General features: G+C 37.0%; 1 protein-coding gene across 1 annotated transcript; it reads left to right on the top strand.

Moving 5' to 3' along the window:
- Positions 1–28,496: 28,496 nt before the first annotated feature.
- EREG (epiregulin) lies at positions 28,497–49,529 on the top strand. The gene is made up of 5 exons (XM_082653265.1): positions 28,497–28,687; positions 42,527–42,613; positions 44,499–44,622; positions 45,243–45,392; positions 46,955–49,529. Exons 1-5 carry the CDS (start codon positions 28,639–28,641, stop codon positions 47,034–47,036), a joined length of 492 nt encoding a protein of 163 aa, XP_082509391.1. The 5' UTR covers positions 28,497–28,638; the 3' UTR covers positions 47,037–49,529.
- Positions 49,530–72,089: the final 22,560 nt, after the last annotated feature.

The raw sequence follows: 72,089 nt of genomic DNA, 5'->3' as shown, positions 1-72,089 counted from the left end.
ATGAAATTACAACATATAATATTTATTGAGCATTCAATCTGTGCTAAGTTCTGTTCTAAATGATTTACATATATTAATCATTTAATTCTTACAATAATAGTATGAGTTATTACCCCGTTTTACAAGATGAGGTCTTAGAGGCCCAGTGAAATGAAGTAATTTGTCTACAATGGACAATTAGTAAATGTTGTAGCCAAGCTCACTTGGACCCCTGGGCTCTGTCTCTCTTCAGACACTTATCCTGCAGACTCAAAGTATTTCAGTCCCCATTACAGGAGAACTTTACTGTGAAAGTAAAGAATACATTAAAATAATCAGCCAATCTCCCTGACAGAGAGGTAAAGGTTACAAGTAATAAAAGAAAACACACAGGAAAACAGAATCCCACAAAAACTGGTGTGGTGGTTTTGCAAATAAGAATCTCATTAAATCTACTCAAGTGGTAAAATGTTGTGAAAGACATTACAGATTAAATTAAAATCTGAAGTATACCAGGCTATATATGTGATGTGCTGGGTTACCAAAATCAGTATCTAAGAAGAGATGAAGAATTCCAAACCAGGAACCGGACTGGGGCAGGCAAACCCTGACCCATCTGAGTAATTTCCTCCACAGATTATGTGACCATGGATGTGCCCAGTTTCCTTTCCCTGCCTACCCTAAATTGCTGATATGTGACATAAATTCACTGCTTGAGAGCAGCCCTGAGCCCAAGCTGTTCAGAGAGGAAATGGGTTCAGAGGGAGGAATTTACATCAAGGCATGCACTGGGCGTAATAACTAGCTAATTTACCACGAAAAATATTCGTCATAAAATCGAAACATTCTGAGAATTGTTTCTTCATATCTATGTTGCAAGATTATAGACTGGAAAAATGAAGTGAAATTGCCATCTCAGGCTGGAACAAAATTAGCTTTTTTCATTACGAGTAAGACTGAATATTTTTATATGTTTACTGATCATTTGTAATTCTACTTTTGTGAAATTCCTATTCATCTTCATAACCCATTTTTTTTTATTAGGCTGTTTTAGTTTCTTATTGACATATAGAAAATGTAAAAAAGTTCAAATACTAACCGTTTATCATTTGGGTTGCAAATGTTTATTCCAAGTTGTTTTCCATTTTTATTTTGTCTATATTTCTCTTTGAAATACGGAACTTGAAAAGTGATTTTTCATATCTGAAGATCTTCTCTACGTTAAAGTTGTTTTCACTTGAGAAAGTTTCTCATTCACACAAGAAGTAACTTTTTATTTTTAGAGATTCTTGGTACAGAATGCTGAAAATCTTAGTTGTTCTTTTTCTAATTTGTGATGAGTCTTTCATCATTTATCAAGTTATTGTATATAATACAAAAGTTATATATTATATATATATTTAATATTTATTTATATTTCCAAACTACAATTCTATTTCATTGATCTCTTTTCCTCTTCTAGCACCAGTATAACACATATTTTTAATAATTGTAGCTATATAATATGCTTAAAGATCAGGTAAAGTTAGAACCTCATTATAAAGCTGATTTTTCAAAATTGTATTGGCTATTCTTGCTTATTTCTCCAGATTAAGCTTTTGAAAAAACAACTTTTAATGTTTTATATAAACACGATATAGAGAATTTTAAAAAAATTGAGACTAGTAATTATTTTTTCCGTTATTGTTTCTCAACCACCACTTACAGTTTTCAGAGGTAACAATTATTTTGTACCACTTCAGAGATATTCTATACGTAAACTAATATAATCATTTATAAGCTTGTTTGCCCCAAAACTTTATTATACTATATACACTAGCTTTTGCTTTTTACCTAATGTTATATTTTTGTAGGTTTTTTTAATGCAAGTGCATCCAGGCTGCATCATTTATTTTAGACTTGCATAGTATTGCCTTGCTCCATGCACCATATTAATTGATTGGTCTTTACTTGGTAGATTTACATTGCTTCCAGTCTCTAATTACAACGAACAAGACTGTCAGGAGTACACTGTTACATGTACATCAGGTTGCAGATATGAAAATATATCTATAAGGGTAAGTTCTTAGAAATAGGACTGCTAGTTCCTAAACATGGGGTTGCTGTTTCAAAGACACGTCTCTTTTCTGTATTTAAAATGTTAATATTTCCATTTCTTTATCAACCCAAGGGCCCATGCCATTAGTTAGAAATAAGGCACCATTTATATAAAGAAAAGAATGTTCTTTGCTTTAGAGATGCTTTACAAATACTGTCTTTTGAATTATTTATGCTGCTTTTTGATGCCTACAACGTTTCATGTAGTTGAATACAACCATCTTTTCCATAATACTTTTATACTTTCATAGCTTCATTTTAAAATGTAAATGCTTGATCCATCTAAAAACTTGTTTTAGTGTAAAGAGTAAGCAAATAAAGTTGTTTATTTTTTAAATGCCTATTGCAAGTTTTCAACAATATTTATTGAATAATACCTGTTCTTACACACTGATCTGCAATACTACCTTAATATGATATACTACTCCCATATTGCTCTCTGTGTTTGGAGTCTGTTTCATTTCATCAATTTACCTAGTCTATTTCAAAAATTGACATGCTGTTATTTTGTTATTATTATAATAAGTGCATACCCTTACTTTAGAGAGAATTTACATTATCACGATGTTCAGTGTTTCTGTCCAAGGTTAGGTACTTATTCAAGTCTTCTTTTACCTCTCATAATAGCATTTTAATATTTTGTTTATAGAACTCTTGTATATTTCTTGTTAAATTTATTCATAGCTATTAAAATTCATTCTGGTATTACTGTAAGATGGATCAACTTCTACTTTAAATTCTAACTGGTGGTTAATTCTATATAGGAAGGCCATCATTTTTGTATATAAATATTTCAGCCATCTTACTGAAGTATCTATTTGATTGTAATAGTTTATAAGGTAATTCCCTTGTTTTTTAAAGATATAAAATCATTTCTTCTATTAAGAATGATAATTTACCTCCTACTATTCAAATATTTTTGCCCCTTCTTTCTCTCTCTCATCTAATGCTGACAAGTATACTAGTTAATAATAATTAATCTTATTCCCAGGTTTATTATGAATATATCTAGTGTTCTCCATTAACATGATATGGACTCTTGACTCCATCTATGTATAATAAAAATAAATCCTATTATTTATATTTTAGTAAAAGTATTTTTAAAGTCAAGAATGGATATTGAATTTTATCAAAAGAATTTCATCATCTGTGGAGACTGTTATGATTTGCCCTTGTTCTCTTAATATGTTGAATTAAATTAATAATTTTCTTCATGGTAAGTCCTATTTACACTGTTGGTATGAATCACACCTGCTCTTATTTTTTCTATTTTTTTAAATTTGATGCTGAATTTTATTTTCTCTTTTTTTCAAGATTATTATTATGTCAAAATTAATATGTGAAATTGTTTTAAAGTTTTTATTTGTGCTTTGTTGGATTTGGGTGTCAAAATCATGGAGGCTGAATACTGAACTGTGATGATAAAAAGCATGAACCCTGAAGCCAGACTAGCCAGGTTCAAATCAGCTCTGCTGTTAGTGACTGTATGACTTTGGGCAAACTATCCAACCTCTCTGTATGTCTAGTTCTTTCTTACTATTAGGATGTAACTCTTCAAGTCCCAAATGAAAGGCTAAGTATGTGGTAACAAGGACCCTCCTTTTTTTAAAATAACTATGTAAACTTTGTTCACTGTCCAGCCATTACATTTTCATTTCTACTATGCCCTTGATATCAAAGTTTACACTTTATTTGCAGCTTAGCATCATCCTACACTTTAGTTTGCTTCAACATAGGGTAATGAATGACATTCTTGTATAACGTTTTATTTGCCAGCAAGGTAAATGTTTTTGCCCTTTTTTTAAAAAATTGCAGTATAGTTAATTTACAATGTTGTGTTAGTTTCAAGTATATAGCACAATGATTCAGTTATACATATATATATATATATATATATATATACACACACATATATGATTTCTTTTTCAGATTCTTTTCCATCATAGGTTATCACGAGATATTGAATATAGTTCCCTGTGCTATAGAAAAGTCCTTGTTGTTACATATAGTAGAATGTATCCGTTAATCCCAAACTCCTAATTTATCTCTCCCCCCACCCCCGCTATCTCCTTTGGTAAACATAAGTTTGCTTTCCATGAAGGACTCTCTTTTTGACAGGATTTAAACTCTAACTTTTGTCCCCATCCTTGTAAGTCTGTCAATAGCTCTGCTCAGTTTTTCCGTCCATCATCCACTACTTTCTTTGTTGAGAATCATCCAAAGTCCAAATTGTGGGGCTCACCACACTCTCTCCCAGATGTGGACCCCTCAATACCTACTGCTACCTATCTGATGCCTTCAGATCAATGCTTTCTTTTACTTTGCTCCATCTTTTCTAGGTATTCTCAGTGGAAAGGTTAATCCAAAATACCACAGTCTCCCCACTTTTTATAATCAGTCTAAAACCTAAACAAACTAAGATTTTTGGCTATAGTAATTATTTTACTTTTGTTTATATCTATTATTTTACTTGCTTTTCTTACTTCTGTCCTCTATGTCCCCTCTTGTGTGTTAAACAATGTCTACTGTCTTGTTTTGCTATTTCAAAAAGGTGTTTATTTATACAAAATTTTACTTTTCTTCTATATTTTTCTTGAGATCTGACAATGTGTGCCTCTGGTCATTCTACTGTCTCATCACAAGGCCCTGAGATCTTCAATGATATCTAAGAGAACTTTGATTAATACTCTGAGCCATGCAAGTTGATGGCAATGTACTGTCATGGTTTGTATCTGCTCAGTGGAAATATCTTTCTTGTAAGTGTTCTAAACGTGCCATGCTTTCTCTTTTTCTTTTCTCATTTTTTCTGGTCATAATTTATAAGTGGTGTTGGGAAAGTTGGACAGCCACATGTAAACCAATGACTTTAGAACACACCCCAACACCATACACAAAAATAAACTCAAAAAGGCTTAAAGACTTAAACATATGACACCATAAAACTGCTAGAAGACAACATAGGCAAACCATTCTCTGATATAAATCGCACCAATGTTTTCTTAGGTCATTCTCCCAAGATAATAAAAATAAAAACAAAAATAAACAAATGGTACTGAATCAAACTTACAAGTCTTGCACAGCAAAGGAAACCATAAACAAAATGAAAAGAAAACCTACAGAATGGGAGAAAATATTTGCAAATGATGAGATTGACAAGGGCTTAATTTCCTAAATATACAAACAGCTCATACAACCCAACAACAACAAAAAAACAACTCAATCAAAAAATGGTCAGAAGACCTAAATAGACATTTCTCCAAAGAAGACATAAGATGGCTAATAGGAACATGAAAATATGCTCAACATCACTAATTATTAGAGAAATGCAAATGAAAGCTACAATGAGGCACCATCTCACACCGGTTAGAATGGCCATCATTAAAAAGTCTACAAATAACAAAGGCTGAAGAGGGTGTGCAGAAAAGGGAACCCTCCTACACCGTTGGTGGGAATGTAAGTTGGTGCAGCCACTATGGAAAACAGTATGGAGATTCCTCAGAAAACTAAAAATGGAATTATCATATGATCCATCAATCCCACTCCTGGGCATATATCCAGACAAAACTATAATTCAAAAAGATACATGTACCCATATGTTCATAGTAGCACTATTCACAATAGCCAAGACATGGAAACTACCTAAATGACCATTGACAGATGAATGGATAAAGAAGATGTGGTACATACATACAATGGAATACTACTCAGCCATAAAAAGAACAAAATAATGCCATTTGCAGCAACAGGGATGCAACTAGAGATTATCATACTAAGTGAAGTAAGTCAGAAAGACAAATATCATATGATATCACTTATATGTGGAATCTAAAATATGATACAAATGAACCTATCTATGAAACAGAAACAGACTCATGGACATAGTGAACAGTCTTGTGGCTACCAAGGGAGAGATGGAGTGGGAGGTTGGGGTTAGCAGATGTAAGCTATTATATATAGGATGGATAAACAACAAGGTCCTACTGTACAGCACAGAGAACTATATTCAATACCCTGTGATAAACCATGATGAGAAGAATATTAAAAAAAGAATGTATATATATGTATAACTGAATCACTTTGCTATACAGCAGAAATTGACACATTTCTATAGTAAATCAACTATACTTCAATTTAAAAAAAAGTTTGTTTTCACTAAAAATGTACTCAATTAGACAGTAAAAGAAATATGTACAATATAAATATAGTTTTAATAGCATTGTATATAATATACAATAAGGGAAGCATAAAAGTTTGGAGGTCAAAAGCAAAGCTCTGATTCTTTACTGCTGGGTTCAAACCCTGGTTCCTTGTGCCTTAGTTTTTTTCTTTTTGCTTTTGTATAAAATAATAAATGAAAAGAGACTAATAGTCATACCCTTTTCATAGGGGTTTGTAAGAATCAAATCTGTATAGTTTCCTAGGGCTACCATAATAAAATACACAGATTGGATAGTTAAAATAACAGAGTCCTGGAAGCTGGGACGTCCAAGATCAAGGTGTTAGCAGGTATGGTTTCTTCTGAGGTCTCTCTCCTCGGCTTGCAGATGGCTGTATACTCACATGTTCTTTTTTTTGTGCATGTGTATATATCTGATGTCTCTGCCTGTGTCCAACATTCCTCTTCTTATAAAGACTCCAGTCAGATTGGATTAAGGCCTAGCTTAATGGACTCATTTTAACTTAATCACTTCTTTAAAGACTCTATCTTCAAATAGTCACATTCTGAGGTACTGGGGGTTAGGACTTCAGCATATGAGTTTTGGAGGGTATAATTCAACCCATAACACAAATCATTGTCCATTCTATTTCAAATGATAATTTTTTACCTTGATAGTGCAAAATTATTCTCACTCAGACTGGTGAAATCAACATAATTAGTTTAAAGGAATGGTAAAAGAATGAAAAAAATAGTGATTCTGTAAATAGAAAAAATTGTTTGTAAAATTTGTTGTATTTTAATGCCAGCAATAAAATCATGTGGTCCGTGACTAAGGCTGAAATGAGTAAATAATGTTATGAGAATCTGTAGCAAATTTCAGTTAACCTGTACTTTTATAGATAACTACAGAATTTATACATTACTGAAACTTTCAGATTTCCTACAATGTCACTATTGTTTAATGATGATTATTTGTAACTTTAGATCAATAAAATGTATGCTTTCAAGAGTCCTCTACTCCAAAGTTTATCTAGTCTTGTTAAATAACTTAGCTATATCCTTGAACAAAATAAGACTTCAAATATGCAGCTATTTCAAAACTGTTGTAATGTTTATGCTTTCTGAAAAAAATTCTAAAGAAAAAATTAAGCTGAGCCTTTCCAAGTTTATATTATAGCATTTAGAATATAAAATTGATATCAATTCAGGAACCAAAATGAAGACAGACATCACATTTATAAATAAACAAAAACTAGAGGAAGGAATCACATTAAATTATTTCTTCTTGTCCTTCATGCTTGAATATGTAGTACAATATAAACAGCTGAAAGTAAAATTAGTTCTCATACTGTACCTAATGGTAAGTACTCCTATTTTTTTTATTACTTATCCTCCCAAACAAAGTTTAGACATTCAAAAAAATATGTCCTATCACTCAACTCTGTTTTGTGAAAGACAAAGATCCTATTCACTCTATATTTTGAAGAGTCATTGTTTATAATTTAAGTATCCTACAGATATCCAGCAACTGCGCATACATGAAAATATTGCTTAAACTGTCACAACATTGCAACACTCCTCACTGAGGAAGTTTATATCTGTTAAACTTTTATTTATTTAATAATAAAAGTAAAGGACCCTTTCTGACATTTTGGCATGGTTTATCTCTAACCGTGGTCATGTACAAGTTGTGTGTGTGTGTGTGTGTGTGTGTGTGTGTGTGTGTGTGTGAACACATGCGCGAATGTGTTCAGAGGGAACTGACACTTTATTTCTTGAGTACCTTCTATGTTCCAGGGATTATTTTCAACATTTTGAATATGTGAAATTGTTTCAACCTCAAAAGTATCCCCGATGCATGTTATGTTAACTCAATTCTACAGATAAAACTGTGATTCAAGCTTGCTAAACCACTTCAAGCTAATAAGTGTAGGGGCTGGGATCCAAGAATGAAGTTTAAAAATAGTAAAAATCATCATTAACAGAGTCATTACCCCATGGAGTTACTTAGTCCATTCTCCTGTCTTTGGACAAAATTGCACTTAAAACATAGATAGCAGTCTGCCCTCCACCTCTGCTGCCCCCCCTTAAAAGCTTCAAGGACAAGACTCTACACCAATCCCTTGTGGTCCATTCCAGTCTCTAGTCTTAACTGCCAGAGTACCTCCTGGAAGCCTCTAATCCTTTAAGAACATTCTGATTTGTCCTGTTGATACCACGCAGGATCCCTGTGGCTCCTGGGCACTAAAACCTTTCTGTATCTCCCATTTCTTGATTACAGCAAATAGGCTTCATTCAGCCTCCAGGACGTTCCTTGAGTTCCAAGGGGAAGGCTCAAACAGTTGCTAGTTAGGGAACAGAGGGGATTCAGAGACAAGGGAGGAACAGTCAAGAGAAACAATAGTGCAGCCTTAGGGCAGGGTCCTGGCTCCTCCTCAAGGAATATACACAACAATATCTTTGAGCTGTTTTGCAGAGACTGAAACCCCCAGCAGGTGGGAGAAATTAACGGAACCCAGCCGGTTGGAACCAGAAGGTTGATGATGTTGACTCCCACTTACCTCATCACCAACCAATCAGAAGAATGTCCACAAGTTGATCACACCGTCTTTGAACCATTACTGTAAAACTTCTCACCACCCCCTCCAGGTTGGGACACACAGTTCTGAGGGCATTAGCCCACTGTGGCCCCCTTTGCCTGGCAAAGCAATAAAGCTATTCTTTTCTACTTCACCCAAAACTCTGTCTCTGAGATTTAATTCAGTGTCAGGGTACAGAGGCTGGATTCGGCTTCACTATCTCAGCTAAAGGAGAGAAAGTCTGTTCACCACCACTCAAAACTGAAAGATTTTCTTTCTACTCAACACACCCCATTCCTGTGGCTGTTCTCAGTTGTCTGCTCAGCCCAGAGATTCCAGCATAGACACTGATCTGAGTCTGTTCTCATGTTTCACCCTGGGTTCCCAGGGCAATCCTGCCACCAAATCACAAGTTCAAGTAAACTCCTGGAGTCCATTTGGTAACTTACATGAACAGACTAATCACCAGCATTAATCCATGTTTTCATTTCAAATGGGAATGGCTCTGAGTTGGGCTAGATCTCCTAGGGCTTACCCGGGGATCTTAAGTACCTGTACGACTGCATATTCAACAAGGAGATCAACAGGAGTAATGGGATAAATTTAAATACCTCCAAGCTTCCCAAATAGATAAACAAAAGAAACCTAATGAGTTTTACCTATATTTTTACACGTACATTTCTATGACCATATCTATGCCATAATTATTACTCATTCTTAAATGAATATAATAATAATAGTTATCACATAGGTTCTTTTGTGTATCCAATGTTGTCTTTGTTTCCAGTTACAAACAGTAGATTCATAGGCACCTCTTTGCTAGATACTGTCTTTATCAGGTCTCTGATGTTACTATACAGTTCTACAAGCCAAATAAATTCATAGGTTCTGTACTGGGTATGAGAGAAACTCCAAGGGGAAAATGAGTTCACAGATAGAGGTTGACTAAACCTCTGCTTTTCAATGGCAAAGTTGTTTCATCTCATGATAATTTTTATGGACTGTTTTTTTTACAAATTGTAAAATACATATGTTGATCTTATTTGAGGAATGCTGTTAAGAATGAGGTTAATCTATTCGAAGTAAGAATGTAATTTCTGACTGACATCTTTCCTACTTAAAAAATTGTAACAGGGAAGAGCCAATTTTGACTCCATGTTGGATCTGTTTCTTTGACTTTAGCCTTTGCTTTTCGTTGCTTTTGTTATTATAACCATACATAATGGCCTGCCTCAGGGAACCCTACCCACCTGTGAATGGCTGAAAGAAAGAAGATATTAACACATCGCCTCCCAGAGGCTGGCCATTCCAGGAAATGTTTTGTAAGACCCAGGGCCCCTTTTACTTTACTTCCTCCTGCCTCTCCCTCTCTATTCTGCCTTTTTACTTTACTTCCCTCTCTGATTCTATAAAAGAAACTGGCATCCAGACCCTGATAAGATGGTTGCTTTGAGACACTAGTCTGCCATCTTCTCGGTCTCCTGGCTTTCCGAATAAAGTCGTGTTCCTTGCCTCAACACCTCGTCTCCTATTTATTGGCCTGTTGTAAGGAGAGCAGAGAGACCTTGGACTTGGTAACAAAATGTAACAAAATGATTTGATAGCTATCCAGTTCCAGTTCTGACATGCAAAGAACTTAGAAGATATCACTCCCATCCTTAGAATAAAAAAAAAGCTGACAAACTGAAAATCAACAGATTTCCTTGTACCTATCAGAGAACTGAGGTTACAGGACAAACTGTCAGCCAAAAATCTAGAGGACAGATGAATTCAGAGAGTCACTGCTGAAACCTGCTTATCTAATGCAGAAGTCGCTAGAGCTATAAACTGGTCGGCACACTTAAATGGTAATTTTGATGAATTGTTAGAGGCTGAATGTGGAGTAGTATGGAAGTAAGAAACCCCTGGGGGTTGTCATCTTAGGGAGTCTCCCATACTTTCATGGGTTTTATGTCCAGGAATCCATTAGTTTCTCATGGAGAAGACCCAAGAAAACCTCCTGGCTCGGGCAGGAGGAGGGGAAGCATAACCCTATAAAATATGCACAGAGCATTCTCCATAACAGAAGCCTCTTCTCCATAGGAAATACTTTACCAGAGCCTTATCCCATCTAGGAGAAGGACATTTATCCAACGCCAGCCCCTTCTATTCTTAGTTCATATAAGGGAGTCAAAAACAAGCTAAGGCACACTTTCGAAGCTCACATCCCTGGGACACAGACTGATTAAAAGGCAGATTTAATCATAAGATTATAGAACACTTCTCTTCCCACACCTAATCACCATGACATGGGGCTCTGGTATAATAAGAGTAGATTATAGCTGAAAGAGCTGTGAGTCGTACAGACTCTTTGAGGAGGAGTACTTAGAGAAGCCCTAAGTAATGAGGGAAGACTGAAAACAAGGACTCTAGAGGAATTTTAAGCCTCTCAAACCTACTGCAGCAAACATTGAATACAGCCCAACTCATAGCCAGATTAACATAAAACCTCACACTAAAAGCCGATTTACCTCAGTTTCTGTTACCTGATACATCATGTCCAATTTTCAAAAATCACAAGCCATGTTCAAAGGCAAGAAAAAACACAGACATATCAAGTGACAGAACTCAGATAGGACACAGATGTTGGAATTATCAGATAAAGAATTTAAAATAACTATGATTAATATATTTAGGACACTAATAGGAAAAGTAGACAACACACAAGAACAGATGTGTTAAAGAGAAAACCACAGGCACAAAATGTCACATGTGCTAAAGCCCATGATACCAAACTTAGATTTAACACTTGACTTAATTGCTTGACCTTCCCCAGGAATGTAATCTTAATTGGCCAGTCTAGAATTTTCTGATCAGCACCAATAAGGTAGTCTGTCACCTGAGTCCTCTCCATTCCCCAAAGGAAGAAGAGGTAATCCGAATGATTGATCCTCACACTTCCCCCAAAAGAAATGACCTGGCCTGAAATAATTCTTTCTTTTCTTTTACTAATAGCTTCCTTGGGCCACCATCTTTCCGTCTTTGAAAGCCTTCCTTTTGTACAACTCCTTGGAGTGCCCTTCTAATTTATTAGACGGGATGCTGCCCGGTTCATGAATCATTGGTTAAAGCCAATTAGATCTTCAAATTTACTTGGTTGAATTTTGTTTTTTAACAGATGGGTAATATAAACATAGAGATGGAAATTCCAAGAAAGAATCAAAGGGAATACTAAAGATCATAATACTGTAACACAAGGGAAGAATGCTTTTGATGGGCTCAACAATAGAGGGGACACAGCTGAAGAATGAATCACTGGACTTGAAGATAAATCAACTGAAACTTTTCAAAACTGAAATGTAATGAGAAAAATGATTACAGAAGTAGAACAATGTACCCGAGAATGTGGAAAAAATTTTAAAGGTGTAACACACACACACACAGTTGGAATACCAGAAGGAAAAGAAAGGGGATAGGACGGAAGAAATATTTGAAGTAATAGTGGCTGAGAATTTTCTGAAATTAATTATGGACACCAAAGCACAGATCCTGGAAGGTCAGAGAATATTAAGCAGGATAAATAACAAAAAATCTACAACTAGGCAAATTACATTCAAACTGCAGAAAACCAAAGACAAAAGGAAAAACTTGGAAAAAGCTGGAGAAGCATGTTCTTGTAGAAGAAAAAGGGTAAGAATTATAGTCAACTTCACATCTGAAACCATGCAAATAATAGAATGGAGTGACATAATTAAAGTGATGGAAGAAAAAACGACCACCTAGAATTCTATATCAAGCAATATTACCCTTCAAAAGTAAAAGAGAAATAAAGACTTCTCAGAAAAACAAAAACAGAGAAGTAATTGCCTGCAGACTTGCCCTGTAAAGAATGTTAAAAGCAGTCCTTCAAGAAGGAAAACAGTAAAAATCAAAGACATGGGTCTACATACAGAAGAGAAAAAGCACTGAAGAAGGAATAATAAAACATTTTTCTTGTTAACTGACTAAAAGATAGCTGCTTAAATTAATTACAGTAATAGCAATGCATTGGATGATTGTAACATGTGGGTAAATGAAATAAATGACAGTAATGTGATAAGGGATGGGAGGAAAAAATTGGAAATACCCTGTCATAGGATACTTGCCCTACATGTGAAGCAGTATTATGTTATTTGAAGATGGCTTTAGATTAGTTTAAAATGTGTACTTCAAACTCTAGAGCAAGCATTACAACTTTTAAAAAAGTATTATAATTGATACACTAAAAGGGGAGGTGAAAGAAAATCATATAAAACAATCAATTAAAACCAGAGAAGGCAGAAAAATAGTTGAAGCCAAAAATGGAAACAAAGGACAAATGCAATGAATAGAAAACAGTTTCAAATATGGTAGGTATTAATCCAATTATATGAAAAACACCACTTTAAATAAGAATTGTTCTAAATATAGCAATTAAAAGAGAGATTGTCAGAGGTCATAGATAAGAAGACCCAACTATATGATGCCCATAAGAAACCCACTTTAAATACAAAAACTCAGAAAGTTAGAAGTAAAAGGATGGAGAAAGGCATACCATGCTAATGCTAATGAAAAGAAAACTGGAGGAGTTTTTTGATTTCCAAAAGAACATACTTCTGAATAAGGACAATTACGAAGGATAAGGCGGGGCATTACATAATGAATAGGGCTTAATTCTCCAAGAAGATAGAACAGTCCTAAATGTGTATGTGCCTAATAACAGAGCATTAAAAAAAAAAAAAAAAAAAAGGTGAGGTAAAACTGATAGAAGTGAAAGGAGAAATAGACAAACCCATTATTACAGTTGGAGACTTCAACTCCTCTCTTTCTGTAGTTAATAGATCAAGAAGGCAGGAAATAAGTAAAAATATAGTTGAACTGAAGTACGCTATAAATCAACATGCCCTAATTGACATCTATAGAATACTCCATCCAACGACAGCAGAAAACACATTATTCTGAAGCTCCCATGGAACATTCACCAAGACAGACCATATTTTAAGCCTCAACAAATTTAAAAGAACAGAAATCATAGAAAGTCTGATTTCAGAGCACAGTGGAATTAAACATGAAATCAACAACAGAAAAATACCTGGAAAAAATCCTCAAATATTTTGTAATAAGACAACACACTTCTAAACAACACTTGAGTCAAAGAAGTCTCAAGTGAAATTTTAAAATATTTTCAATTAAATGAAAATAAAAATACATCTTATGAAAATCTGTAGGATACAGATGAAGCAGTGCCTAGAAGGAGCTGGGATGCTCTGCTGATTTTGGACGGGCTTCCTCATGAGTCCGGAATTTGGCTGGTGGTGGGATGATCTTGACTGGTTTGGGCTAAGGGCTTAGCTCTGCTCCACATGTTTCTCATCCTTTTCCTGGAACCAGTGGCTAGTCCAGGCAGTGTTTTTCATGATGATGGCAGAGATGCAAGAAAGCAAGCCCATCCACGCATGTACTTCTTAAACCTTAGCTTGCACTACATCTGCTTACGTCCCATTGGCCTAAGCAAGTCAGGTGGCAGAAACCAGAATCAAGAGGTAGGGAAGTGGCAAGAGGAGGGTGAATATTTATGAATAATAATCTATTTGAATAATCTATTACAATGATTGTGCCAATTTCAAAGTGTTGTATTGGATGAGATATTAATTGATGCAAGTTATGTTAGGTTTTAGCCTCGTAGCTAGCACATAGTAAGTGTACCATATTTGTTGTCTATATTTATTATTGTGTTAGGCTCTGAAAATAAGACAGGCATAGTCCTTGTGCTCATAGTGCTTATTAAGAAAATAGATAATGAATATGTGAATACAAGAAGTGTCAGGTGCAATATCTGGGGGGCACACTCTTCAGAGATAAGATTCATCAGAGATAAGATTCATCTTGCATACAAGTCTAAAAGTATTGACAATTTAAATTCATGCATAAGTAAAATTACAAATTACTCCAAGTTACAACCATTAAGGCTGAGAATAAACAAACTTAAAATATTATACACTTGAATTCCATGGGTTTACTGTATTGCATTAGCCTTTTATCCAATCTTGGTCATTTAAAAAACAATAAGAACCTGGTATGGTTTGTAATTTTCAAGTTGCTAAGTTACTGAACTCTTACTATGGACCAGGCACAGTTCTAAATATTTAAGACCCACAACATCCTTAAGGGATAGTAATACTATAATTTCTTCTTTATCAATGGCAAAAAACTGAGGCACAGAAAGCTTAAGTGACTTGCCCCAAGTCATACAATTAGTAAACCGGGTTGTATGGATTTGAAACCAGGCAATCTAGCTCCAAGCACTCTTTTTACCTTCCACCCTCTTCAGTACTTCTGCATATATCATCCTGTTTGATGCCAAACCCATTCATTCCCCTAAAGAACATTAATGGAGCACTGTTTATGTTCCAGGTACAGAGCCAGGAGCTGGAGGACATGAAAGAAATGTGACACATGGTGCCTGGTTTACCATGGGGAAGAGGAAAGAAACTTAAAAAGTTCCTCAAGCCTTTCTAGTGTCGTCTGGGGAAATTCAATCCTTCTCCCACATCCATCTCTGACCTACAAAAGAGGAGGGTCTTTTGTGAATTCTACACCAGAGTTCTCCAGATTGTCAGTAGGATCCCACGTGCCAGAAACCTCTATTCCTAAGGATCTATAAGTCACCTGAGAAAAAGCTCTTGATTGTTTTTTACTACTCAGGTTTCACAGTAAGGAGAAATCCCGTTTTCCTCAACAGCATTACATTCTATTTTTATGTCACACACACACAAAAACAAAAAAGAAACAAACAAACAAAAAACTACGTCTCTCTACTGTTCATTTTCTACAAAACCAGATGGTACAGCTTCATGCTTGACTTACTCATAATTCCAGCCTTTTTGTTCAGCCTTTGGCTAGAAAACATTCCGAGTTTTATGCCCTCCATGCACCCAGTCACTTCTCGTCCCCAACCACTACTGCTTTTCTACTTCAAGCTTATGACCCTCAACTGTCTTCCCCTCTGAGTGACCCTCTTCCTTATCTGATGAGCTGTTTGTGCTGGGGAAAGGGTTGACTCTTGGCTCTGCAAGCCTCCAATGGCTTTGTCTGGGAACCAGTTGCTGACCTCCAATAGTTTACTCCTTTGGGCCTCTCAATTCTCCAGCTCCTCTAATTCTCATGTAAATAGACCCTCAGATCCTGAACTTAAAGGCTTTCTCTCCAAAGCCTGAGTTACTGTGAGGCAAAGTGTCTGTACCTGTGTTAATCTTATACTTTTGGAGTACATACTACGCTGAGGAGATGTGCCTTCCTTGCAAGAAAGAAAAGTGGGGCTCTGGTATTGCTTTAAGCCAAGGGGCTTATTAACCTAAGGTAGCCTAATGTTGCGTAGTTAAAGGTTAAAGCTAACCTGGGGTCAAGTGGAAGCCAAGGAACAAGTGGAGCAAAGAGTGCTGCGTCTGAAGGGTGAGATGGGCCCCCAAATGGGAGGAGGAGCCACAAAGGGATTGGCTTTTAGAGGACTCAGGAGATGGAGAACAGGATGGAATGTGGCTGGGGATTCAGACCTGATCAGTGAGAACCAGGTGCTTGGGCAGGAGTGAGAAGGGCAATTTACAGGAACCATGCCAAAACAGACCAGTCTTGGGAGCCAAAGGAACACAGGGAAAGACCAGGGATTCAAAATCTCACAAACCAAGTTTCAAACCCCAACTCCATCACTGCTTGACCTTGTAAATGTTATTTAACCTTCAGGCTCTTATCAGTAAATTGGGAATCATTACGTCTACTCAGTGGATTGTTGTGAGGATTAAAAGGAGGAATATGTGTAATAGACTTAATGTTTCACATACAGCAAATACTCAATAAACACAAATTCTCTCCCTTCTTTTGCTTCCTATTCCTCTCCCCCTCCACCATCCACATCCCAATTTGAGTCATTTTTATAAACTGGGTTTGTGTCCCCATATTACACAAATGTGATTTTAGGAAGTTCTAATAACCATTTTCAATTCTTCTTAATTAGTTTAAAACTATGGAATGTCACCTTTGTGCTTGAAATACCACTTATCTTTCTGAGAATAATCTGTTCCCATTCCTGACAGACTGATAAAATCTAAAGAAATATTCTATTTTTTCTTTTGAATGAAATGAAATGGTCTTTATCTAAACAGGCACGAAGAGTAAAGCAATAAATAAACTATCTTGACCCTTAAAGAAGAGAATGTCTTCACTTACCAGAAACAAAAAACAGCAATCCCTCAAAACTTAGCACTGAATTCTGAGCAAAGGGGTTAAAATTTGTGTAAATTATCTAACCAAATTAACACAAGCCCGTAATATAAATTCCAAACTTCTGATGTCAGTTTTAAAGGATGTAAGAAAAACTGCATTCTAAGAAAATATAAGGACCCGAACAAATACTTCAGTTTTACTGCAACTTTGTGCCTAAAGTATTGCTTGAAATACACAGAACAACATATAAGAAAGTTTTTAGTTTATATAGTGACTTCAGAAATAGTCGTTTTTGTCATAAGAGGATTTGACCTATAAGTTAAGGAAATTATTATATGCAGAGACAGTTGTCAAACTTTTTACCCAATGACATGTTTCCTTAAATGAAATTTTCTATGGAAGACCTGTATATAGAGCAAAATGTAGCAAAAGAGGGAGTGAGAACCTGGAATCCATCCACTCCAAGAACACACATTTTCTCTCCCATTTCTGACCATGACAGAAACTCTGAGCCCCCATCCACTCCTATAGCCCCTATGGCTTTAAGTCCCACAGGACTCACCACTGCTCTAAAGCATCACTGATCTATGTGTTTCTTTTTTCTAAATTGCATATCACAGCCAATTAGTGTGTAATTAAATACATTTTAATGATTCTCACCTATTCCATCTTTCATATGAGATAAAATAGAAGAGATCACAGCACATTTCAACAAGATAAAATATTGCTTTTAAGACACTTCTTTCAGAAAGATGTAATTATATATTGCTGGGTATGCTTCATCAGAATGTAAAATGGTTTTAAGCCTCAGACAAGAAAAGTCTGACAGACCCCACACTACTTCATGAGGTTGAGGAAACCTCATGAAAATTATAACTTTGCTAAAATAACTTTGCTAAATTTTGCTAAAATAACTTTGAAACGACAAACTGCCAACTCTAATATACATAACGGAACTGTGTTCAGAAAAAAAGTTATAACTGAACACACGTACAGGCCAATCAATGAAGAATCTGGAGGCATGAATTTTGTTAGTAATAAAAAGAAGTAATTTGGTCTTCTTAGCTGTTTATTTTTATTTATGTATTTATAATTTATTCATTATAAGTACTATGCTATTTTTTCCTGTCTACCAAAAACTGTTTAGTTAAACCTAAGATTGTTGAATAACTTGGGCCGTCTTATGCCTTCTATCATAGTTGCTAAGTTCTTCATACATCAGAGATATAGATGTAAATGTATTTCAAATACTTCAAATGTAAAAAGTGGCAACAGCAGTAACTTGGTTAATCCATGAACTTGGGTGATGCCACTTCTCTTAATAACAATGCAGATGTGTTTATCTTTCAGGCCTCAGTATCATTCCTGTATTAATTTTCACAATGATGGGCATCCAAATATGATAAGCATATGTCTTTTTCATGTGGAACACAAGAGTCTTGTGTTGGTTGGGCTCCTAATTGCTGGGTTACCAACAGAAGGAGTCCCTTGGCTCCTTAAGCCGTAGGATTTTCTCAAAATGATTCATCTCATCTCTGACCAGTTCTCAGCACGATTCAAGATGTTATAGTCTTTAACAAGCAGCATTTTCTGGAGATTGCTTCAAGTATTTCTTTTGCTCAACAGGCTTTTGGCTGTCCACATCCTGTGTGGACAGGATTCTGTCCACCATCTTGTGACACTGTGACTTGTGAGTAGTACTGATCAGTGCAGAGAAGTACTGTTAAATTGACCGGGGGATTTTTTGCAGAAACGAACGTCTATGGCCATAATACGTCTCTGGTCAAAAATGTGTTAAGTGCCTGCTTAATGGGCAAGTGTTCCTTACCATTGGCCCTAAATTTGATTGGTCTAGGAGCTTGTTGAGATAAAATGCACACTGTTCATGTAATAGGATTATACTGGCAATAATTATTAACATTGTCATGTTGGATCACTGCCAGATATAAGACAACTGAGTCCCAATGTAATTTCCTTCTCTTCTTATAATTTATAATATGGAGTTCAGCTTTGGTAATCAACAAATTCATTCAACAACTATGTATTTAGTGCCTACTGTGTGCAAGACACTAGGTATAGCAGTGTATCCAAACACAAGTAAGGCATTACTTTGGCTTCAAGAATATTAGAATCTGGTATTCAGAATACAACTTTTAAATCACCCCTAACAATAATAAAAGTCAATACTTATTGTGTAACTTATTATGTGCCAGGCAATGTTCTAAAAATTTTAACTTCAAGTTACTCAAAAGCATAGTTATGGATCCTTTCCTCATAGCGCTTATTCTTCCATGAGAGAAGCAAAGAAGCAAATACATGAAGAACTGATAAGTTTTATGATGAAGAAAGTTCAGGATGTAATAAAGGCCATCACTGGAAGTCCTTAATATGGTCTAGAAAGATGAGGGAAGTTTCCCAGAGGAAGTAATAACAAAGTTGACACTCATTTGAATGTGAGCCAGGACAAAAATTAAACAAAATTGCCAAGAACCTGTGGCTCAAGTGTCATAAAACTATTTTGAACTAAAAAGTCACAAAAGCAGAAATGTATAAACATCGAAGCTTCCATCCTCAAATTTATCCTCTAACATCAAAAGCTATCCCTAGCCTATCCCAGCCTATCCCTATCCATTGTTGAGCTTGATTTTGAATATCTTTTATTGACTTGTGATTTTGGAGAGTCAAGGACTTATCAGAGCCACAAGAGACCTTGGTACAACAGACACCAGAACAAAGAGTGGAAGGTTTCCTGTTAGGATGCCATGATATCCATTACAAGACTGGCAGCACAGGGTAACTGCAAAGGGAAGGGCAGTTTACAATCATTCCTCGTGGAGCCCCACAGCTACCTGGGCGATCTTCTTTCCAAATCCAGAGACACACTCTGTCATCTAGGTAGGGTACAGGAGGCCTCTAGGAAATTGGTTCAAGATTCATGTAAAACTCAGGTTTCCTTTTGGTGAGATTTTGGGTTTCCTTTAACTTTATTTTTCTTAAATTCTTAGGAATGCAGTTACACTAACCCAGGACCGATAGATCTGAAGAACTATTTCCTCTGGTACAAAGCTAGAAAGATAACTAGATTTTACAAATAGGTATGTATTAAGAGGCATCTTTAGAGGAAGGAAAATTAATGCTGTTACAGGGAGTTCGGGGAGTTGATTGATGAGATGATGGGAGTTTTGAAGAATCTTGAGTCTGAATTTACAGTCCAAGAGCCACAGTAACTTGAGAGGAGACTCTAGGAGTTGTAGGACTGGCATTCCTTTCACGTCATTTTTTTAAAAAATACATTTACTTTTTATTTATTTTTGGTTGTGTTGGGTGTTCATTGCTGTGCGCAGGCTTTCTCTAGTTGTGGCGAATGGGGGCTACTCTTCATTGTGGAGCTTCTCATTGCTGTGGTTTCTCTTGTTGAGGAGCACGGGCTCTAGAGCACAGCCTCAGTAGTTGTGGTGCACGGGCTTAGCTGCTCCGCAGCATGTGGGATCTTCCCTGACAAGGTCTCGAACCCGTGTCCCCTGCATTGGCAGGCAGATTCTTAACCATTGCACCACCAGGGAAGCCCCTTATTTTTTTGATCTTATGCTATTCTGAAGTCCAGATCAGTTTAAGTTCTACAGCACCATATAAAGACTGAAGATGATGATCCATGTCTGTTTCTCTAGAGTCAGCTAGTTGCCCTCATTGCAGATACAACAGATACTATATATGTGTGTGTGTGTATATGTATGTATGTATACTCTATATAGAGAGAGTACCTGTTGTATGTATTGGGTTGGCCAAAAAGTTCATTTGGGTTTTCCCACAACATCTTACAGAAAAACCTGAACAAACATTTTGGCCAACCCAATATCTCCCTGTACCACCTCACCCTCACATACAAATAGTGGAATAGGGATAGGTAGGAAAGGAATAAGAGGAGAGACCAAAACATTTAAATAAGGAGTGAATGAGATAGTATGCATAGAATCTCAATATGTATGTATAGATCACTTTGTCCCTAATCCCTCTATTAAAATATATAAGGATACCTTCTTAGAGCTATGTAGAGGTGAAGAAAATTATTTTTGATATTTCCCTCCAAATTAAATAAGCAAAAGATAAGAAAAGCATGTTCTAGTAAGGCCCACCATAAGCAGCTTCCTTATCTTGTTCATTTGAATACTATATGAGTTAAACAGAGGCCTGCCTGGAAGAATGACTCATCTCTATTACATGAGTTTTACACGTAGTTTTGATGACTTATTGGGAGGCCTGTGCTATGAAATATTCCCATGATGAGGCTCACTGACAACTCCTCTGCTAGTAATATTTAGTATCAGAAGAAATACAGGACATTATGTGCCTGTAATCTGACTTCTGTCCTCTCCATTCCACTGAACTTTCTCCTGAAAGGTTACCAGTGACCTCATTCTTGCCAAACTTCTTCCTCCATTCCTATTGTCTTGACCTCATTGTTCCACCTGCTACTGGTACCTATGCCTCCTGTTTGGAACGCCCACCTTTTGCTTTGGGAATCCAGCACTATCATGGTTGCCCTTTTAAATTTTTGACCCTCTTATATATCTTGGCACTAAATAAATATCTGAGATGAATGCAAGGAACAATTATTTCCAGGTTTTACAGATGAGGCTACTACAGTATAAACAAGCTCATAAGGTCAAAAGACTCACGAATGATAGGAGCCAGGATTGCAACTTAGTGCTTCTAACTATTATTGATTTAGTGTCTTTCTTTCTTTTTCTTTCTTTCTCTTCCTTCCTTCCTTCTTTCCTTCCTTCCCTTTCTTTCTTTCTTTTTCTTTCTTTCTTTCCTTCTTTCCTCCCTTCCTTCCTTCTTTCTTTCCATAAATTTTTTTTTTCTGATTTTTGGCACATTTATCATATACCCTTTTTTCTCTCAGAAAAAAGTGAAATTTTTGTCATAAATGTGATTTGGTTTATACTACAATACAGTCCTCTTTATCTGCAACAGGATCAAGATTTTCAAGTTTCTAAACCCCACATAGTTTTTGTGGAGCTTATGATTTATAAGTTGTAAACAAGGGGAAGAAAATGACCAAAACACCTAAGCAAAAATACTACGGGAGATGAAGGCAAGATTTAGAGAACTGGAGTAGCCCGTTTGGAAGATAAACTACTTTTTCAAATCCTGAGGACATTATCTGTGCTATCACTCTAGGATATTTTAGCCAATGCCTAAAATTGCTCAATGCTTAAAGCACATACAGTCAAGAGATAAAAAGCTGTGCTTCCATCTTCTCAGTACCAGATTCAGAAGTCATAGAAAGCTATACCATTGGAGATCATATGGTTCAAACCTGCATTTTAAGAGTGAAAAAAATCTAGCCCAGAGCTGTTAAATGACCTATACAAGATCACACAAAAGTTTATGTTCAGTCAGGACTAGAACTTGGATCTAAACCATGTGACTCACTATTCTTTCTTTTTTCCATGTTTTAGTTAAAACATCAAGCTTTCTGCTTATAAGGATACATTCATTTGAAGCCCTTCCCAAACCAAATGAATCACAACCTTTGGGAAAGTAAGGCCCAGACTTCAGGAATTTTTTCCGAAACTGACTGAGTTTAAAGTGCAGCCATGGGTGAGAATTGGTGTCTAGCCAGCCGTACAATAAATTATTAGCAATTACACAAATCATTCCTTACAGAGTAAGATGCATTGCAAGATAGAATACAATCTCATTTGTGTGTAATTTTATTGGGGATAATTTCTAAGTCAAATAGATATTACCAGCAATAGCCAATGCAATAAAAATGAAGGCTTTAATAGCTATTGTTTTATTGCTCTCACTAGCAGGTTTTTAACCTGTCTGTTAGTGGTAGTGCTAAACTGAGAAAAAATATTAATCATAAAACAATTCCTAGGATTTTTGTGGCAGTCTATCTTCTAGATATTTTACCCCCAGGGTCTGCATCAATTAAGCAAACCTAGGTAATGTTTATTGAGACATAGATTTAGAAAGTAATTCAGATATCTTTGAAGAGACTGACAGACAAGAAAGTTTCAAGCTTAAGTATCTATTGTGTATGTTTTGTCCTTTTCCCACACCTGATAATGACATTAACATTAAATATTTATGAAACTACATAAATCCATAAGCAATCATGCAATAATCATGCCGATGATTTAGAAATGAATTGCAAAGTTTCTCAAAGGGTGATGTGTGGTTGTATGAGACATAAAATGCTTATGGAATGATTGTTGAATCAGTGACTCTGAAAGTTAACCTTTTAACTGTAAAATGTTGCTTAAGGAGTAGAAGCACCAACGTAGGCAATGTATGATCACATCCTACTAGGAGTTAGCTAAACATGAAATAGCAGTGCTTTAAATAGGGATAGTTGCATTCCTAATTCATCATCACTACGTGTGTAATTAATGCTCTGTGGGTATAAGCGACGGAAGGGGAGGCTCTTCTATTACTAGGGCACAGTTCACGGCAAGTACAAGAAGCAGCAGCGTCAGATATCAGGTTCCTAATATCACGTAGTATCTGTCTTTTTCTTAATTACTGAATGATTTTTTCAGAGGATTCTGTTGATGAAATTCACAAGTGACATTTCTGATGGGACATTTGTAGAATAAAATGTTTTACATAAGCACAATGAACCATAAAATAGTAAGATTAACAAATGCTTTGGCAATGGAAGCTGGAAGGCTGGCACACCTGATTTTCTTCTTAACAGGATAACAGCAACATAGGACATTCATCTTAAGGAAGGAGTATAAAAACTATCTGCAAAGGGATGTGAATGCTCTTTGCAAAGAATTTGAGACTAGAAAACTCCAGAAACGTGGATTTTAATGAAAATATCTGAGAGCGTCGCACATATAACAAGCACTGCACTTTCAGTGAACCAGGTGTTGCTATGGGTCAAAGCAATACAGTGTGATGGTGAAAGAGTCTGGTACCACCTGGAGTCAGGTTGCCTGGTTTGAATCCCGTCTCTGTTGTTTATGAGCTGAAGGGCCTTGAACAAATTCCTTACTATTTTGCCTTAGTCTCATCTGTAAAACGGAAATAAAAATGTACTGACCTCACAGGGTTATTTAGAGGAATAAGTAAGCCATTATATTTTAAACTACCTAGTGAGTTAAAAATGTTAGGTATAAATAGTAGTTGTCGTTATTATTATTATTATTAGGCACATCCATCCACATTTAGATTTAAGAACAAATATCCACTACTTTCATGTTCCTTTCCACCTATGGTTCTGAATCTAAACGGAACCACAAACAGAAGATAGTGTCTTTGAGTGAATTCACTGATCTAATCAGTTAATCGGCCATCCACACCATTCAGTCAACATTCAAATGGTACGTAAATTTTTAAATGTTTTGGAATCATTTTTGGTTTCAGAAAACTCCTCAAATTATCAGGTCAATCAGTAAGAAATAATAATTTACTATTTATTAGACTTTAAAGCTTTCTAAATTTTTACTTTCCTCTACCTCTGTATATACTGAAAGAAAAACAAGGAAATTTTCCTTTTTGAATTCTTATACTAATTCTCAATTAAGAATGGATTAGTCCAGAGGAAAATGACTTTTTAAAAAAAGTCTATGATAAAGGTTATTTAAAAAAAGGGAGGATCACTACATTCAATATATATTCCTCCCTTCTTTATTTTTGTCTCTAACTGTATATGATATGAATAAATAAATCACTGAAAGATGGCATGGCAGTCTGTTGATTTTTGGTCAAGGAGAAAAGCAAAGCAGTCACTTTTCCATAAAGGTGATATATGGGGATAGAGAGAGCCCAGAATTTTGCTTGGAAATCTGTGTTTTATTTGTAGTTTATAAGACACTATTTAGCACACAGTTTAAAAATTATCCTGAAGGACATAAATTCTTCATTCAAGTGGAACTTGCTAAAAAGTTCCCATATGGTTAATATTTGGCTAAATTTAGAATAAAATCAGCTTTCTTTTTTCATAAGTTAGCATGTGATAGAACAGAATTCATGTCCTAGGACTCATATTTTGAATATCAAATTTAATAACCTGATCTTGAACACTTTCCTATATTTTTCAACACCTTCATTGTAAAAAAAAGTAATCCAGCACCACTCCACTGTAGCAGTTCTTGCTAAGGATTAGCTAATAAAAGACTTTAAACATTTTGTGTTATATAAAAGCTAATTCACCAAAGCAGGTATTATCTGTTGTTAGTTTGAAAAGCAGTAATTTCATAATAAACAAGTGCCCGTTGCAGTCCCAAGGAGCACTGACTTGAGGAGAAAAGCAAGAGATGGAAGAAGAATTGTGAGGTTTTATCCATTCTCGTCTGAGGCTAGATGCTAGTTTTTTAGGTCTGGCCCAGGGCTGGATTTGGCTATGGTCTGTAATAGGTTTATTGCTGATACCCATTCAGGCCTGTATGTGGATGCTGCCAGCCCAGGGTTTCCTAAGTCCCCTAAGAAGACCTCTTAATAAATGTAAAAAGATTATTTTGCCACATCTCCCCCCCTGACAGAGGTTACATGTTTGTTATGTATCAATTAAACTACAGGTGCCACCAAGCCACCTTAAATTCATTAGCAATTTAAAATGAATACATTTTAATAATCACAATACTCAATGTACTAGATAGATATTTAGACTATAAATATTATTTATATTTACTAACCATTTGACAAAGAAGATCCCCAAACCTCTCAGATTGGGAATTGCTGATCTGGTTGATGTCTTTAAGTCACTTCCTAGTTGGAAAATTCTCTATGACTTGATTATTTTCTTCCCAAACTGTCCTATCTTCAAATATATTTTGTGCCTTTAAGAGGAATTATGATTGTACTTCATACAATGATACGTTTAAATGAAAGATTAATGAAAACTGTTTCCAATTATTAAAAAAAAAGAAAAAAGAAGACGACGGCTATTTCGCACAGGCAGTGGCAAATCTTCCCTGATGTATCATGATGGAGTCATTCTTGAAAACTGATGGCTAGAAAATTGAGTAAACATAGAACCAATAAAGAAAAGATTTCTTCACACCATGTGAACTTAACCCGTAGAGGAGGTCCTTGCTGTGGAAAATTTTGGGATAAGCACAAGGATTTTTTTCACGATGATGATATTTCATGCTTGCAGGCATTAGCTACGAAGCACCAAAAAATTCCTCTTCACATATCGATACCAAAGAGTTGACTGTTACTGCATGACCCCATTTTCCCCAATGTGTTCCCACCCCATCCTTCTTTTGAGCACAGACCACAACACTGTATTTATTGAAATAAGACACTAATTAGGACTAAGACATTCTTCTTCCTGTCACTCCTCGTAGGTCAATGACAGGCCATCGTGCAAAATAAGGAAATGCTCCCAGTTGACCCCTCATTCTTTCCAATGAATTCGGCTTTAATTTTTCAGACACTTGAGTTATTTCTTTTCCAGATCCAGTTTGTAAAACAAAAACTATTACGAGCCAGCAGTCCCTTTTCCTAATTCTAATTTACCAAATTTGGGATCCCTGTCAATGTTCCATAAAACTAACCCATTGCCAGGATCATCTTTCTTGGTTCCATTTATTCTTTTACAAAAGAGCAATTAAGTGACAAGTTACTTACTGCTTGTTTTCCCTCTGGATTCAGAAGTTAAGACTTAGGAACCCATAATCCTACCTCTACCTTACCATGCATTCATTCATTTAGCTCATGAATACTGCCAACCTATTAAGTACCATCATCCTAACATGTGTTTACATATCACAACAGGTATTTTTAACGAGTGTCAACTCTGTACTAGGCATTACAGAAAGCACCTTCATTATCTTCCGATGAGTTAGATACTATTATTATCCCTATTTTACATATGAGGAAATGGAGAGAGGTTAAACAACTTGTCCAAGGATTCACATGCAGACAATCTAAATCCAGAACCCATGATCTTAACCACTGAGGGAAAGACAAAGTGTTTGTTTCCAACATGAGAGTTCTGGTGAAGGAGAAAGAGGGAGAAAGAAAGGAAGAAAGGAAGGAAGGAAGGAAGGAAGGAAGGAAGAAACAAAGGGAGGGAGGGAAGGAGAAAGAAAGAAAGAAAAAGGAAAGAAAGAGGGAAAGAAAGAAAAAGAAAGAGAAAGAAAGAAGGAAAGAGAAAGAAGGAAAGAAAGGAAGGAAGAAGAGAGAGAGAGGGAGGGAGGAAAAGGAAAGGAATAATAAGAAGAAAACAAAAAGTAGAAAGGTAAGGAGTTAACCAGCATCCATTAGATTCCATTTTCCATTCAACTATGCTGTCAGTACTGCTGTATTGACACACTGTTTTCAGGCCCTACAGGGGAAATACAACAACAAGTAAGGCAATTTATGTATTCATACAGATCTGAACATATGACTGACAAACAAGAAAAGTTAAACAAATCAAAGTAGTTTCATCAGGTATGAAGTACCAGATCTAGCATTCTGAGTCTAGGGGAAAGATAAACAATACAAGCTGTAAGAGATCAGAATGGAGAGAGATCCCTGTAGGGTCAAGAAATCCAGGCCCTTGAGGAGAACCAGGAAAGTGAGCAGGATATGACCAGCTCCAGTAAAACGCAGCCATTTCCCCAAACTGTCACTCCACCAGCACAGGGAGGAAAGTGGGAATAAGCAAAGGCAGAGTGAGTTTCCCAGCCTGGCTGGGGTGCGAAAATTTGTCCGGTGAACTAGTGGGAGCTGAGGTTGAAAAGACTGTTGGCTTTACATTTGTGTCTGGCCTTGTCCAAAAGGCAACGGGAAGTTACTGAAAGATTCTGTACAGCGGAGTGACAGGATTAAGTTCAGGGAAGTTAAATCATTTAGGGGAAGAAATGATGATTATGAAGAAATAATTATGATTATTTCTTCATAATCACTAGATTTTGAAGCCATAAATGCCTGTAGCACGTAGGAAGCCGAGGGGCTTCGAAAGAAGGTGTAGACACAAAAAGCAACTCTGGGCAGTGGTGGGTGTGAACACAAAGAAAGTCCTTGAGCCACTGACAAGTTTCAAGAACTTCCGTAAGTCACTCACACACACACACACAGCTCTCCAAATGCACGTACTGGGAACTCCAGCCCTGGCAGGAAGACTGGCTGACTCAAGTTACGCCTGTCACCCAGAGCAACTAAAACCGCCCACTATCCAGCAGGTGGTCCCACAGCGCAAACCAACCCTTCTGGTCCACGCTCCCTACCTCCGCCCGCAGGAGCCCGAGAGGGAGCTGCAAAAGTGTGGGGAGTAGTCCCCGGCTCACCCGAAGAGCATTGTTTCATTCCTCAGCCACTCGCAGGTGTTCAGAGAGGGAGGATGACATCCGGACAGTCCTCCGGCCACTCCTCCCCCGGGGGCGATTATGAAACTCCGGACACGCAGTTAGTCCTCAGTCGCTAGGCCCCGCCCCGTACTTATAAAGGTCTCGGCGCGGGCTGTGGAGTTCACTTGCCCTACAGACCGGGTGTCGGAGGGAAAAGCTGCTTAAGTGACGCGTGGCCGCCGCAGCTCCCACAGCGCCCGCCGCCGCCACCGCCACTGCCGCCTCCGCCGCAGCCCCTCCGGTCCCCGCCCGCCCGCCGCCCAGGCCACGCCCGCGCCCCGCACACGCTGACGCGGGGAGGAGGATGGAGCCGCGCCGTGCCCCCTGGGTCCCCGCGCCGCTGCTCTGCCTGGGTGAGTCCCCCGCCCCTTCCCGCCGCGGAAGACGAGACTGCGCGGCCCCGGGGCAGCTGTCCTTTCACAAGTACCGCGCTTTTCACCAGACTCAGGTGTACTCCGTTTCGAACGACGTCTCTCGTTAGGCAAGCCCGTCTTTCCCTCCAGCAGGCGATGGAAGAGGGTGGGGTAGGGGAAGGGGCTGGTGTTAAAATACCTTGCACGGATAGATGAACTTGGTCTGTGTGTTCTGCATGAAGTAATATAGCTCCGTATTAGGCGAAATAAAAAGTTGAAAAGATTTCGGGTTTGTTGTTTCCTTTTGAAAATCTGACGGTTTTAGAAATCCAAAAGACGGGGGAAAACCGGGCTGGGGGCGGGGACAGGAGGCGGGAGTATGGACAAGACCCGCGCCTAGGAAAGACCTTTTGGAGAGAAGCGCTGTTCCGCCTGTCTTGCCTTAGGTTTTCTAAATCAAGGCTGGTTAAGCGTCTGGGGGCGCTGGCGTGCGGCGGCGCCAGCTTCGCTGAAGCTCCAGAGAATGAAAAGGCTGTTTGCGTACCCGGAGCGGGAGGGACACGCGCAGGTCCGGGTGCTCCTGGAGGCCCTTGGACGCCAACACCTGCTGCTTCCGGTTTCCCCCCACGGGCTGGTCGGGCTCTTTTCGCTCGCTGCTACTTGCACCCTTGTATTCTGTAGTGGCTGAGCGTACTTTAATGCTTCTTATTTGAGATAATTTAGTTCTTGTGGACAGGGAAAAAAAAATCTTTAACTTAACTGGTTTAAAAATATATATTGTGAATTCCTAAACGTCAAGAGGAATTTGGAGCTGTATATGAAAATTTTAATAAGGAAATAAAGGTTGTCAATCTCGCTTTTTTTCTGGAGTGGCAATGAGGCGAATTCCCCTAACTCACTCTACCTGTGCAGGATGTGACTGTTCAATTATTATTTCGACACGCCTTATGTTAACGGGTTGGGAAACCTAATGAAATGCATACTATGCATAGTTGTAACAACTATGCATAGTCGTCCAACTTCAAGGACATAGGTGGAAACTGGATCTGCGGTTTCTACCAAAACTGTACTAAGAGACGTGCTAGAAGGTTCTCAGTAAATAATGTGGCTTTGCTATCTTTGTTTTGAAGTCTCCGTGAAAAGAATGAATTTACAAAGGTGACAGTCTTCCTAAAGTTAGAAATTAACCTAGAGATCAGAATAGCTTAGCGCTTTTTTTTTCCACCTGTAAGGTTGCTCTGAACAATGCAAGTGAGTGTCTGTTCTGGGCCACTCATTGAATATGCTAATTTGAGACAGCAAGAGCCTCTGAATAACCTGGTTACTACCTACCTAGCATATGTGTCGTGTGTGTTTTTGTTGCCATAAAAGTGCTTAACTCCTTTATTGCATTACTTAATTATAGTTCACCTATTTCATAAGCGGCCAAGCCCATTTCCAAATGAGCTAGGTCAGTTTCTGTTTTCCCAGTTTGTTTAGATATTTCCCTGCCACTAGAAAGTTCCTGTTTGAAGTTCTATATCATATCTCTGTACTCTATTCAGGTATGCAAGTTCAATAGTCTTATTCCAAAGCACATGGAAAAAAGGCAAGGCCACCGGTTACTTGTGAAATTGCCATTTTCCCCCCAGACAAAATATTACCTAGAAATACTTTTCCCAAATGTCTAGCCTTCAGAAGAAGGAAACAGTTATTTTAGATTTCAGCATTTTATTTTCGCTTTTTTTTGTGGAATTCACATGTATTTATATCTGTGGAAAAAATACAGACACTTTCATTTCCATCCTCTGTCTCCAACACATGCAGATTTATATTGCTACACACACCCCACAATCATTTGGTTACCTTTACATTTTATAAATATTTGATATTGATGTTCTTGCTTTATATATGGGGAAACTGTTACCCGGTGTCCCATAGAAAAGCAAAGCTACGCTGAAAAAGTTCGCACCCAGGTTTGCTGGCACTTTTAGCTTACTCAACGTTAAGTAAAAGGGTTGAGATACCTCAAACTAGATAATGCATTCTAAATAATATATAATTTTAGAGTTAAATTATCTTTTTTTTTTTTTTTTTTTTTTGTGGTACGCGGGCCTCTCACTGCTGTGGCCTCTCCCGTTGCGGAGCACAGGCTCCGGACGCGCAGGCTCAGCGGCCATGGCTCTCTTGCCTAGCCGCTCCGCGGTATGTGGGATCCTCCCGGGCCGGGGCACGAACTCGTGTCCCCTGCATCGACAGGCGGACTCTCAACCACTTGCACCACCAGGGAAGCCCTAAATTATCACTTCTAATCTTTGATTGTTGCAGGATGAAGAGGAGAAATTTTTCTCTTGAGTTCTGCAATTAACGTTTAGGGGCTCTTGATCTAAAAGTCAGACATGTTCATTTAACCAAACGGGCTTTTGAGCGTGTTCCTGAATGACAGATCCAAGACAACTGATGTCCACTTCATTGCACAATGACAGAGAATTGAGCAGAATAAACATTCTTTCTTGAAACCTGAGAAGCGTGGATCTCAATGAGGCAATGGCTCACCTCAGATCTTTTCCTTTGACCCTGAGAGTTTATGAGCTGCCTGGTGCTGGCACAACCTGAGATGACACATCATAGGTAGAAACAGGATGACAGGCCTCTCCGGTCTGGGTTTTGGTCTAGGTATTCTAGCTGCCTTCCGCATCATCTTGCCACATGAACAACTTGGGCAATTGGGGTGTGTGGTTCAGCACTGAGGCCCAAATCCAGGAGCTGGGAAGGGAGCTAACAGTTACCAAATGCCTCCTGTGAGCCGACCATGTCGTGTGTTAGGTGTTCTCCACGTTAGCATCTCCTTTGCTCCTTAAAACACTATAGGAGGTAGGTATGATTAGACCAGTTTGACAAATGAAGAAACTGAGGCTCAGTGAATCAGGTACCTTACAAGGATTTAGAGATGGCAAATGTCAAGGTCACTCTGGAGCAATGTGTAAAGAGCCAGAGGTTCTCAGAGTTATCAGAAGCATAATAAAAGTAACAGGTTCTAGTAGAGAAGTTCCAGAGTAGTCTGGGGACTGCCCCAGGGCTTAGAATCTGTTATGGGGACTGGTATTTGTGCAAAAATGGTACTTTATGGTATCACTCAAAATCAAGCACAGAAAAGATACAATTATTTCCTTAAGCTCAGCTGAAATATGTTAAATTTTTACTTAACCTATTTCAGCATTTTTAATATCCAGGAAATGACTTTTATTATGAAGCCATCATTGACATCAGTTGACTGAGGCCTTTGTTTCTATTTTTATACTTTCCTAGATGTATAGTAAGTAAAGAAATCAAGGAGAAGGAAACCCACATCCTTTTTGTTCCCTGGATCATTCACAACATTGTGAATTAAATGTAGTATTGATAAGGGGTCAAGTTGGAATCTACAGCACACTTCTATTAACAGTGAGGAAATAGACATAGTTCTTTGGTTAAAAAAAAGTGTAATATTCACATAATCACTTTGGAAAAATTGAATTTGAATGTCTTCTGTTCATTTTTGCCCAAGAATCTCCCATTTCCTGGTTAATAATCACCCAGGAGATGCAAATGTCAAGTAAGGAATTCTTTTTAAAAAGACTGTAAATTAAGGTGTGGCTGGGCTTCCCTGGTGGCGCAGTGGTTGAGAGTCCGCCTGCCGATGCAGGGCACACGGGTTCGTGCCCCGGTCCGGGAAGATCCCACATGCCGCAGAGCGGCTGGGCCCGTGAGCCATGGCCGCGGAGCCTGCGCGTCTGGAGCCTGTGCTCCGCAACGGGAGAGGCCACAACAGTGAGAGGCCTGCGTACCGCAAAAAAAAAAAAAAAAATTAAGGTGTGGCTTCCTCATCTGTCAGTCTTCGCCCTGAATATAGGCCTATGCAAATTGTCTAATTCATATGGCTGTAACTACTGTTGAGAACATTCCTTCAGAAGACAATAGGAAGACTCCCTAGAGCTGTGATAGGAGAGGTCCTCAAGGAGAAGCACCCTGAAAACCATTGCCTTGGTATGGCAATTCTGGAACCTTTGGAAAAATGAAGTAATGCGACAGACTCAGTGTCCTCTGGCAATGCAGTTTATGTAAGAGTGCCTGTCTGGTTATAGGGCAAATAAAGCTTCAGTGATATTATAGGTTAATGATTTAATTAACTAGAATTATATTTATAACACACAAGACAACTTGATAATTGTCCAGAAAAAAATGTTAACCCTTAATTACTTAGGTCAAAAATCCTGAATTTTAAATTTGAGGCTTGAAAGTGAGTTAAATACAAATCCTCTTAAAAGTCCTCAGGATAAGGGGAAAAGCCTCTCTTCCTCATATATATGTATAAATATATATGTGTGTATATATATATATATACACACACATATATGTATATGTTTATATATACACACACGCACACGTACGTGTGTCAAACTGTATATTTTTTAAACGTTTTTATTGGAGTATAATTGCTTAACTATGGTGTGTTAGTCAAACTGTATAGTTTTGAATCAAGAGACATAGTATATAGAATATAGATTTCACACCCCAGTTCTTTTATTTCATACTTTTGGAAGGATTTATTCCTCTTTGGGCCTCAGTTTTGTCATCTGTAAAATGGAGATCATAATAACTATGTCATCAGGTTATTATATACGGACATTATAAATATCATAATATTAAAATACTAAAAAACACTTTTGAAATTAGAGCTGTTATCAGTAGCAGCAAGTGCTTTTTTAGACAAATGCCTCATTTGATCTTTATAATAACTCTCTTTTAGCCAGGAAAAGTGTTACTATTCCCAGTTTACAAATGAGAAAACAGACTTAAAAAGAAGTGAGTTACCCAGAGTGTAAGTCTCCACTTATGAATATGCTGTATCGTCTACTATGGATGCTCCCAACTCAGTCTTCACTTTCGGTGAAAGTTCTCCCCATCCTTTAAGACTGAAGAAAAGTATCAAGCTTTCTCTGATAACCCCTTTCATCTTTCCCTCACCACTGGAAAATAAATGTGCAGTCTTCCCCCCACCCCTTTGCATCCCTCTGAATCCTTCGGTTCTACCCTTTTCACGTCACCCTGTAAGTGTGTATCTGGCCCTGTCTCTCCTAACTGGTGCTGTACTTATCTTTTATCATTCACATTGTAACAGACTTACGTTAATCACTCAATAAATGTTGTTGGATGGGTGATTAGAATGGTATTTTATTTAGAGTTCTCAGCACTATGTTTTGACTCAACCAGCTGTTCTTTGAAAACATGCTTGAGAAGCAAAATATTATGACTGAGCAATAGTTTTTGAAAATTCAGTTCTATTTAATAATAAAGTTGAGTCTGTCATACAGAGTGAAGTAAGTCAGAAAGAAAAAGACAAATACCGTATGCTAACACATATATATGGAATTTAAGAAAAAAAAATGTCATGAAGAACCTAGGGGTAAAGCAGGAATAAAGACGCAGACCTCCTAGAGAACGGACTTGAGGTTATGGGGAGGGGGAAGGGTGAGCTGTGACAGGGCGAGAGAGAGTCATGGACATATACACACTAACAAACGTAGTAAGGTAGATAGCTAGTGGGAAGCAGCCGCATGGCACAGGGATATTGGCTTGGTGCTTTGTGACAGCCTGGAGGGGTGGGGTAGGGAGGGTGGGAGGGAGGGAGACGCAAGAGGGAAGACATATGGGAACATATGTATATGTATAACTGATTCACTTTGTTATAAAGCAGAAACTAACACACCATTGTAAAGCAATTATACCCCAATAAAGATGTTAAAAAAAATAATAATAAAGTTGAATACCTTTTCTTCCCTATTTTTCCCATTTCTATCTTTAATGTAGTCTGTATTCACTGATGGTATGCCTAACAAAATTTAAGTATATCACAGTGTGTGTGTACGTGTGTGTGTGTGTGTGTGTGTGTGTGTGTGTGTGTGTGTGAGAGAGAGAGAGAGAGAGAGAGAGAGAGGGGGAGAGAGAGAGAGAGAGAGAGGTCGGGCAGTGATATGACTAAATGATGGATAGTCAGTAAGAAAAAGAAAAGTATTGTTTTAGAAATGAATGGAACCTTAGAGTAATCTAATCTAAATTCCATCTCCGCCTCCACTCCACCCCAAGCCTAGGTGACATTTTCAGAGATAAGGAAACCTAGCTTCAGAGGGATAAACTTAGTATCTGAGCTAGAACTGTACTCCATACCTCACGGGTCTACTGCAGGGTTTTTCAGCCTTGGGTCTATTTACATTACAGACTGGATAATTCTTTGTTGTGGACTGTCCTATGCATTGCAGGGTGTTTAGCAGCAATCCTGGTCTCTACCCACTAGATGTCAGTAGCACCCCACCCACCCTGAGTTGTGACAAACAAAAATGTCTCCAGACATTGCTTTAGTGTCCCTGGTTAACAAAATTACTCCAGGGTGAGAAGCATTAGCTAATGTGTTTTCCATTGCTATAACACATTGCCACTCATAATTCACAGTTTGAATAATCAGTGCTTGAGTTACCAAGACAAATAAAATTCATATTAATGGTAAGCTGTATGCAAATATAAAACCAATTCTAGTGTTAAAAAAATCAACTTAGCAATTTTTATTGCTGATTTTAACACTATTTTCCCTGAATAATGATGAATCTTATTTATGATGGAGTCACTCATACTTTCTTCAATCATTGCATTGCTGACCACCCCATGCCTCCTTTATCTATCTATCTATTTTTTTTTAACATCTTTATTGGGATATAATTGCTTTACAATGGTGTGTTAGTTTCTGCTTTATAACAAAGTGAATCAGTTATACATATACATATGTTCCCATATGTCTTCCCTCTTGCGTCTCCCTCCCTCCCACCCTCCCTATCCCACCCCTCCAGGTGGTCACAAAGCACGGAGCTGATCTCCCTGTGCTATGCAGCTGCTTCCCACTTGCTATCTACCTTACTTTTGGTAGTGTATATATGTCCATGCCTCTCTCTCGCTTTGTCACAGCTCACCCTTCCCCCTCCCCATATCCTCAAGTCCGTTCTCTAGTAGTTCTGTGTCTTTATTCCTGTCTTACCCCTAGGTTCTTCATGACATTTTTTCCCTTAAATTCCATATATATGTGTTAGCATACGGTATTTGTCTTTTTCTTTCTGACTTACTTCACTCTGTATGACAGACTCTAGGTCTATCCACCTCATTACAAATAGCTCAATTTCGTTTCTTTTTATGGCTGAGTAATATTCCATTGTATATATGTGCCACATCTTCTTTATCCATTCATCCGATGATGGGCACTTAGGTTGTCTCCATCTCCGGGCTATTGTAAATAGAGCTGCAATGAACATTTTGGTACATGACTCTTTTTGAATTATGGTTTTCTCAGGGTATATGCCCAGGAGTGGGATTGCTGGGTCATATGGTAGTTCTACTTGTAGTTTTTTAAGGACCCTCCATACTGTTCTCCATAGTGGCTGTATCAATTCACATTCCCACCAGCAGTGCAAGAGTGTTCCCTTTTTTCCACACCCTCTCCAGCATTTATTGTTTCTAGATATTTTGATCATGGCCATTCTGACTGGGGTGAGATGATATCTCATTGTAGTTTTGGTTTACATTTCTCTAATGATTAATGATGTTGAACATTCTTTCATGTGTTTGTTGGCAGTCTGTATATCTCCATGCCTCCTTTTGTAACCCTGCTCTCTTGGCTCCCGCAAGACTGAACTTCCTTTTTTCCCCAAATTCCTTGGCCATTTCTATCCACTCCTTATCACCTATTTCCCAAAGTTCATTATTTTCCATTGCGTACTATTTCCCGTGGAACATTTGAATGACTCCTGTGCCTTTAAAGGTGATATTTCCTCATTTGATTTTCAAATAGACTCCATCAACTCCATTCTTATTGTTTTACTCCAGATGTGTTTTCCCAAGTGCCTCATAAATATAAACAGATGATATATGAACTAAAAACTCAAATTCCTTCTCTCATTATGTCCTCCTTCATGTCTACTAGCTGCAGATGCCACCACAAACCTGCTGCCCTGCCTATGTTGTCGACTCTTTTAATGACACTACCTTCCTTGGTATTTTCTGGCCAGAAACTTGGTGTCATCTATGAATTCTCTCTTTCTCTCGCCACCACCTGGAATCTAGCCTCATTAACTCTAGCTAGAACAGGAGCTATGTCCTTTGCATCAGTTTTCCTTTCAGCATCTCGTTCAGTATCTTGCATATAGAAAAATCTCAGTAGATATTTATTGAACAAATATTCTTAGAGACATGTAGTTACTAAAAGTAAGTATAAGAGAGCTAAGCTGCTCTCCTCCTTTCCCATCTATCAAGCATAATTAAGCCATTCCCACCCTACCATCATACTACAGATGAACTTGTGCTTCTCACGAAAGTTGGAGTCTCCACTGTTAACCAAAAAACTATATATTTTCACAAAATAAAGTTTCTTAGCACCTTCCATTATGCTAGGTGCGTTACATAGATTCTCGGAATGAAGTGTAATTAACTTTAAGGCTTTTAAAATCATCTTTTATGTACTCATTTTCTCCTCTTTTTTGATGCTTACCGATTAAAACTCTATCCTTTTGCAAATTCGTTTTTGGCAATAGGCTTCTATAAAGAATGAATGATATGATAGGCAATATGCTTCTAAAAATGTCGTTAAGTTTTCAAAGCTGTAGTACACAATATGACCATAATGAAAAAAAGGCAAATGACAAACGCTTATAATCTAAACTGTTGCTCCTTTAGAAGATTTTTTTGAGACAATAATGTAATAGTCATTTAAATTTCTGAATTGGATCAATAGGGATAGTGTGAAAAGCATGATGGAAGGGAGTGAAGACAGAAAAGGTTCTAAAAAGACCTTCCTGTGTAACATTATCTTAAAGAAAAAAAAATACAATTTCAATAGATCATTTGAAATAATACTATAGAGATGAATCTTTGGTTTTAGGAGGGGCAAGTTCCATATTTAGAGCTTTTAGTCACAAAATTCCAAAACACCCAAATTAGTACAAAGTGTATCCTTTATATAATACTTGATATGATTTCTCCTGCATTATGAGAGCATTAAGTATTGTATGATCACTAAAATATATGAGCACTTTGAAGTATGATTTAGAAATTACTACCAGAATTGAAGAGTTTAGTTTAATGTCTCTGAACTGAAAAACATGGCGTATTAAATCTTTTCTTGACACTTGACAAGGAAGATCTTATGGCTATATTTGAAACTCAAACTTAAAGACTTATTAGTAACCCATTATCACATCAACCTCTGGTTTCATCCTGTTATCCTGTTTTTATCTCAAATAGTTGTTGGCTTTTACTTTAATGAAGCTTAGTGATAAGGTTAATGTTGAAAAACTGTAGGAAGAAAATGATTGCTGGTAGGAAGCAAGATTTGTGATATATAGATATATATTATGATATATATGTATATACACACACACACATATATATATATATATTCTATTCTCTGAAAACATAGGCTGTTACTAGAAAGTACTGACAATAGTTATTTTCAGTGTCTGATGTGATAGTTTACAGTTATTTTAATGAAGTGAAGCAGGACGTTATCTAATAGTGGATTTGAGACAAAAAGGCATCTGGAAGTGGTAAAGGCATATTCACTCCTTGAAAGTATACAAGACCTAACAAGCCTACTATGTTACAGACAAATCCTAAAATTACAGACTTCCCTGGAAGAAGGTAGAAAACTAACAGTCCATAAATAGGTAGGCATGTGACCACAGCAAAAGTGTGAACAAAGCAGATTTTGCTGCCTGTCTGGGGGTTGGGCAAATACTATGATTCATTATGATTTGCTGTTCCAGTCCAAATAGCCTAAAAGGTGAAATTGGGAAAATAAGGTGCATTCTTTTCATTCTGTAACCTATCTCATTTTATTTCGGGTCGTTTTTATTTGCTTGATTGTTATTCAGGAAAGCCATTTTATCTCTGAGAATTGCAGTTGATTATTGAGGAATAGGCTTGGTCAGCCAGTCACCAAATCTCAGCCTCCTTCGAGATGGCCCCTCAGTGTGGCCATAAGGAAGCAAGGACAAAAGAAACCATATACAATAAAAAGGGTGCTTTCTACATCTGGCATTCCTCCTGACTCTCAGGCGAGCACTTCTTACTCAGTGCTCCCCCCACTGGGGTGATGGTACTCCACCGCTCCCACGCGCTGTCCCCAGTATCGTGCGAGGTGTAGGCTTGGCCCTGACCCACGGAGTAGAGGTGGTATGTGTGCTGTGAGTCACCGGTGTCACTTCCTGCTGGCACATTTGAGGTTTCATGGAAACAAATCTCTGAAAGATGAAGGTAGAGAGATGAACAGGTGAGCTTTACATTACTGAAACCCATCTGGAAATTTGACAGGAATAATGGCCTCCAAAGGGAGTTTTGTTTTCATAACATTATTGAAACAGAAGTTCCAATGGCCAGTTTTGAGTTTACAGGTTATCATTTAGCACGGAATTCCTCTGTATCTTAGTTACCAATGTAGAGCTTGCTACCAGATCTGTTTTCTGACACACTGACCCTGTCTAAAATCTTTAATATCACAGGGAATTATTTTCTTAGCAGGGACCCATGGTCAAGAGTGAAAACTCAAATATAAGATTTGCATTTGAATTACTGAGAGATCATTATGTTCAAATAACACTAAAGTCATGAACAACTGAAAGATTAAGGAAATATATGGATAGGACTTTAGCATCTATTCCTTCCCTGTATGACTGTAATGAGTAGTGATTTATAAGGGTGACAGGGTGCTGGATATCAAAATTCTCCATGGGTGGACTTTTTCAATCTTTTGATCATTCCCGCTTACTCCTCTACCCGATTTTGCAAAGCCCTGGGCCAGAGGTGAGGTTGAGAAAAACCTGAGGACCACTGCTTTTAGGCAATAGAGCTTTGCAGCTGGACACACGATTTAGAACCAATTTTGATAGTTTATTGGCTACATGCATCTATGATGGAACTGTAGTGTAAACACTTCCATTTGAGAATAGCATTTAAAATTATTTACAATTCCATCTGTAAAATACCCAAATGTTGGATTAATGTACCAAGTCTCACAGAAACCATCCTGAGCGATGGACTATGTCCAAGAGAGTGTCATAGGTTAGGACAGCCCAGTTTTTGTGGAGGCACGCCCTGCCCTGAATATTCTTTAATTCACAAAGGCAAATATTTCACTTATGGCCTGACTAACTGGAACAAAGTTTCCAACAGTGGAAAAACTAACAATACGAAAAATCTTTGAGAAAAAAAAAAAAGCCTAATAAACAACACCTCAAAGCAATTAGCTGGATTCTATAATAGTCGCAGGTTGCATTTGCAAGCAATTCTGAACAGGAAAGGCTAGTATCTGATTTCTGGAAAGGATGAAGAAACGATCCTTTGCAAAGAGAGAAATGTGCATTTGCACAATGGCCCTTTTGCAGTGGGAGAATCGGTAATATCTCCTCCCATTAGTTGAAGAAGTATGGAGGCATAGGAGTGTCAGGGATATAAAAACACACATCTAGAACTCCACTTTGTGTTGAGCAGACTGTATAAATTAAAGGGGGTAATTCTTCAACAGTGAAAGTGTATGGCAAGATTATATTGAGAAGTAGAACAAAATTGGCTTGGATGAGAATCTAGCTAATTCACCCTAGAAAGCTATGTGGACAAAGTTATCCTCTTCCATCTCTGTCCAACTGACGATGGAATCCAAACTTTAGCCACTTTTTTGTCATTTAAGAAAGAAGCTTTTTGGGCTTCCCTGGTGGCTCAGTGGTTGATAGTCCTCCTGCCGATGCAGGGGACACGGGTTCGTGCCCCGGTCCGGGAAGATCCCACATGCCGCGGAGCGGCTGGGCCCGTGAGCCATGGCCGCTGAGCCTGCGCGTCCGGAGCCTGTGCTCCGCAACGGGAGAGGCCACAACAGTGAGAGGCCCGCGTACAGCAAAAAAAAAAAAAAAAAAAAGAAAGAAAGAAGCTTTTTGTTTCCCAATAAGAGCAATTGACACGTCATTTATATTGTAGGAGAACTATGGAGTGGGGAGGAGATAGTTCTAAACTTTTCAAAAGACATTTTCAAATCACTGAAAGGTTATGAGGCTTGATGTCCAAAGATGGACTCTTAACTCTTATCTTCTATGGTCGCTAGATAATTGGTCTTGGACCAGACATGTAATTTAACACTGAGGTTGTTTGGGGCTAATAACTACTTCACAGGATTGTTATGTGTCAAGTTTGAAACATTAAGAAATTGCAAATTCTGATGCTTATGTGTAGTTTAGTTTTTAATTTCAGTTTTACCCAAATCATATGCAATTTGCTTAACATATACATACTCCTCTGATTGTGAAAAAATAAAATTCTCTATTACATGGATTAATTATCCTTTAAAATACCAAAGTACAGAGAGATTTATAACATTGTTATAGACCAGTAGAGGGCACTACCCACATATACTACTGCTAAAACCAGAGGCTAGATGTTGAGTGGCATGGAACATTCATGAGTCTCTGGTATGTTAGATGTTTCAGAAAAATATAATTTCATTTAATTCTCCCCAAAACTCTATAAACTAGGGAAAATGGAGATCCAGAGAATTTAATTAATTTGTCCAAAATTACATAGCTCAAGTTTTCTCCCAGATTGCCTTTCCGCATACTTTGTTGCCTCCCTATGGGGTTAAATACTCTGCTTCAGTTACATTTATCTGAGTTTGTTCCCTGTGATGTCCATTATACTCGAGTGTTATTGCCTGTTGCCAGATTCTGTAATGCAGCCCATTAACAACATTGCTATGTACTCTTGGGAAAGTTACTTAACTCACTTTTCTCCTATGTCTAATGGGGAGAACAGTAGTATCTTCTTCAAAGAGTCAGTGAGTGGATTAAATTAGATAGTATAGGTAAGGAGGGTAGAACCATGCCCACATACAGTACGTGGGCAAGAAATGTTAACTGCTACCTACTACTCTCACCATCGCGAGTAATGTTTCTTATGTAACAGTTACTCCTATAGCCTGGAAGAGTGAAGAGCAACTACATGACTCCTAAGGAGAGTAGAACTCTCTTCAGTCAACATCCATGCAATTAAAAGGTTTCTCTTATTCTTACTACGCAATTCAGAAAACTCCTTGAATCATTCTGGTGCCTGTTTCCCAACATTTATCTTTTCAGTGGAGAAACACCACGAAACGCCTTGTTTCAACTCTTACTGGGCTGATAGAAACCGGATTCTTGGGCACAGTGTGGTTCATCTAGCACGTGTGTTCCTTTCCATATTAGATAAGATATATTCCGACTTTACTTAGATTACATTTCATTCATTAAAATGGATTTGAATGTGTAATGCAAAGAGTAACTTAGGTACTTAAATCAACAACTGATGTGTCTTAGGTTGAGAGTCCTGTTTAGTTGTGACCGTAAATAGAAGCTGAGTTTTATTTGAAGCCTTCTTTGTGATACTTTCTGCCTTGGAGCATTGCTCTGAACACATCATGACGTAAAACTGTGGAAATTTTCCAATTTTCCAATGGCTAAGCTTCTTAAGAAATCAATCTTTAAAATCAGGTCTTTGAAAAGGTTACTGTGAAATGTTTAGAGTAGGTCAAATCTGTAACTCTGAATGTAATGCCAGGGCTTTTACCCTTGGACAGAAGAGCTGGGGGTTCATTTATTTTCAATGATATGCCTGTTTCCATGAATTATTTTTTTTATGGTTTCGATGGATCAAATTCTTGAAATAATTAAAAGAACTTTATAAATACTGTAATTATGTGGAAATCTGGTTAAGGTTTCTTTCCTTGAAGCATTAGTTATATATTTGATTTTTCTCCATAAATAGGTTTCCATCTTCTACAAGCAGTTCTCAGTACAACTGTGATTCCTTCATGTATCCCAGGAGAGTCCGAAGATAACTGCACAGCTTTAGGTAAGCCCAGCTTTGTCAATGTTGCATCAAAGAATTATACATTCTTAACAGAAATGTAACTCAAAGACTATAAGTATGTGATAGTGGAAAAAGAGAGGGGGAAATAGCTGCTGTATTAACAAAAGAACCCAGTGAACTAGGGATCTGGAAAAATTATATAAAGGAATAACTGGAGGCAGAGGAACTGAGCACCTAGTTATATATATAAAGATTTGATCTTAAAGAGATAGAGAACAAAGAAAATCAGATTCCCTTTGGTCATTTCAGAGCGTCGCTGAGAAACCATTGTGAGGAGTTGGATCCCAGGCAAAACAGGAAAATTTAAACTTTTTACACAGTAGACAGTCAATATATTTTGTTGTTATTTTTTGTAAAAGGAGCAAATAACGTCTTTTATTTTGAGTTACAGCATTCATTCAGAAAAATCTACGGAGTACTTAATACATGCTAAACACCGTGCTTAGGCATAGGGTTACAAAGATAAGTGGTGCAGCCTTCCCTGGTGGTGCAGTGGTTGAGAATCTGCCTGCCAATGCAGGGAACACAGGTTCGAGCCCTGGTCTGGGAAGATTCCATGTGCCGCGGAGCAACTGGGTCAGTGAGCCACAATTACTGAGCCTGCGCGTCTGGAGCCTGGGCTCCGCAACAACAGAGGCCGCGATAGTGAGAGGCCCGCGCGCCGGGATGAAGAGTGGCCCCCGCTTGCCACAACTAGAGAAAGCCCACGCACAGAAATGAAGACCCAACAGAGCCATAAATAAATAATAAAAAAAAAACATATTAAAAAAAAAAAAGTGGTGCATGGTCTTATCTTTGGGGCCCAGAGTACTCTGAATGTGGTTCAAGAGAGATCTGCTTTATAGCTGATTCACTTCGTTGTACAGCAGAAACTAACACAACACTGCAAAGCAACTATATTCCAATTAAAAAAAAAAATTAAAAATAAAAGAAATAAAATTTAAAAAATAAAATTAAAGTAATAGCACCTAGGCACCAAAAAAAAGAGAGAGAGTGAGAAAGAGAGAGATCTGCTTTATATTCACTCTGAGTTATTAAGTCCAGAGTTTTCCTGAGGAACCAGAGCATTTCCTGCAACACCTTCACCTCTTTTCTTGTCCTTCCTCTTTGTGGTCTCTAGAGGGTTGGGGTGCTTCACTCCCTATTTCTGGCTATTTGAACAAGAGTGTTACAATCAAGATGATTTGTTTGGTTATTTCATAAAGATCCGTCACATTTTAGTAATTAAAACGTTCTAAAGTGAATTTTATGTGTAGGTTGCAACACTATTATAAAGAGACTACTATTTTCATTGTTGTATTTGTGTAACCGAGGCATTTATAACTCAAGGTTTGTCTAGTTCATGTCCAGGTCTCATCGTTAGAGACTGTGATTGATTTCCCCGAACCCGGAAGTTTGGGAATGCACACCAAAACAAGCCTTGCTGGCTTAAAACCCACTATAGATTTAAGCTCTCTTAAATTAATCAATGGATTCAGTTTGCAATTGCTTTGGGAGTAATGAATGTCAGAATTATTTTGAGATTTGAAAAAATTATACACACTTTGTTTGGATAAGTGAATAACTGTGAAGGATCATGATTGCGTGTGTGTGTCTTCAGCTTACCTTTTCTATCTTAAACATTGTCATTTGAGAATTTTACCCCCAGGTTTTATTTTGTTTTGTTTTGTGTAGCCTGTTGGCCATTTTCCTTTGGGGGTTCAGTGTTTGTTTATTGGTCTAGGGAGCGTGACAACTAGAGTGACTTTTTGTCCTGAAAATACCTGACCTGCTTTGTTCCAGTAGCTCAGTAGTTACTATTATGAAAGGGTGATTGATTCTTCAAAGAAAGCAACAGACTATATTCCACTTTCTATTTCTTTCACAGTTCAGACAGAAGATAATCCGCGTGTGGCTCAAGTGTCAATATCAAAGTGTAGCTCTGACATGAACGGCTACTGTTTTCATGGACAGTGCATCTACCTGGTAGACATGAGTGAAAATCACTGCAGGTAATATGCCAAATAGAAGCTAACAAAAACAGTTTTTTAAAAACCCGCATTCTCTTTTTTATTTTTGTAATAATTACTCTATTGTTTCCATGGGCTGCCGTTTATATGTACTGTTAGCATGCAGTTTATATGTACTATTAGAAACTTTATTGAGTGAGTTTTTTTAAAGTTAGGGAACAAATAGTAGAACAAACAGCAGTTATCAAATTGTATGGATGCTTCAGGGCTGCAGAATGGGCAGGGCTTCACATGCCTTCCTCTCATACTTACCGCAGTAGTAGCTTAGCCTTGAATCTGGACTTAGTGTCAGCCATTGTTATAAGAATCGATTCCACTGACTTAGACAAAAAGCACTTCAGACTTACAAACCACCATTGTCAGCCACCCTGGCAGTTGAACCAGACTATCATTCTAATACAGCAGTTGAGCTTGAGAGCAGTGTGGGCCTCTTTTATCCAAGTTGGGCCAGCTTTAAGGTCAGTCTTTGAATTCATCTTTACAACTTTTGGCAAACCTTGTCAGTATCTTGCATTACATTGTAAGATCAGCTCTTACAAAACTAATTCAGAACCATGATTTCTTTCTTAAATAACTGACCTTTCTCTTGCATTGTCCTTTAGGTGTGAAGTGGGTTACACTGGTGTCCGATGTGAGCACTTCTTTTTAACCGTCCAAAAGCCTCTGAGCAAAGAATATGTGGCTTTGACTGTGATTCTTGTTATCTTGTTCCTCGTCGTAGTTGCTGGCTCTGTATACTATTTCTGCAGATGGTAAGCCACTGTTTTTGTTTTTAACACTCTGCTTTTGTAAATTACCTTTATACAATCCACACTTACAAACTGGGTAAAAATATGGCAAAGTATTATTTAGTGGGATAAGATAGACTCTGCACTAATGATATTTATAAAGAAGTTTTAGCAGTGGAACATCTGGACTAGTAGAAACGAGTGTCCAGATAATTCTAAGAGCTGACTTTTAAAAATTGGTTCATGTCAGTCCCCCAAAGTTCCATCTTCAACACTCCATCTTCATGTAGTATGCTGTACTGATATATGCTAATAACTGAGAAAATATAGAGTGGGCACCAAACTACTGACAGTATATCAGATTGGCCAGTTTTTAGGCTTAGGACCAGGGTATAGGAATAGAATGACTTAGTTAATAATAGCTGCCTTTAAAATGCCTCCATGAAACCCTTCTTATTTTGGAAGTGGTGCAGATTTTTCAGTGTAGATTTGAGTGAATTTCATTTTATTTTTGCTGACAGTAATGCACTCCTACTTTTGAAGCTCCAAAAGTGTTACTTTTATAAGATTAAATTTATTTGGTCCATGCTTGAGTCTGAGTATTCACCAAATTATAATGCCTTTTTAATTGGTTATGATCACATAACTGAATATTATTAAAACTGAAATGCACCTGAAAGGTCTTTGACTACAATCCTTTCTTTTATAAAGATGGGAAAGTAAGATCCAGAGAAGTAAATTGACATGTCCTGGCTCATCTAGTTGACAAGTAGCTAAATCAAGGCTAAACAAAGGTTTTCTAATCATATTCTTCCACTAAGCAAAAACATTATGCAGTTTCCTTAAGGCTACATGCTTCATCTTCAAAATGGGTAGAAAATGAACTCAAAATATTAGGAAGATAGCTTTAATGAATGAGTGAATGAAGATTCGGAATCGCGATAGATTTATGAATCCTAGCTGGGAGAACTTGACCAGGTTATGTAACCCATTTGTACTTCATTTTCTTCATCTGTAAAATGAGGATGATAATGGTAAGTGTGAGGATAAAATAAATAATGGATATATAGCATTTAGAACATTGTCAGTCACTTAATAAGTGCCCGATTTATTTTCATTATTATTGGTGATAGCATTATATCAATGTGATGGGTAGAATGAAAGAAAGAAAGAAGGAGAGAAAGAAAGGAAGGAAGGAAGGAAGGAAGAAAGAAAAGAACGGAAGGAAGGAAGGAAGGAAGGAAGGAAGAAAAGCCAGAGGAAAAAAAAAAGGATAAAACAGACCAGGATTAAACGTGGTCACATGCTCTCCTGGAATTTTACAATTTTCATGATCATGTGAAAGCCTTTGAGAAGTCCTTTAACAGCATTTCACCATTTCCTCCCAAAATTATTTGTTCAGAGAAACTACCCCTTCCTCCCTCCTTCTTCTCTAGCATCCAACCTAAACCTATTCACCTCTGTCATTTTGGAAACACTATGCTAATGTACCTTTAGCGTCCATATATTTGTTTCTTTTGTTAACATACTTTGATCCTATTACTGTTAACTTCAGTGTTAACGGTGTAATTTCTGAATATTTCTAGGTACAGATATCGAAAAAGTAAAGAACCAAAGAAGGAATATGAAAGAGTGACCTCAGGGGATCCAGCATTGCCACAAGTCTGAATGGCGCCATTAAGCTTATGGGCAGGGATGAACTGCATACCTGGTTATGTTAATACTCCTATTTTATTAATAATATTTATGTGGGGTCATGTGTTAAGTCAACAATGATGTATTTTAATATACTAAGAAGACTTTTTATTTTTGTTTTTTTTTGACAGACTGTTTGCTAATGTATAATGTACACAAAATATTTACTGTAGAAAGAAAATAGATATTTTTGTAAGAAATCATTTCCTGGGCTAAGTGCTTTATTGAAAGCTTTTTTGCCTGCTGTACAATGCATAGGAGTGAGCAATGCCCAGTTCATTGTTCAGGAAGTGTCAGCAAGTGACAGGTTTCTGTAAGCCTAAATATATGGTCAAATCAATTTAATAAGTATATATTTCTACTCCTCGAATCAATGATAGTTGGTTTGACTATATCATAGTCTGATGTATGAGTTGGCACCACTGTGCCATGTGTCAAAACGGTAATGCTGTGGAAATTGGGGAGAAGCAAATATAGGTCACGTGCTAAACACTACATATTTGAAACAAACTAAAACCTGGAGGGCTCTGCTCCCTCCACACACATCCTTAGCTATAACTCGCTGTTTGTCTGCCTGGAGAGAAGGTGCATGATTCCCTATTCCCAACCACAACTCCTACGTTATTTGTCATCCATCTAACAGAGTCTCCTTAAGAAAATGAATTGAGAACTTAATTTTATACCGTCTTTTATGTAAATAGTAGATAATTTATAGCTTCACAATGTTCTTTTTTTTAGTATGACATTTATGCTAGGTAACTGCTCATGAGGCAATTACAGAAATCCACACGTGAAGCCAAAATTTGTGCTTCTTTTCAAGATTATTTATTTCTGTAGGGACTTGGCTGAAGAATTCTAAGATTAAATCATAGTCCAAAATTTGATGGACTAATTATTATTTTAAAGTGTGATATAAGACAATAAGTCTATATATGGTCTAAAGAGATCTAAAAGGATATTTCTGTTTCCCACGAATACAGCTGAAGTCAAATGTGCTGTGTAAAAATACATTTTAAATCCTACACATACTTATTGATATCTACTGTATGTAAAGGAGGTCTGCATATTTTGAGTGACCTTGAGTGCTTCAAAGAAAATGTATTGACTAACCAAGGAATCAGCTGCAATCCATTGATTTTGTTACAAAATGGAGTCATATTGGTTTATCTTAAGCATCTCAATTCATATTACATAACTAATTGTAGATAATAGTTTGGGGTGCTTTTTAATCTTTATTTAAAAACTAACCCCTGTAAAAGTTAAATTTTTATTTATAAATGCATATTAAATAATAAAAAAGGTATGACACAGATTGCTTTTATGGGAGAAAGTTAGTAAAACAATTATTGTTTTAATGAGGTTGATGCTGAACAAACATAAAAAAATGATTGCTAAAAAAAAAAAAGATTGCTAGCAACTCATGTTTCCTACAAACAATGGAAACATTTTGGCTCATATTTAGTCTATCTTCCTTATTTTACAGATTTCTCACTGTATATATTCCTAGAAAGGGCTATCTATACCCTCCGTATTGAGAATAAATGCAAATCCAATGCATAAATCCATAGTTTGTGGCTTCCCACCAAGGCCACAAAGTAACCCAGTAGACATACTCTATAACCAAATAGGTAAAGTTCTAATAGTGGTACTAAAGATAGAACCTCATAATTAAGATTTGTGTAATATATTAAATATTTAAAATACAGTCAAATGCTACTATTCTTTTGGACATTCTTTTGCTCTTATCTCTCTGCCAAAGTCAATGCAAGGGGAGAAATGGTGCACTGGTAGGACAGATTTTTATTTTTGAGTCCTTGAGAAGAGAATTAGCTAAATTCAACTGCTGTGAGGTATCAAATCAATTTTTATGTAGCAAGTACATGATACTAGCTTCTAATTTCTGTTGAATTTAGTTAAAAAACTTATGTCTGATCCATTTTGCCATTTTTGCTGCAATAGTCTTTCAGTAGACTTTTGGAAAAAATGTGTTTAATTTGCTGCCCAATACTTTCTGATTTTTTTCTACTCTTATTTGTATGGGAAAAGGGGGAGTAACAACTGGTATATGCAGTGCTGCTGGAGTACATTTTAATGTTTTGACTGAAGAATAATTTTATCTAAAACATACCTGTTATTCAAACTGGATGAGGTTAAAGGTAAGATAGTAAATTTCTCTCTGCTTTTTTTGCACTCTGTAATTGCACTTTGAAGAGCCATTTTGGTATAGAGTTTATATGAAAGATGCCGTGGAACATAAAGTTGTATCACATGCAGTTTAAAGTAACTTATTTGACAATGAATTTTATCAGAGTACTGAATTGTATCAATTTGTTTGTGTTCAATATCAGCTTTGATAATAGTGTACCTTAAGATATTGAAGGAGAATATAGATACTTTACAGGATGTTAATTTTTATTTATTTTTGTTGGAAACTGGAAAAAAACAAAATTGAAAAATAAAAATGAAACACCTTGCATTAAAAATGTCACTGATAAGTTTAGTCTCTTTCTTTCTTTTTTTTGTTTTGTTGTTCTTTTTTTCCATACTACATTAAAGGGCTTAAAAGCAGTGACAGGACTATAATGTGTTTAGACATAAAGACATATGGTTTTAGTTTGGGAAAGCATTATATAAATTTATCATATTTTATGGCCTACCATAGTGAAGAATCTCTTTAAAATATAAGGAGTCACATTAATTATAAAATTCTGGGGGTTAGTATTTTTTTAAAAGAATATTTTTAGAGTATTTTAAAAAATATTTCTAGGGGCTTCCCTGGTGGCGCAGTGGTTGAGAGTCCGCCTGCCAATGCAGGGGACACGGGTTCGTGCCCCGGTCCGGGAAGATCCCACATGCCGCGGAGCGGCTGGGCCCGTGAGCCATGGCCGCTGAGCCTGCGCGTCCGGAGCCTGTGCTCCGCAACGGGAGAGGCCACAACAGTGAGAGGCCCGCGTACCACACGCACACACACACACACAAATATATATATATATTTCTAAAAAGAATAAATATCGTATTGAGAAATAACTTTTGGAAGGACACATCAGCCAGAAGCATGTCCCATGGTTCCCTCAGCATCTGCCAACCAAGAGGCTTGGCTTTCCCAAGCCTTCAGAGCAGGAAACATCATTCCTCTGAACCTCCATCACAGTAATGGCTTCCGAAGTACATACTTCAAAACCTATAGAGTACTTTGCCCATTTATTAGCTCCTTGGACCACTTCATTAGCCTGTGGATAGGGCAGGGAGGCATAGCTATGACCGTTTTCCAAGGAGGTAAACCAATTTGTCCAGGGTCACAGTGGTAGTAAAAGATGAAGTTGGCATGAGAAACAAGGTCTTCTGATCCCCGATTCTACCACAGCCCTGGCCATGTCAGGGCAGCAGAACAAACCATCATGTGAAGTTAGTCTGAGATTTAGTTTGGAATTTCGTGAGGGAGAAACAGAAATTCCTGTAAAATGAAATTCTTGGGATCTCACAACCATCAGACTGACTCTATTTGAAGTCTGAGAACCCAGAGGGTTAATTAAGGAAAAGAACTCCTTGAAACACTTCTCATTCGGCTTACAGGATGTCACACTCTTCTGGTTTTCCACCTGTTTTCAGTCTCATGCTGGATCTTCCTTAATATCTTCCATCCCCCACCACTCATTTGTAAATGCTGGAGTGCCCCCAGATCTCAATTTCAGAACTTTTTCTCTGTGTATCCACTCCCTTCTTTATTTCATACAGTCTTCTGCCTTTAATAGCCAACTATATACTGATTATTCCTAAGCTAGATACTTTCCCTGATTTCCAAACTTCATTATCCAATGACCTATCAAACTACCCATCCACTTGGATATACACTGGACATTAAAACATAACATGTTCAATAACTGACAGTCCCCTAAAAAGTCTTTCCTTCCTCAATGTTTCCATTCAATTAAATTCAACTCCATCCTTCTTGTATCTCAGGCCAAAAATCTGGTATCATCCTCTGGAAGGTGCAGAATGGCTCACTTTCAAGTGATTTCAGAGAGGATTACCCTAAACTTTTTACAACAGTGACAGAATTGGCCATTTTGAAGGCATTATGCAGAAGGAAAAAAAATTCCAGAAAACCAGACTTCGATTATCACAACTTTTTAAAAAGAAGAAACTGTAGGCACAGAATTTGGTCAATTCTAGAACATATTTCTCCCCAAATGGTCACAAGACATTATAAAACATAAGTGCGGTTCATTAGGATCCAAACATGGATTCATTAAGGAGGAGACATAAAATATGGATCTTTTTTTTTTTTTTTCTTCGGTACGTGGGCCTGTCACTGTTGTGGCCTCTCCTGTTGCAGAGCACAGGTTCCAGATGCGCAGGCTCAGCGGCCATGGCTCACGGGCCTAGCCACTCCGCAGCATGTGGGATCTTCCTGGACCGGGGCACAAACCCGTGTCCCCTGCATCGGCAGGCGGACTCTCAACCACTGCGCCACCAGGGAAGCCCTAAAATATGGATCTTTTAAAAAAATCCTGTCTGATAACCAGCTAATGGTAACTACCCATCATATAAAACCAAACACAGGTACGACATTCAGTTTATTTGAATTCAGAGAAATATTTGGGAGAAGTCTTCCAAAAATTTTGTATGAGCCTTTAGTGCCATGTGCCTATTAAGAAATAAGCACAGCCAAAGCTAATATAATGCAGGTATTGTTAATGGATCCAACACATGCGAAATGGAGGCCATGTGACAGGATGATACAAAGCTTTGGGTAAGGGCGTGGTTATACTCATTGGAAATACAGAAAATATACATTAAAAGATCAGTGGAATGGTGACTTTTCCAGTCAATCTATCAGAAGGGAGCAACGATTTTCTATTTACTCTCTTTTCCTCTGGATGGCAGGATAGATAGCAAGGAAATATATGTCATATTCCTGGCCCTCAACTTGCCATCAGGAGTAATTCACATTATGGGAAAAAATGATAAAATTTAATAGTTTATGAATCAGTCAATATTTATTGAAAATCTTTTTTTTTGTATCTAGTAATGTATAAGGGGTATAGAGTATTCAAAAGAAGTATAAAATGTACTGTGGTTTTCAAGAAACTTAGAAGAGGAATTTGAAGTTATGGGGACATATAAAGAATAACACAAGGCTTTAGTAGTTAGAGTTCTTTGGTTTTTAGGGACCAAAAATAACTCTCGCTTAACCAAGAAGAAATTTGTGAGAAAGCTATAGGGGGTTCGATAGAATTAAAAGCCAAAGAATCAGAGAAGTTCTAATGATTTAGTTAGCAGTGCACTGCTTCTAGAAGGTGTGAACTCCAACTAATTTTAGTTCTTGGCTGCATGTGGTCAAGGGAGACAGCGTCTGATTACTCAGCTGGGATCACAGGCTCACCTCTTGGCCAGGCGACCAGTACATTGTAGTTGAAAAGCCACCAAGTTTGTATCTAATGGGAGAAATTTTTCCCACAGGGGAAAATCAGAGAGCTATTACTAGAGGAAGAATAAATGAATTCTGAACAGGCAAACAACAGAAGTCCACCATAGATACTAAATAGTATCAGATCAAACAATTTAGAGAAAGGTGATGTCAATGGGGAAGCTTTTATTGAGGAAGTGAGACTTTAACTTGACTTGAAAGATTGACAGGACTTTGATAAGCAAAGGAGGGACGGTAGGACATTTCAAATGGAAGAATAATCAGGACAATCATAGCATGTTGAAGGTATGTAAGGGAGACTACCCTGACAGTAGTATAGGATCTCTATTTGGGGATAGTTTAGAATTTAGTTTGAAGGATCTTCAAAGCCATACTGAGAAGATAAACTTCATATTAATGGGTAATAGGCAATCATTTAAAGTTCTTGATCAGGGGATCCATGCCATAAATTGGTATGGTAAACAGAATAATGCCCCCCGTGCCCCAAAGATGTCAATGTCCTAATCCCTGGAACCTGTGAATATGGTACCTTACATGACAAAACGGACATTGCAGGTGTGATTAAAATTACAGACTTTGATCTGGCGAGATGATTCTGATTAGCCTGGTGAACTCAGTCTAATCACATGAGCCCTTAAAAGCAGGGAGCTGTCCCAGCTGTGGTCAAAGCTGTAGTCTGAGAAGGACTTGACCCATAGTTATTGACTTTGAGACAAGGAAAGAGGCCATAAACCATGAAATGCAGGTGGCCTATAGCAGCTTGAGAAGACAAGGAAATGGATTCTCCCAGAGAGCCTCCAGAAAAGAATGTAGCCTTGCCAACACCTTACTATTTACTCAGTGCTGACACCTTGATCTTAGCCCAGGGAAGCCTAAGTTGGACTTCTGATCTACAGGATTGAAAAATAACCAGTTCTGTTGGTTTAAGGCACTGAATTTGTGGTAGTGTGTTACAGCACGAATATAAATTGAAGATAAATGGTGTTTTGGGAAAATTGAAATGAGCTTATTTGAGAAGACTGATTGAGAAAAAAGATACTGGAGACAGAGATCCCAGCTAGTAGAGTGTTGTAACAACCTAGATATAAACTGAAGAAAGCTTATGTCTGGGAGAACAGAGAGCAGGAGGAAAATTTTAGACACATCACAGAGAGAAAACTGGAAGTGTTTAGTGATTGGATATGTGAAATAAGAGAAACTGGAGTCAAAAAGAATTCAGTTTGGGAAAAAGGAAGTTAATTTAGTTTAAATATGTTGAATGTAAGATAACAGCAGGGTATATTTGTAGAAATAGCATGTTCAAGGTATTTGGTAATACCTCAAAATTATATATACTATTTTACAATTTACAGAATACTTTCACATCTGTTAACTCTTTGTTTAAATGCACTCTCTGAGATGGAAGGAAGAGATTAATAATTATTACCTATAAGAGAATATGGTCTCCTGAAAGTTTGTGGTTTGCTCTGAGTCACAAAACAAGTAAAGTCGCAGAACTTACATGTTATTCCAGGTCTCCTGCGCCTCAAATTTCCATCTACTTAAAGCTGCCTCCTTGATGTGGAACTTGGTGGTGTGGTGTGAGCTAAAGATGTAATGGGAACTCCCAGCCCAGAGACTACAGTTGATTCCAGAGAAACATTTCAAGTTAAACACTTCAAAGGAGTGAGGGTAGAGGAAAAATGCCAAGAAAACCAATGATTGACGCCAAGAAAACGTCTTCACCTGAGGAATTGGTAAAACGAAAAGGAGCCAGTGAAGGCAAAAGGAATGGTTAAATATTTCATTCATTCATTCAGCAATTACTTACTGAAGGCTTAGTATGTGTCTTACTGTTCTACATCCCAACAGTAAGTGATGAACAAGAAAGATAATGCCTGGAATTTGTATTTCTAGTGGGAAAACAAAGAAAATAAATAAATACTAATAACAATAATAGTATCAAACACTTATATAGGACTTACCATTTACTGTAAAGCTTTTAAAATGTAATAACTTATTAAATACTTATAACAACCCTATGAGGTATATAACTACTTTTATAAGACTCAGATGAGGAAACTGAGGCAGAGAGTAACTGCCCGAGGTCTTGTGGGTAGTGATAAAATAAGGTAGTAATACATAATATACTCTGGTTTTGGAGCTGCTTTAGCTAGGGTGTCCAGGGAGGCATCTATATGGAAGTAATATATGACCATAGATGTAGAGATGTGTGGCAAACTCGGCTTTGCAAATTTGTGGAGCCAAAGTATTTTGGACCTGGAGCGGTGTTTGGGGTGCGGGAGGGTTGGATTGGGAGTTTGGGATGAGCAGATGGAAACTATTATACATGGAATGGATAAACAAGGTCCTACTGTATAGCACAGGGAACTATGTTCAATATCCTGTAATAATCCATAATGGAAAAGAATATGAATATATATATTCATATTCTGAATCACTTTGATGTACACCAGCAACTAAACTAACATGACATTGTAAATCAAGTATACTTCAATTTAAAAAAATGTGCACTCCAAAAAGACCAGTCTATCTGCTCTGGGGAAAATAGACTAAGGAGGGGCAAAACAAGCCTGGAAGACAAGGTAGGGGGTTATTTTATTCATCCACTGAAATTATAACATGGCTAGGACAAAGATAAAAGTAGTGAGGGTCATGAGAAGTGGTTGAACTTGGGCTGTGTTTAGAATGAACCTCATATCAACAGGACTTGATGATGGCTATAACCAGGAGAGCAGGTGTGGGAGCACAGTGGCATGAAAATCAGGAGAAAAAAATCTAAGATTTGCAACAATAGCCAACACTGTCCAGTACACAAGAAACACAGAAGAAAAAAAAAAACTGAAGAGTAAAAATGTCACTGCGTTTGACTTCTGAATGTCATGCATTTGAAAGAATGTTTTTAGTAGTTGTTGAAGTGGATGATGAAGTTAGATCGCTCTAGACTAAAGGAGTTGGTGTTGGCTATTGTGTTGGCTGGTAGAAAATACTTATCCAGAATCTTGACTGTGAAAGAGAATGGAAATGGCAAGCTCTCAACTGTTCAATAATTTTATATTTTTTTGATTTACCAGACCCTATGCTTTTCTCTTTGGCCTTTTCTGTGTTCATTAGAATCAGTAGTTAAAGAAAGTTGACATCAGGGAGGAGGTTAACATTATTGGCTAAAATGCAATTAGGACTAACCAATGGATTTTAGTACTTCCAGTCAACTCTGGCATTTATGCCACAGGCAACTGAGAGTTGGCTCTCATCCCAGGTTTCAGGAAAGGGACCAATGCATATGAGTCATGTGCTTACATAAGATGAAGTCTAGATTACAGTAGGAGAATTTGGCTGGGGATATATAAATAAGCCCCTATAACTGGGTAGGGCCTTTTTATAAAACATGGGTTGGACTACAGAACAGAAAGTTGAACTGGAGAACATACACAGCAATTATATTGAGAATTTATTCCCCTCCAATGTATGTGATGGTTCCTGATCTGCTGGTCATGTCATATAATTTAGAAATCATGAGTAGGAGATTTCAGGTTAGTGGATACAATCATAGCTAACTTCTCAGAGGTAACAATCTGCTCTCCTTTACATGACTAGACTGGGAATCCTAGTGAGATCTGGTAGTTGAAATGAAGTGCCACATTATAGCATTGTTTCTGCTTTTTTAATTTGTGCTTCAGAATCTCCAACAGTCCATAGACTCCACTGTATTATTTCATAGCTTATGCTTTTTATGCTTAATATATATTTGCTTTCCAGCCATTTATCATTCTGTGATACTTAGTAGAAGAGTTCAATATTTATTACTAAAATGATAATGTAAGTAATGATTTGTCATTAGGATCAATCTAGACTGTAAAAAAGCCCCAAACCAAGACTGTACAGACAGTGTCTACCTCTTTAGGCATACACATAGAGACAGACAGACAGACAGACACACACACACACACATACATAAAATACAGTTTGCTTTTAACAATCTGCATATAAAACTACAAATAAACACATCCAGAGTTGAATGACAAAGAAAAGATTTTTAAAAATCACAGAAATAGGTTCTGAATCTAGGCCTATACTATTGGAAATTTAGGTCTTAAAACACATGTAAGAAACCAACCTTGGAAATCAAATCACAAGAGAATGGAATTCCTTTGAAAGTCCTTGACATTGAGAAAATGCAAATTTAGCACATAATAAAAAAATTGCCTTTTTTCACAGATTTTAATAAATTTGTATTTTCTTATCAGAATGGGCAGCATTAGTTTCAGGCTTGATACTTCATCAGGAAACAAATCCAAAAGGCCATGGCCCTTAGAGCAGCCACAGATCTGTTTACTACAATGGTAAAAGGATTTCCTGATATTGGGTCACAAACTGGTCCCCATACAGGGAGGGCAAGGAGATACCAAAGAAAGGGGCAGAACACTCCAGATTGTTAGGTGGCAGATTGAATAAGGAAGGAACTTATATATGAGAGCTTGGGCAGTGGCAAGATGGGTAAATCTCCAACACCACCTGCCAGATTCTTAAAACTTTATATAGAGGACTTAACGGGGTTCAGTCACATATACTTTCCAGATGGTCTCAAAGACACGTTATTTTCTCAAGGCTGCATCCTTGAAAATGGTTCCCACTGTGGGAACAGTGGACAGAATGTATGTTCCAAGGACAGGGGATGGGATGAGGAAACTAATTGCCCTGGTCCAGCTCTAGGGTCAACAGGTGATCATGTCCTTTAGCTGACCTCTTCCAACACCTGCATGTATCAATATATTCCACTAAAGGAAGAGTTTAGGGGTCATGCTCTAAATGTCACTCACCGACTTCAGCTGCAAGATCTTGTGTCATTGGAAAAAGTTATCGTATGTAACAGGTGTGTGTATAACAAGAACCAAAATTTCATTAAAATTTATGGTTACTTATGCCTTGTTTAAAACTATGTGCTCTATGTTTGCAATAAATTATTTGTTTTATATAACTAGTTTTTAATTACAAAATAATGTTTGTTTTTAGCAAAATGTTAAAGTACTATTAAGTAGAAATAGGTTTAAAGTTACCCCTTTTCCCTACTTCTTAAATTACCACATCTTGATTTATAGTTTTGCAGTCTTTTATGTGAATGAGATTGGGAGTATATTTATATGTGCAGGAATGGAGTAATTCTGTGTGTACCATTTTGCTTCTTGTTTTTAACACTTAACAATGGTGCTTTCACATGCCATTAAATATTATTCGATAGCATTTTAATGACTGTGTGATCTCGAAGCAAAGCTATATTACTGGATGTGTAAATTGTTTCTAATTTTCCAAATTTGTACAAATTTTGATGAATGTACCTGTAACACAACCATTGTTTCCTAGAATAAACACCGGAAAGTAAAATTACTGGAACAAAGTTAAGGATATATAAAATTTTACTTTTGATACAACTTGCAGCAATCATTCTCTAAGTTCCAGATGATAAAATAAAAGATACATTTTAATACCAATAAAACACTCTGGCAAATTAGTTGATCATGAGTTACCTATGAGTTTTTCATCCCATTCCTCCATCATTCCTTCCTTCTCTCTCTGCACAATTTGGGAAAAGTTCCAGATATCTGGAACTCTGCTTCTAAATACATCAGTATTTATTTCCAAAGAATATGGATACTCTCTTACAGAACCACAGCAGGTTATTAAAATCAAGAAATTTAACATTGTTATACTACTGTCTGATATTCATTCATATCTAAATTTCATCAACTGTCCTAATATGTCCCCATGTTATCTCTTGTTTTTTTTTTTTTTTTTTTTTGGTTGAGAATTCAATCCAGGATCATACTTTGCACTTAGTTGTCAACTTTATTTAATTTGCTTTAATCTGGAACAGTTCCTCAGCATCTTGATCTCCTAAACCATAAATGTTCTTCCCAGAATTAACGTCAACCCTTTAGATTAAGACAAATGACTCCCTTTAAAAGACCAGTGTCACGGAGGAGGGATAACTCATTAATTCATTAGCACTTTTAACTACATTAGCATATTTCCATGTGTCATCTTAGCAGTAAAGTGTGCCCCACCAGGAGAGGGATTTTAATAAGAGGAGAGTGAAGGAAAATTGCAGAATATGGAAAGTTATTGAAGATGATTATCCTGGCTAAAATGTTAGAGTGATTTTGTGAGAATTGAGACAACAGAAGGAAGGTTTTGAAGGCTGGAATCGTGATGATATATAGAGAAAGGGATGTTACACAGAGATATGGAGGACATCAACATATAGTTTTGGTCTTTTTACCAATTTTCCCAAATATAAGAAAATTCTATAACTAATGCAATGGAGTTTATAAAGTAAGCTAACGATATCATTCTCTTCTATCTGTAATTCACCTTTCTCCTCCTGGTAACTAATAATACTTTCTCAAAGAGCAACAGTATGATCTGGGACTGATTATTTGTTTGCTTTTTAAGTCAGTTCTCAAGTACATTGGTTAAAAGGGGAGAATTCCCACTTGGTCAGTTAACTCCATAAATATCTCATTGAACTAGTTAGGACTAACATTATTCAGTATAGTAAAATTCACAGCATAAGCAACTAATAAGAATTGTAGCAGTTTTATGGCTACAAGTCCTAACTTTCTGAGGTTAAATTCATTTCACCACAACTTTGCTAAATAACTCTCATTTGCTCTGTCCATGCTCACCTGTGAATGTCCCCTGGGAACATGCATGTGGTCAGACAAAGCCATGTTTTTCTTAGTCTGCTGGGAGAATGCACTTCTTCTAAGGAGGAACTTTTTATAGGGTTTGGATCTGTGCTGGATGCTTTTGGGGAAAATATGAGGAAGCCAAGGTTTTTTCTGGATTGGACGCTGTCAGAAAGCTTGGGTAATTCAACTTAGGTACCTTAAATGTTTTTATTTAAGAGGCAGGAGGAAGTATGCAAGGCTAGATTTGCCAGTGGTTAGAAAATAATAGTCACTCAGGTTAGTGGGGATAGAAGGGCATTTGAATATTTTTGTGATTGCTTTGCCCCCTGTCTCTGTTCACACACAGTGGGATGTGGTCTTACTTTTGTTATGTCTCACCATGGTCACGGTGTGGCCCTGTCTGACTCTTGATATTTGGTGGATGTAGTTTATATTTAGTGGAGGACACCATGGCCTAGCTGTGAGATGCAAGCTGCCAGGGCCTTTTATTTTATCTTATTTTTAATTTTATTCTTACTCTTTTCTCAGCTCATTTATTCCTACATTCAACAAATATGTATGGGTTGTGAGATGTGCCTGGCACTGTGCAAGGTACAAGGTATGTATGGATTGGAAAAGAAGACAATCAGGTGGAACTCAGGTAACAATAAAGTGCTCAAGGGTATGGCTTTGAGTTAAAGTCCCAGGTTTAAATCCTGGCTTTATCACTTACTGTCTCCTTGGGTAAGTTATTCAATATCACTAATTCTCAGTTACCTCATCTGTAAATAGGAATAATAATAGCTCCCTAAGGAAGTTGTTATTGATATTAAATAAATGTTATCATCATCATCATCATTAAGGAAGACAGATATTAAGTAAAAAATCGTAAAGTCATTAAGCGCTACAGAAGAGGAACCAGAGATGCTATGACGGTATATACGAGAAGGACCTCAACTCTGGGGAATCGGGGAAGTGCCCCTGAGGAGGAAATGCTTAAATGGAGCTCTGAGCACATTTTAGTTAAGTGGAAGGAGCGAGGAGAAGGGTTTCCTATCCAAATAGAAGCAGGAATTTGAGCAATGACTGAGATGGAAGAGATGTGTCACATTTGAAGCCCTGGAAGAATGTCTATGTGGTCAGGTTAGCACAGACGAGGTGGGTAGTGGGAGATGAGACTGTGAAGAGGGCAGTTAGGTAGGGCCTTAAGGCCGTATTAAAGATTTGGGATTGTTCTAGAAGCAATGACACACCGCCACCAACTGTGTCCTGCCTCACCTTTCACAGGAACTGCTGTGAACAGCTACAATAAGGAACTTGAGTTTTAATTTCTTTATTCCCCTCTCTGGCTCCCAGACGTGCTCCAAATGAAGGGCTTTGAATTGTCAGCTCAGATAACTAGCAAAGCCCTACTTATGCCCACCTCTGGGAAGAAAAAAAAAAAAAAAAAAGATCTATTTAAAAAGAAGAGGAAAGAGGAATATCAATGGGCAAGTTAGCTTCTATAAGTTTCAGATAGTAGAATATATGACACATGTTTTTTTTTAAATCCCTTTATCCAAGTATGTTTGACATTACATGTTGTATTTGGGAGTCCAGTATTTCACAGATTTTCTTTTTTCCTACGTCTGTAATTTTTTTTTCAATGCCTGTAATTCACTTAGCTGCCAAGTCATTTAATTGTCATGGAATCACTTGAGTACAAACAAATAGTCTAAAATATAGATGTAGATTTTTTTTCAAATTATATAACTATATCTATAAAAATTAACATGATGAAAAATTTAAAGACATAAAAATTAGTTATTCCTAATAATTTTTGTTTTCTTCACTTTAAAATTAGTATAATTATCTCCCGTAACTTCTAGGATTGTGATGTGAATTACATGGGATAACATATCCAATGGATATACGGTATGTGCTGGTTACCTTCCCTTGTACTGAAAGAAGGACTCTCCTCAGCAGAAGCAGAGGATAACCAGGAGAGCTGACCCACTAAGTCTGTCTTTCATTTTCCCCAGTCTGATTTGGAGAGTGTCACTGCCAGGGTAACAGTGGAGTTGACTTGAGGCCATGATCAGTTAGAGGATGTGTAATAGAGTTGAACAAAATCATCAGTGAATGCAATGCTGTCTTGCATTCCTTTTATCATCAAAATTGCTTTTGCCAAAGAAGATCTTTGCAGTCACGAATCCACAATAACTTGTCAGACTTTGTCCAGGTGGAGCTGAACTTAGAAAAGAAAAAAAAAATCTAGCAAAATAAACTGCCCTAGGCTACAATCTCATATGATTCATTTGAACGGAAATGTGAAATTATTTGAAGGCATGAGGAAAACTTTATGTTAAGTGATCTAAATAAAATGAATTAAATGTTGAGAGATGAGTCAGTTCTTTTATCCAGAAGTGCTAGAATTACTGCTGACATCATTTAGAATCATTAGTTTTCCTGTAATTATTCCACCTTTTCCTTCACCTTGTATTCACCCCTCTGTTCTTCTATATTTAAATCACATAGACTCTCTCAAGATTATAAAAGCATCATGCTATTACTTAAATTTTGAAATTAAGGTTGTTAATTTTGCCTTTGATGAAAGGTATCTGAGTTTTTCAATAAACTTTCAATTCTGTAATACTTTCTTTTTATAAACAGTTGATAAAATGCATCAGAAGGAGACACATATCAATGGTTCTGAGAAACTGGTAATTCAAGAAATTTCCAAACTGTGTTGTGGATTATACAATAGAAGTATTTACAAACTAAGGATAGTTGAAATAACACAATGTTTTGTTTTATCCATGTAAGATGTGCAAGGGGTAAACACATTTCCTTCCCACATGGTAGTTTGTATAGGTGGTGACATCTGTGCTGAAATGATCACACAGGCTTGCACGCTATTCATGCCCAGGCTTTTTCTGTCAAAGAGAAATGACTAAGAGTGACCACACCAGCTCACAGGCCAAGAATTCCAGGGCAGTCTTCTTGCCTGCCCAGACCCAACCTGGCATAGGTTCAGGGATAGAAACCCTTTCTGATCATCCTCATAATCACTTATGAGTGGGAAAAATTAGGTAAACAGGGTAGTCCTTTAAACTGGATATTACTTCGTTATTACAGATGATCAGTGACAAAAACATATTTTTCCCACAATTAGATATAATTTTTTGTTATTCCTTAACTCTGTGTTTATCAACCCTGGTTGCACAGTACTAAAGAATTTAAGAGATTTAAAAAAATATATCTACGCCTAGGTCCTACTCCAGACAAATTAATCAGAATATCGTGTTTTTAAGGCTTGGTTCTTAGAAGCTGCTTGTGATGCTTGCTTACGTGCAGAAATGATTAAAAATAATGGTTTTAACCAATGGGATCAGTTGACATCCTACCTGTAGAGATCCAGACTTAATTGGTCTGGGCTGTGCCTGAACATTGGAAGTTTTGAGAATTCCTAAGGTGATTCTAATGGGCAACCAGGCCAAGATGATGATCTTATAAACTGTCTGCATCTTTTGTTTAGAGATGGGTAGAAATCCACAAAGGAAAAGCCTTCTAAAGCAGTGGCACCAACATTGGATCTCTTCAGAGACAAAAGACATTTATAATTATAATAATTTTTCACATTTAGTTAGCATGCAGTATATTTCAGAGTGTATCCCAAAGCATTAGATCATATTAAATTGGTATGGAAATATCTTGCAAATAACTTAAAAATATAAAACTAATACCTGTCTAATATTGCCTATCTACTTTGTATTATCAGTTATTTTAACTCATACTTAGCTCCTCTGATAAACTAAAAATTCCTTAAGGTTCTGTATCTTATTTATCTTTGTATTCCACACAAGTGTTCAATAAATATTTATACTTGGTAAGTATTCAGTAAATTTATCTTGAACAAATGATTGGATAATTCCATTTGCTTGGATGAATACTAATAGGTACTCCAGGCTCACCTCTACCTAGGCCTTCCAGATACAGTGAAATTTATGCTCACAGCTCCTGTTTTCATGGTGCTTACCTTCCAGGGAATGAATGAAATCTTAAGATTTCAACTTCCAGAACTACTCCATAAGCCTGGCATCAGTACTGACATGCCACAGCAGAGTTCCAGACTGGCACAGCCAAAAACTCAGGAGACACATGCCTTTTCCTTTGCTAACAGTCAAGAATCAGCCTGTCTGGAATCGTTGCAATTGTTCTATCATTTGAAGTGAACAACTTCCTATTACTTTGAGCTTCCTCACACAGGGATCTTGAAAAGCACAACCAAAGGAGGATATTGGCAATGTTTAGAACAGAAACCTGAACGCTTAACACATGATGCAGATGCCTCAGGTTACCGAGTAATCTACGTTTAATTTCCCCATTGGAGGGACTGTACCTGAGGCTTCTCTTTGAACTGGTGATTTACACCTGCAATGTATAAAATGGATATATGTGCTAAGGAGAAGTCTTGGCATTGAGAGAACATTTCATATCCAATTAAAAATTATAAATATACAGGTGTAATGATTCCATTGACAATACTGAAGTGAATAAGGGTGGCTTTTCCTTGGGAATTGAAGAAGTGACTAAAAGCCTCCAAAAGCCTGCTGATAATATAAACATTCCCTCTCCCAAATGACTCCAGAGTCAGATGCTAGTTTAATCATCCTTTTAAGCAAAGACTAAGTTCTATACTCCCCTTTCAAGGGAAATGGGGCATCATCATCAACACGGGATGGGGACTATAACATGATCTGTAAACAGGAGACAGTCTCATTGGCCCTTCTGATTCCAAAACTGCCCCTGAGAAGGAAGAGGAGAAGACATTTACTCCTGATTCACTGGCACCTTGATTCTGGGGTGGGCTAGATGAGGTTTGGCCTCCAATAAATTTGCCTTTAGCTATTAAAATTCTGCTTTGGATTTTAGAATTCAGGCTTGTTGGACTCATAATCAAATATATTTTAGGAGTATTGATAGGCCTAATGGAGCAATGGCAGTAATTCCGTTAAAAAAAAAAAAACCCAAAAACCAAAAACCCTGGGCTTACCTTGGAGCCAAGATAATATTTCAGGCAAACAACTGACTAAAGAATTACCATTTTACTGGGAACTGAACTGTGGAGCTAGAGGTGGGGAGAAAAGTTATTTTGAGTTTTGAGGCTAAATATACAAGTGATAAACACAGAAGGAAAAATATTAGTTTACTTTCAAGTTCAACTTCCAACTGAAACCATTTATCATAGTAACCATAATTATTTTAAAAAGTATTTTGAAAAAATTTGGAGAGTGGAAAATCATCTGAAGATCAGAATCTTAGAGTCTCATCTAAAATTAGTGTTTTCTTTGTTAATAGTCCTTTCTATGTTTCTACAAATGCTAATCTCAGATATATGTTTTCAAAAACAGTAGCTGTTACCCAGTCCCTTATTACCCTTTTGAAATGAGGTAATAAAAAGAGCTAATTAATAGGGAAGGAAAAAAAAAACCTCCTTCTCTAAGGAGCTGACCCCTATTAGGTATCCCTTTCCTTTTCTAAGGCAGGACAGGATGATGATCCAGTGACTACTTTTAAAGACTGGAAACTAACAGGATATAATCATCTTGTCATGAGGCTTGTGTAGAAGAGAATTTGGTTAACACCAAGTAATTAAGCAAGATGAAAATATCAATTGATTCTTGGTATAAAGGCAAGGGAAATTTTATTAAAAGCACATTTCTATGTTGCAAATATTAATATTTAAAGGAAGAAATATAGTTACATTGGTTTTCTACTAACCAGCATTTTATTAACCAGAATTCTCTATTAATTGGCACTTCTGAAAATTTCCAGTACACAGAGTTATTATTACAAGACTGGGATATTAAAATATTGTGAAGAATTATTTAAATTCTAAGCATATTTGTATTCTCTAATACTGGAAAATAAACATGTAAATCATGTTTGGTATTTCATATAAACCACACCATTATTCCCTAGAAATCCCAGATATTTTGAAAATAACTTCTATTTTAAGAATTCCCTCCTAAGTTACATTAGTTGAAAAAGATTTGTCATTGAGGCCAATTAGAAAAGTGAGTTACATTGGAGAAAAATATTAATAAGTGTCATCAGTCTCATACTTCAAGTGACAATGAATTTGAACTCATCGGTTTCCCTTCTCCATCAATTTTCCAATAGTAGATTGTTTCTCATTAAGGTTGGTTCTTCTTGACTTGCCTGTCACTTTTATAATGGTTTAGGCCCCCATTACTGAGTTCAAGCACAGATGATCAGTGGTGACAGTGATTACAAATTTTAAGAGTTGTGAGATCTCAATCACTAAAAGGGATTAAAATGGCATTTTTCAAGGCACAGTCCTTGGACCACTTGCAACAAGAAACCATCTGGGATGTTTGTTGCCCATGTGATAAGTAACTCAATTTATTCTTACTCATACAAAGAATGAAAATATCTGCCTTAAAAAGACTTCTTTTCCTAATTTTTAAGACCAAAGTGTTATAAAATCTGGGAGTACTTAAACATTTAAACTTTTGCTGAGCTTTAAGCTCTGTCTAATGTAAGACTGTTTCCGATGGAGCTCATCAAGAGCAAGTCTTACGAAGCCTCTAGGAAGCTCTTCCAAAGTTACATGATTATTATGGTGATGGTGATGGTGATGATGATGGAATCACATTAATTTTTGACCAAAATTCCAGGCTGTTTCTTGAAAATTTTAAGCACAACACTCATCTCAGGACTTTTGCATTTAATCATGCTGTCTTTGCCTGAAATATCATCCTCTAGATTTTAAGTGGCTTACTTTCCATTTGTGCTCAAAAATCACCATATCTGAGAGATCTTCCCTGACGACCCTAAACTGTACCACCTTCCCTTACTCTCTGTCCTCTCACTTGGGTTTATTTCTCTTTATAAAAGTATTATCATGCTATATATACTTAGTTGTTTACTTGCTTAATTTCTTCTGCACTAGAACATAAGACTGATGAGAGCAATGTCTTCATGTGTTTTGTTCACTGCTCTGTTCCTAGTGCCTAGAACGGTAACTGGCACATGAGAAATCTTAATAAATATTTGTTGGAAGTGCATGAGCCCACATACATAGTTGTTAGTTAATCCCTCAGGAAACACATGTTTTAAAGGGGTTTAAAGGGGAACTGGAATGTGAGCTTGTAAAACCCTAACTTGCCTCATGCTTTTCATGCTCCCGCAGTTGCTTACACAAAGAGTGTGCTAAATGTAAATTTGTGTTCCAGTGTTTTAAGACACTCCCCTAATAAACTAGTCTCCTTGTTTCCAGCATAGTCATCAGCTTAAACCCACCCTGCTCCCCACTCCTTGACTTGACCAGCTCCTACTCATTCTTCATGTTTCAGGGGAACTGACACTTTGTCTCAGAAACATTTCCTGACCTTGCCATTTAACTTAGTTCTTCTTGATGCATTTTCTGCTAGCATCCTATAATTTTCTTCCATAATATGGATCACAATTCATATAGTTTTTCATGGTATAATTATTACTAAAAAAATACTTATCTCTACTAAAATCTAAGTGTCATTTTAGAAGATCTTTGAGTTCTTTTTATATCCCAACTACAGGCACAAATGTAGTGTGGACTCTCAATCAATATACGCTGAATGAATGAATGAATGAATGAATTGTCCCAAGCTAACCTCTGGGAAGAATGGAGTTAAAATATAGCCATTTTACACCATTGTGAGTGCTTTGAAGTTCCCGGAAAGCTGAATTTTTGTTAATAGTTTTATTTCAATTCTAGGGTCCTCTTTTATTGTTAATAGTAACTCTTGAATTATCTGATGATTTGATTTAATCCTTTAAAATCTTTCCAAGGTGATTATTATTGTTTACTCAGAGACGAAGCTCAGAACAAATGATGGACACCAGTATTTGAGCCCGGTCCTACTGATTCCAAAGCCTGTGCTTTAACCTCTCCACTGTACTGCCTTGGCAGGTTTCTGGTTCCTTCCTGAAGCCTTAGACACTTCTATACTTGGGGAGTGCCTTGAGTTCACATTAGTGAAACTTAGTTCTTCTCTGTTTATTTGGGTATTTACAGAATCTAATGGAAATAAGCTAAAACATCCTACTTCATCAATAGATACTGTAACCAAATACTCAATTGAGTAATCCATTTATAGCCTTGTGTTTTTAGGTTCTGGGTTTGGGGCCTTGGAAGGCAAATTTGTACCTTACCTGATTTTTCAATACTATAGTCAAAAAATTGTAATGAATACAATGACAATTATATGTATCAGGTTTGCCTAATGTGCAAGATTTGTATCTGACAGCTACCCGGCATGCTAAACACTGAGCTTAAACATGCCTTGCCATGTAAGAATGAGTTTGCTTTCTCCGCCCTCTTTATGGCATTCTGGCTGATAAAGAAGGCCCTGGAGTCAATGAGAATGCCAGATCAACTGTGGAATTTGTAACGTTATTTGCTTTGAATCAAAGTTCATTTGATCACCTCTGGCATTCCGGATACTGACTTGGGTCCTCCTAAATTGTCTTTGTTTATTCTCAGTTGACGTTTTAAAATCTTGTTTAACAGGAAATCAATGGACTCTGGTGAAGTAAGCAAAAGGCAAAAATTCTTTCTGTGTGAAAGTTCACTGGACCTTTGAACACATGCATAAATGACACGTGAGTCACCAATATGAATGAGTTTATTATGCATTACTAAAATATTACCTTTAATCACTAATTTTTTTCATGTGAGACAATTGTACGTATTTTAAAACCATTGCAGATTTTCAGTACTCTATATACCTTTATGTTTATTTTATATTAGACCCCCAAATCTGACTATTCTTGCTTAGATTAGGGCAACATGCCAAGAAAGGAAATCAGAAACCTAACAGAACTATCTATTTTGTTATATGATTTACAAGAAAGACCGAGGATAGCATTTAAGAAGTTTAGAATAACTGGCAAAATTTTCACCCACTTTTAAAATAGGAATTAGCTCATTTGATAGGCCATGAAGGTTGCTTAAAAGTGAAATGAGTATGAGTAGTCATTTAGCTTCTTGTTCTTCCAGGCTTATTACATAAATGTGCACCAAGTTAATGCATTTGGACTTTAATGTACAATTGGGATCTCCTGGGTATCTTGTTAAATAGAAGATTGTGATTCAGCAGGTTTGGACCTGAGATTCAGCCTTTCTATCAAGCACCAGCTGTTGCTGATGCTGAAGGTTCTTGAACCACTCTGTTCATGCCTTACATAGAGTTAGAGTTCAATAGAGACTGATTTTAATTGAGCTCCCGAAAATTGATTTCATGAGGTCATGCTATGACTTTGTCATTCTTTTATTTATTGAACAAATGCATTGAGAGCCTACTATGTTCTAGGCACTGTGGTGGGCATGGGGTATCCCTGGTGAAAAGACTAGATTCATAGCAACCCTTTAAAGGCCATTGTAGAGAAACAGCTGAGAACCAGTCCTGTCCCTGCCTCAGAGTCCTGTGGAGAAGATAAATACTAAAGAAATAAATACATATGCAAATATAACATTATGAATCTTAACATTGCAATAAAGAGTGTAATAAAAAGACTAACAGATTTATACTGGGGTGTGTAGATGTGAATTTCAGCAGACTTGAACGATGCCTAAATGTTAACCGTAAAAAGGAGAAATGTGTTCCAGGCAGAAGTGTGTCTTGGGTGGGGACCCTAAGACATGAAAGAAACTTTATCTTTAGACATTTTTGCTTCCTCATGAAACTTTAGACATTTTTAGATGACCAGTGTAGCTCAAATGTAGTTAAAAATTAGAAGGGGCAAAAAAAATGAGATTGGAGTTGAGTGACCACCTACTTAATTTATTATCAAACAGTATTTTGGAGAGTGACAGAATGCATTCTTAATAATGACTTTATGACAATTAGTTATACACCAAGATGTATGGTGACCACCCTAGTGTGGATAAGCAGGCAGAGGTCAGATCACACAGGTGCTTTGGGCTACGAAATTGTTAGGGTTTTTTGTTTGTTTGTTTTTTCCTCTTATGAGAAGAACTTCTAGTTATAAGAGTAACATAATCTCATTTGTGGTTTAATAGATCATTCTGGAAGTTGTAGGAGTATGATGGTAAAGTCAAAGTCTTTATATTTTATTTCCAAATTTTTTTTAGTTTACTTCAGAAAAAACAGTCAAAAAAGTTAGAACATTAATTTGGGAAAGACTGAGGTCATGTTTTTATTTTGTCCATTTATTAGTTTCCTGTGGTTACATAATATTTAGTGACTATATATAGCATATGAATTTACATAGCATTTCCATTTGTTTAATTAAAAGTGAATAAGGATTAAGTAAGAAAGTCCTATAAAGAATTTTAAGAAATATCAAGTGTTAACACAAATGTAAAGAATTTTTAGATGCTTGGAATGTAAATATGGTGAACAGTGGTTTACCATATCTTTAAGTAAGGTTAGGAAGAAGTCGGACTATGGAATGTGGAGAGGATACATTTAGGAGGAAAGAATTAGCAGGTGAAACTTAGTTTTAAATTTTGTACATTAGATTCCCACAACTTATTCATCTTATAACTGGCAGTCTGTACCCTTTGATCAACATCTTCCCATTTCTCCCATCCCTCAACCCCTGGCAACCACCATTCTACCCTCTGCTTCTATGAATTTGTCTTTTTAGAATACATATAGAAATGAGATCATACAGTATTTGTCTTTCTCCATCTGACTTATTCTACTTAACATAATGCTCTCAAGGTCCGTCCATGTTGTTACAAATGGCAGGATTTCCTTCTCTTTTGTTGCTGAGTAATATTCCATTATGCTTGTGTGGGTCTGTGTGCATGTGTGTATGTGAGATATATATATATATATATATATATATATATATGTATATATATATGTATATGTTAATATTTTATTATCCATTCATCCATCAATAAACACTTGTTGTTTCCATATCTTGGCTATTGTGAGTAATGATGCAATGAACATGAAGAAGAGATTTTTTTTTTCAAAATAGTGATCCTATTTTCTTCAGATATATACCCAGAAGTGGGATTGCTGAGTCATATGGTAGTTTTGTTTTTAATTTCTTGAGGAACCTCCATGCTATTTTCCATAGTGGCTCTTCCAATTTACATTCCCACCAACAGTGCAAAAGTGTTCCCTTTTCTCCACATCTTTGAGAACACTTATCACTTGCCTTTTTGATACTGGCCATTCTAACAGGTGTGAGGTGATACCTTGTTATAGTTTTAACTTCCATTTTCCTGATGATTAGTGATATGTATTATTTAGATAAATGTATACTTTAAAGAAAATAAAGAGTATAATCCCCTCTAATTGTTCAATCCTCTTCATCAAGAATCAGGGTATTTTTCTTTTTTTACTAATTATCATCTCCATCAACATTTTACCCCAAAACTAAAGCTTCCACTCTAATAATGTCAAAGAATTTTAAGAGTCACAAAGTACCAAAGGCCACAGAATTCTATGTCCACCAAACACTGATCAAATTTTTTAACCTGTGTTAAGTATCATACTTGTCTTCTGAATTTTGTCTTTCCTCATTTCCCTTGTTCACACTTTGACACTTTGATAAAAGTTCTGGTTTTAAAGGGTCTAATGCTCCAGCACAAGGCCATTTCCAGACCATAACAAGGGGAATAAAAAACAGTTCACCGAGTACATAATGAGTCCCCAAGTTATTAAGAGCTGATCTTAATAAACTAAGAATAGCATGTAACTAACTTCCAAGTCGTTGATGTTAGCTCTATCATGCTGACAACAGGGAAAGTAAACAGTCAACAAAATTATTATGACTTAGACGTAGTACACAATATGTTTATAGAAAGCCATATCTGGCTCTTTCTTTGTATCCCACATAGTTTCTCCTTATCCTGAGTTCCTTTTGAAGTCAATTAAAGCTCTGTGATGTAAATGCACTGAGAAACATGTAGAAGAAAACAATAATGTGATGGTCAGTGGTTTAGATAACAGTCATTTGGGAAAAAAATTATGTCTGATTAGAAATGTATCTCAAATGATTTCTAACATCATACAGATGACAAGCAATTATACCAAAACTAGAAAATGGATACACAAGTGTTCTCTCTTTTTCAACACTTCTTTTGCATAATTACATATATTTTATAAGTATGCTTTTGTTTATATAGCATATTTGATGATAAAAACGGAAAAAATGCATTATAACACATTTCCCATTTAAAGACACATCAAGAAACTTTAATGCTGTCCTCCATTTCATCATCTGCATTATTAAGCTTTTTTATTTGTTGCACTAACATTTCAGTTAAAATTATTTACAGCTGGAAAACTTAAGTTTACTTACACATGAAAGCGTTAACAATTCTTAGTAAAAGAGAATGATAATCTTCTTTTTGATTTAAAACCAATATCTAAAATCCATAACCACATGTCCTAAGAGAAAAATCCTAAAAGCTTTCACAGAGACAAATGAAAGGTGTCCTGAAAAGAGTGAGAGTCAGGCTGATGATGGTGAACCTCTCGGCAGCAACACGGAGCACTAGAAGGCAAAGAGCAGTGACTATAATGTTCAGAATAGAATTATTTTGAAACTAGAATTTGATACACAGCTAACTATCAATCAAATGTGAAAGAAAAATACATTTTAAGATGTATAAGAATGTGGACAACTGACAGTTCACAAATCCTATGTCAGAAAGTTTATTGGAGGAGACATTCCAGGGAAAGAAAGAAGTAAATAGAGAGAACATGAAAAAGGATGACACGTGGTTCAAGAAAGAGTAACAGCTGATTATAACCTATAAGAAGAGAAGGAAACTAAACAAAAGACACTTTGAGACAGATGGACAGATGGAGATTCTAGGAAAGTCCTCCTTTGAGCAGCAAAATTTAAGTGACATCTCTTTCTCTACAGATGCAATATATGCTCAGTTCTGTA

The sequence above is a fragment of the Grampus griseus genome, assembly GCF_964374135.1.
Source record: "Grampus griseus genome assembly, chromosome: 4".
In the NCBI taxonomy this organism is placed as follows: domain Eukaryota; kingdom Metazoa; phylum Chordata; class Mammalia; order Artiodactyla; family Delphinidae; genus Grampus; species Grampus griseus.
The sequence above is the reverse complement of the archived record's forward strand: the minus strand, read 5'-3'. Positions and strand labels throughout refer to the sequence as shown.

Excerpts from the sequence above, each read along its gene's own strand:
- EREG (XM_082653265.1), top strand. The coding sequence starts at position 28,639 with ATGGAGCCGCGCCGTGCCCCCTGGGTCCCCGCGCCGCTGCTCTGCCTG. Across the intron at positions 28,688-42,526 it reads CGCGCCGCTGCTCTGCCTGG|GTTTCCATCTTCTACAAGCA; the intron begins GTGAGTCCCCCG and ends CTCCATAAATAG. Across the intron at positions 44,623-45,242 it reads ATGAGTGAAAATCACTGCAG|GTGTGAAGTGGGTTACACTG; the intron begins GTAATATGCCAA and ends ATTGTCCTTTAG.